The 52,333-nt window shown below is 41.6% G+C and overlaps 1 long non-coding RNA gene across 1 annotated transcript; it reads right to left on the bottom strand.

The window, feature by feature from the left end:
* Positions 1 to 20,801: 20,801 nt before the first annotated feature.
* LOC106996120 (uncharacterized) lies at positions 20,802 to 30,444 on the bottom strand. Its single transcript, XR_013398495.1, has 4 exons — positions 29,908 to 30,444; positions 29,100 to 29,167; positions 23,104 to 23,278; positions 20,802 to 20,974 (listed from the first exon to the last, which is right to left on the bottom strand). It is a non-coding gene; the product is annotated as an uncharacterized LOC106996120 (long non-coding RNA).
* Positions 30,445 to 52,333: the final 21,889 nt, after the last annotated feature.

Raw genomic sequence — 52,333 nt, 5'->3', positions numbered from 1 at the left:
CCCTTTACATCTAAGCCATGATAATACCCCAAATAAGATGATAGGATTTTATACAGGCTTGCCTGCATATTGGCATTTTGATCAATGACAGACAGCACATATGACACTGGTTCCATAGGATTAGAACACCACATTTTTACTGTATCTTTTCCATGTTTGGCTATTTTTGTTTGTTTGTTTTGTTTTTTTGAGACGGAGTCTTGCTCTGTTGCCCAGGCTGGAGTGAAGTGGCATAATCTCTGCTCGCTGCAAGCTCTGCCTCCCAGGAATGATAATGAACAAGTGAAAGTGAAATCAGTTTCCCTTCTTTGTTCAATAAACATGGTTAGAGCACCTGTGTGCAAAGTAGTGGGACAGGGGCTGAGGGGAAAGGTAAAGCCGTGTAAGCTGTGACCCTGAGCTGAAAAAGCAATCTAGCAGTGCCATCAGACTCTGCACACTACACAGCACAGTGTCCCAGGGGCCAGGTGGAGGGAAGGATCACTTCTGGCTGCAGCATCAGGGAAGGCACTCTGCAATCAAACTGTCTATCAAATTGTATCTTCCACTACTTTCATTGGGTTTATTTTGCTGCTTATCTCTGGCTTATCTTGGATTGTTTATTTTTCTTCTTTCTTATTTTCTAATACATGTCTTTTGGATGGTACACTATTCCCTGAGAGCTAGTCTGGCTACTCTCTGGGGCACAGTATTATAGGACTGTTTCTCATGTGATTCTGATGGGTAGATGGAGTAAAAAGCACTGGTATGGCTTCAGATCAAATGTTTTGAAGATAGACCAGATTTAAATCCTAGCGTGGCTACCCACCAGCTGTGACCTGGACAAATCACTCAGTATCTCTCCAAATCAGTTTTCTCATCTGAAAAACAGGAACGGCAGTAGCTATCTCACTGAGTGTTGAGATCATTTATAGGATAATACATACAAAGTGCTCAGGAAGGAGCCTCGTCCACACTCATGATAAACTCCTGCTTATATCGTCATTCAAATTCAACTGCCTAAAACGAAGTGCAAAAAAAAAGACCCAATGGAAGTGAATGGCTTGCTACAGTCTCATCTGTATATAAATAAGTCTCATTTGGATGACTTTGATTTATAACGAACTTTAAAAACAATATATGTAAGAACAGATTAAAGGAGAAAGATCATATGAATATCTTCATAAATGCAGAAGTGGCATTTGATAAATTCCAATATCCGTTCTTTCTCCACCCCCTCAGAGATGGGGGTCTCACTCTGTCACCTACAGTGGAGTGTACAGCTACAATTATAGTTCACTGCAGCCTCTAACTCCTGGCTAAACTTATCCTCCCACCTCAGCCTCCCAAGTAGCTGGGATGGTCACAGGCATGCACCACCATGCCTGGCTAGTTTCTTTGTTTGTTTGTTTGTTTTTGTAGAGACAGTGTCTTGCTTTGTTGCCCAGGCTGGTCTTGAACTCCTGGCTTCAACCGATTCTCCCGCCTCAGCCTCCCAAAGTGCTGGGATTACAGGTGTGGGCCACCTCTGTCCACATCCAACATCCATTTTTAATAAATGTTCTCAGCAAAGTTAGAAATACAGTGGAACTTCCTAATTTTGATAGAGGAGATCTACAAAACTCTAGAATAAACACGATGCAAAATGTTGAAAGTTCTCCTTTGAGGTCAAGAACAGGGCACACTTCTAGTCAGCACTGGTGGAAGTTCTAGCCAGTAGAATAAGGGAAGAAACATAAATAAAAGGCATTCACAATTGAAAGAAAGAAAACTGTATTTCTGGACAGTTTTACACCTGAAAAACTGAAAATAATCTACAAACTATTAGAATTAATAAATTTATTTAGCAAGGTTGCTGGGTATAAGGTCAATATGAAAAATTGACTGTATTCATAAAAACTACCATCAAACAATTAGAAATTGAAAAAAAGTGAACCGAGATCATGCCACTGAACTCCAGCCTGCATGACAGAACTAGATGCCATATCGGAAAAAAAAAAAAAAAAAAAAAAAAAAAAAAAAGTTGGTGCAGTGGCTCAGGCCTGTAATTCCAGCACTTTGGGCGACTGACACAGACGAATCGCTTGAGCCCAGGAGTTTGACACCAACCTAGGCAACATAGCAAGACCCCATCTTTTTAAAAAAGTCATTTATAATAGCATCTCAAGGTAGAAGTAACTGGAAATTAATCTAACAACAATGTGTAAAACCTCTTAAAATTATAGATATATTAAAGGAGATCTAAATAAATGGAGACAGACCATTTCATTGTTCAGAAGACTAAATAATAGAATTATGTGATGCTTTCTAGACCTTAAGGGAAACAAAATAATGACAATATGTCAATGTTCAACAGCTTTATTTTTCATTTTTGTAGCATGGGACAATGCATAGAACATGCAAAGGTGTAGGAAAAGGCAATTCTATTGCACAAGATAAGAGGACAAGATTTATCAGATAGCAATGATTGTAAAGCTGCTGCTATTAAGACAGTGTTTTGTTAGCCCAAGGATAAACAGGCCGATGGAACAGAATAGTGTTGAGAAACAGATCTATACATGTAAGTAAAGACAGGGCACATCAATGAAGACTGAATGTCTCAATAAATAGTTCTGGGATAACTGGGCATCCAGATGGAAAAGGTAAAGTTGGAAACCTCTCTCTTACAAAAAATAAGCTCTAGGTAGATTGAAAACTTAAATATGAAAGAAAAAAATTCTAAAACTGTTAGAAGATACTGTAAAATAATATAACTTTAATACAAATAAATGAATAAAAGTGACTACCTTCATAAACTTCTGTTTATCAAAAGGCCCAACAGAGTAAAAAGACCATGAGAGGATATTTGCAAAACATCTAAATGACAAAGTACTGAAGATCAGAAAAAACAAGGAGTGCCTATAAAAAGGTAATAAAAGGACAGACGGCCCATTAGAAAGCTGGTGAGATTGTGAGGAAATGGGCACTATTGTATTCTTCGCTTAGAAGCATAAATTAGTCCCACAGTTTTGAAGGCAATATGGTGATATGTATCATAATTAAAAGTTCATTCTTTTTTTTTTTTTTTTAGATAGAGTCTTGCTCTGTCGCCCAGGCTAAAGTGCAGTGCTGCGATCTCGGCTCACTGCAACCTCTGCCTCCCGGATTCAAACGATTCTTTTGCCGGATTACAGGTGCCTGCTACCACGCCCAGCTAATTTTTTTTTTTTTTTTTTTTTTTTGTATTTTTAGTGGAGATAGGGTTTCACCATGTTGGCCAGGCTGGTCTCAAATTCCTGACCTCAGGTGATCCACCAGCCTCAGCCTCCCAAAGTGCTGGAATTATAGGCGTGAGCCCCCACACCTAGCCAAAATATTCATTCTTTAATCTTCAAATTCCAGATCTTGGAATTTTTTTCTAAGAGAACAAATACCAAAGTGGGACAAATACATGAAATTCGTGTTCATTGCTGTATTGCTTATAATGGTAAAAAAGTAGAGACTTAAAAGTCCCTCAGAAGGGGGGTTTCTTAAATACATTAAGGCACATCTATGTAATAGAATTCTATGCACTAATATTAATGGATGGGTAAGTTTATACGTATAGACAAATAGACATATGTTCGTCCAGTGCAGTGGCACACCTGTAGTCCCAGCTACTTGGGAGGCTGAGGCAAGAGGATCACTTGAGCATGGGTGCTCAAGGCCAGCCTGGGCAACATAGTAAGACCCATCTCTTAAAAAAAATAAAATAAAATTTAAAATAGGCATATATGACAATGGAAACCAATTATAGAAGAGATTATATCTATATGTATATATATATATAATTGGATTATAGGCATGAGTCACCACTCCTAGCAACTTTCAATTTTATAAGCTGAGTTTTTAACATTATTAACTTAAACATGTTTGTTTTGAAATGGGCAAAACAACAAAAATTAAATGTTATAATATAAATGTGAATACTTAAATGTCTTTCTAATGAAATGATGACTAACTGTAGAAAAGAAAATGTAGGAATGTATACATCCTTGCAAAGAGTGTGAAACGGATGCAGGCAATGTAGAGAGTCTTGCTTAGGGGCAACGAACAAAAGAACATACCTGGGTAAAAGAAATGTGAGGTTACTCATAACAAAACTAATATTTATACTGCACAATGTAAAACATTATTTTATACCTAGGATCACATTTGATCTTTACAAATCCCTGTGAAACAGCTATTATTATCAGATCCAGTTTATGCATAATAAAAACAAGACTCATATGGGTTAGCTAACTAGGCTATGGTCTCTCCACCAAGCTCTACTTCTCTGCTTGAGAAGATAGTAATATCTAGAGCTTCAGTGTTCTTTCTACTGCCCTACGCTACCGCCCAGTGCAGATATAAGAACAAAACCTACTAGTAACCTGCTATTGAGTGTTTAGACCTTCAGCAACTTTAATCATCCAAAACATAGCCGTGAGACCAAAAAGAGGAAAACAGTTTACAAAAGCCCATATTTATTACATCATGAAAGAGCCAGGTCTGTGAAATGTTGCCTAGAATTTGTGTACTAAACTCAGCAAAATGAATGAACTCAGTGACTTCATTTTCTCCCAAATTACAATAAATGGAAGATTTAAAAGATGAGAAAAATAAACACAGAAAACTTCAGTTAACAGGGTAGAGGATGACCTATTGAAAGTTGGGAGTCCATGTGTGGGAGGTAAAGGCAGGTCCTATGAGTGTTAGGCAGGCCTAGGCACGTGTTCTTTTTGTTGTTTAATTCTAAATTTATGACAAATGAAGAACAGGGCCTTGACCTGGTCTGGATCAACTTGTTATGGAGCCCATGCAAAATGAAAATGATTCATAAACAAAACTGATTCATCCCCAGCAACAGCAGAGATGACCATGAACAATTAGCCACTTGAGAATCCTCAACTATTCTTGGGGAATGTCATTAATTACATTTTATTAAAGGGCAGGGATACCCAAGCTGACCTATGGGTTACAAAGGCAAACTAGAATTTCTTTATGGGTTTTGTTAATGTGGAATATAAATTCAGAAATAACTAGAGTTTGAGGGTATCTTAAATCCAAAAAATAAAAATAAAAACCCAACCAGCAGCAATTCGCTGAATTCCTGAGTGCTTAGGACTCTCCATTTCTAGTCTAGCAAATATCTTCCAGTTGCAATTTTAAACTTTTTTCCCAGATCTTTCAAGAAACCTCTAATAGTATCAAGTTCAGCACACAAAGCTAGCTTTCTGTAAGCAATCAGTCTCATCTACCCACCTTTACTTTAGACAGGCTCCTAAAGACAACCTTAGAATAAAAATAACTTTTCTTTTATTATTAAAAGTCTGTTGTCTAGCCAGGTGTGGTGGCTCATACCTGTACTCCCAGCACTTTGTGAGGCTGACACTAGAAAATTGCTTAAAACCAAGAGTTCGAGACTAGCCTGTACAATGTAGTGAGAACACCATGTCTACAAAAAGAAAAAAAAAAAAAAGTAGCTGGGCATGGTGTCACACACCTGTGGTCCCAGCTACTTGGGAGGCTGAGGTGTGAGGATCATATGAGCCCAAGAGGTTGAGGCTGCAGTGAATGCAGTGAACCATGGTCATGTACTACCTTTCAGCGTTGGTGATAAAAGCAAGACAGATGTTTCAATAATTAAAAAAAAAAAAAAAAAAGGTTGTCCTCTGCCTCAAAGGGACTTTGCTGTTATATTAAAACTATTGAAATATGTATAAACCAGGTGTGGTGGCTCACATTTGTAATCCCAGCACTTTTAAGAGGCTGAGGCAGGAGGATTGCTTGAGACCAGCCTAAGCAAGTTTGAGACCAGCCTAAGCAAGATAGTGAGACCCCGTCTCTACAAAAAATATGAAAACTAGCCAGCTGAGGCTGGGTGTGCCTGTATTCCCAGCAATTCAGGAGGCTGAGACAAGAGAATCCCTTGAACCCAGGAATTTAAGAGGTTACAGTGAGCTGATTACGAACTGCACTCCAACCTGGGAACCAGAGGGAGAAACTGTTTCAAAAGAAAAAAAAAAAAAAGAAGAAGAAAAGAAAAGAAGAATATATGTATAAATGCATGTTTTAAATTGGAACAATTACTACAGCATCAAAATGCACATTTCATGAGATGTGAAAATTTCTTCTTAAGCATCCATTTCTGGTTTTGCAGCAAAGGCATTATTATACTTCTATAACTTGTTGTCTTATATAGTCAGATAGAATCAAGCAAAGTTGGCAGAGCCTAGGCGTCTGCCTAAAAGAAATGGTCTCTCACATTTTCGTGTATATATTAACTCTTCCCGAGTTCCAGTGGCACTATTTCTGGAGTCCTTTTTGAGGCACATAATCCTAAAGCAGGTGTCACTTGTTATTCTATTTCAAAGCATCTTGCTCTTTTTCTTCACAGTACTTTTCAAAATATTTAATATACATTTATTTCTTATAAAAGTTGTTTACCTCACTGGACTTTAAGATCTGTGAGGTTAATCCCATGTCTGTTTTATTTTCTACCTTATTGCCCCTGTTCCCCAGGCACAGAGCAATGTGTACCTGACATATATTTGGCTCTCGATACACATTTGTCCTATTTGTGAGTGTGGTTGTTCAACTTATCTCACTCTGTGTGTAGGTGTGTACTTTCTTGTCATTTCGGGGACACTTAGGAATTTCCTTATTTTGCCTCAATTTCAGCTATGCATTAAAACTATTTTATAAAAACATGTTTTATTGATTTTTTTTTTTTTTTTTGAGACAGAGTTTCACTCTGTTGCCCAGGCTGGAGTGCAGTGGTATGATCTTGGCTCACTGCAGCCTCTGCCTCCTGGCTTCAAACCATTCTCCTGCCTCAGCCTCCCAAGTAGCTGGGATTACAGGCAACTACCACCATTCTCAGCTAATTTTTGTATTTTTGGTAGAGACAGGGTTTCACCATGTTGGCCAGGCTGATATTGAACTACTTGGGAGGTTGAGGTGGGAGGATTCAGCTACCTTGGCCTCCCAAAGTGCTGGGATTACAGGGGTGAGCCGCTGCACCTGGGCTTAACATGCTTAAGTGTTTTATATCAGAAGGCATTTTTCTGGTCCTCTATTTCAGGAGTTGGCAAACTTCTGTAAAGGGCCAGATAATATTCTCAGCTTTGCTGGCCATGCGATTTCTGTCCCAACTACTCAACTAATTGACATTTCTTGTCAACATCAGCATCACTGGAATTCTAATTTGTTATTATGATTTAAGTAGCAGGAAATCATCCAGCTGTCAAGACACAAAAGACCTTCAATGTCAGGCTCTAAAAGATAAAGCTCTAGAGTGTCAGGCTGTAAAAGATAAAGCTCAAACTCCCTCACATATTTGAGTATGAATTTAAAGCTAGTATTTGCTGAGCATTTACCGTGGTTCAGGTACTATTCTAAGTGCCTTTCCTATGTTAACTCCTTTACATCTCACAACAGTACCAAAGACAATGACCACTATCATCTCCATTTGGAAACTGAGGCTCAGCTACATAAAGTTACACCACCCAGTGGTGGATAAAGGGCACCATCTCTGTCTCTCTGACTCCAGAAACCATGTTCCACTCAGGATGCTAACCCCCTAACACCCATTCTTCTATCTCTTGATGAGTTCTGAATTATCACTCAGGTATTCGCCCTTCTCCAGTAGCCTCCTTGCCTCAGAAACACATACTCTCACCCCAGCTTCAGAGAAAAGCTGATTGATCTCCATGCACTCTTATCCTCTAGACAGTGATTGGCTTACGTCTGAGGTTTCTCAACAAATTAGTACATGGCATAACCTCAGGTCACAGGGGCTGGCCAGAAATGGACAGGTAACCTTAACTAGGCTGATGTGATGGGAGGGAAATTTGCTGAGGGTTTTTAGAAAACAAGTTTCATCAATCTTGGGAGAAAATCTTGGAGAGGGCCAGCCTCTCTTCATCCAAAGATTGCCATATATGCGTGTAAAGCTTGAAGCTACAGAAACATCTTTCTCATCATGAGGATAAAACCAGAACAAAGTGGCAGAGTTGAGAGACTCAAAGACCAAGGCAGCCAGAGCTCTAGTTGAATCACAGCTGCTCACCACTCTAGTGCTGGATTTTTTGCATTGTATAATCAATACACCACCTTTGTGTTTTAGACCAGTTTCAACTGAGTTTTCATTCAATGGAATGTAACCTGACTGTAGTTATTTGAAATCTTTCAAGATCTGGCCTCAGCATACCTTTCTAGTCCTTATTTTTACTTGTCTAGGGCTAAATAAATTACCCAGAGTTTCCCAAACACATCACACCATTCATGGATTTGCAAGCGTGATTCCTTCTGCCTTCATTGTCCTTTGCTCTTCTCTCCCTGGAGAATTCATGTTTGGTTGCAATCATGTTTTAAACGTCTGTCTTCACCACTTGATGCGGCTACATCATTTTTGTCTTTACACTCTCTGCACTTCTCATGCACTTAAGACATAATAAGCGCTCCAATAAGTGTCTATAAGATTAATAAAAAGGGTGGGCAACATGGAAACCTGAATCATAATATAAACTTTCTCTACAAGATACTTAGCCTGGTGCAGTGGCTCATGCCTATGATCCCAGCACTTTGGGAGGCTGAGGCTGGTGGATCATGAGGTCAGGAGTTCAGGACCAGCCTGGCCAAGATGGTGAAACCCTGTCTCTACTAAAAATAAAACAATTAGCGGGGTGTGGTGGCGGGTGCCTATAATCCCAGCTACTTGGGAGGCTGAGTAGAAAATTGCTTGAACCTGGGAGGCAGAGGTTGCAGTGAGCTGAGATTACACCACTGCACTCCAGTAAAAAACAAACAAACAAACAAAAAAACAAAAAAACCCAAAAACCTTAACTATTTAGATCAATGCTTTCTGGTTAAATATTCTGTAATAATGGAAATGTTCTGTACCTGCCCTGTCCGATAAAGTAGCCACTAGCCAAGTGTGTGTAATGAGCACTTGAAATGTAGCTAGTATGATGGAAGAACTGAATTTTAAATTTCATTTAATTATAACTGATTAAAAGTTAAAGAACCATATACAGCTAGTGGCTACTATACTGAATACCATAGATGTAGACAACAAATTTAAAAAATTTTCCAAACATGGGAATGGGTCACCTAAATGATTTTAGATACCAAGCTAAATAAAAACTTCTGGAGATGGTACTATTTTGACTCTAATAATTTTCTTGTTGAAAGCAATATATATTATATATACACACACATATATACACACATACATATAAATATATACACACACATATATATGTATATAATCTAGAGGTTTCTTTCCTTTCAAAAATAGTTCATACCTATAACTTAAAAAATATAATTTTATGTTTCTTGTCTTTATTTTGAATTTTCAATTTCAAAGTTAATATGAGCAACAATATCATTAAAAAGTGGGCAATGGATATGAACAGACACTTCTCAAAAGAAGTTGGCCGACAAACATGAAAGAAAGCTCAACATCACTGATCATCAGAGAAATGCAAATCAAAACCACAATGAGATACCATCTCATGCCAGTCAGAATGGTGATAAAGTCAGGATACAATAGATGCTGGCGAGGCTGTGGAGAAACAGGAATGCTTTTATACTGTTGGTGGGGATGTACATTCGTTTAATCATTGTGGAAGACAGCATGGTGATTCCCCAAGTATCTGAAACTAGAAATACCATTTGACCCTGCAATCCCATTACTGGGTATATACCCAAAGGAATATAAATCATTCTACTTATTGCAGCACAATTTACAATAGCAAAGACATGGAACCAACCCAAATGCCCATCAATGATAGACTGAATAAAGAAAATATGTTACAGGTACACCATGGAATACTATGCAGCCATGAAAAATGAATGAGAGCATGTCCTTTGCAGGGACATGGATGAAGCTGGAAGCCATCAACCTCAGCAAACTAACACAAGAACAGAAAACTAGACAAGCGTGTTCTCATTCAGTGGGAGTTGAACATTGAGAACACATGGACACAGAGAGGGGAACAACATACACCAGGGTCTGTTAGGGGATGGGGCGAGGGGAGGGAACTTAGGGGATGGATCAATAGCTGCAGCAATCCACCATGGCACACGTATACCTGTGCAACAAACCTGCACATTCTGTACATATATCTTCTTTTTAGAAGAAGAAATAAAGAAAAATAAATGATCGCTTCATTTCAGGAGGTAGAGTTTTCCTCTTAAAGTTTTTCAGATTTTTATCTCAACGGTTTGGCTTTTTGTGCATCTCACTACGTGTAATTTGCAGTTAATACATCAATGCCTTCTGCTCTTCTTTCTTCTCAAAACAGTACATCTTTTTGCTTAACTAAAGTGGTGACTCTCATTTTTTTTTCTGTCAGTTCCTATTGCATTTTTCCCCACTTCACACTCTAGTATTATATCCTGACACTGAGAATGTTTGTCTCAAAAAAAACTGGAAAAAGAGTGTTTTTCCAGTATAGATTAATTCTGTACTCTTGGCTTTTCCTGATGTATCCAAATTGTTCTTTGTAACCAGGAAATTTCACATGCTCTTACTTTTTCTAAAAGCCATCCATTCCACCTGGGGGAGGTACTACTTGTGTGTGTGTGTGTGTATGTGTGTGTGTGTGTGTGTGTATTATTATTCCATAATACGGGTTACTTATAATATTAGACACACACTCTTCCAGCCTCTAATTGAATTAAAGTAGTTTTTCATGGGGTTTAATTTCCAGCTTACTCAAAAGGGCATATACAAAGAGAAATGGTCATGCTACAAAAGGTTTCTCTCTCTCTCTCTCTCTCTCTCTCTCTCTCTCTCTCTCTCGCTCTCTCTCTAAGTAATCCACCTAACAAGCAGATATTTTATGTTTTAAGATAGCCTTTTGTGATTTGGGCTGTCTTTATTCGGGTTTTGACCACCTGAAAAAACTAACTCATCTCTAATGCAGGTCTAAGTAATTTTTTTCTCTTGATTATGTAACTTTTGAATTTATTTTGAAGTCTTTCCATTATTACCCTGGTTAAATAAGTGACCATTATCTCTCAAGGATAGATCAATGCTTTCTGGTTAAATATTCTGTAATAATGGAAATGTTCTGTACCTGCCCTGTCCGATAAAGTAGCCACTAATTTTACTTTAATTAAATGTTTTTAGGCTTTTTACACCCAAAAAAATGACAAACTTCCCCAGAATCAAATTCAAATTTAACTCTTTTTAACCTAAAATTGACTAAGGGATTTTCTAATTGGGCTCCTGGGAAGTCTCAAAAGATGTGTCTCACATTAGGCTTGTTTGACCAGCTCCCAAAATATTCTCTAGGATCTGTAAGCTTTCTTTCAAAACAATGTGTAGCATTTCTCTTGCTAGTAAACCCCCAATCTTCTCTTTGTCCTTCACAAATACAGAAGACCACCGTGGTTTTCAGTTTTTTTTTTTTAAACTACAATTCGGTGATTCCCAAATAAATTGTATAATTTAGAGATCCATCTTTATTTTGACTTCAATAGTGGTGATAAATTCTGATACAATATTCAAGAATATGTTTTATAACAATACTAAGTCAATTTAGAAATGCATTTTACTGTGATATAAAATCCTTAATTTTTCTTCTCCACTGATGTTATGTATGATTTTGTTATTAATTTATGAGTACTTAAAAATTCTTTATTTTACATAAGGTTTCTATTAGATATAATTTTGTGAGAAAAATAAAAGGTCGGTTTTCTATTTGCATTGTGCTAATTCAGACTGCACTTGATTCTTCACGCACACTGGTATCAGTCAAAGTTTTGACAAATTATTATAAAAACCGATATACACACAGACCATTACAGAGTTATTTTTAAAAGCACAAAAAACTACTTTAAAAGATCACAAAATTGATTTATATTCTTGAGGCGTGCCCAAGATGGCCGAATAGGAACAGCTCCAGCCTCCAGCTCCCAGTGCAAGCGACACAGAAGATGGGTGATTTCTGCATTTTCAACTGAGGTACTGGGTTCATCTCACTGAGGTGTGTCAGACCATTGGTACTGGTCCACGGGTGTAGCCCGACCAGTGAGAGCTGAAGCAGGGTGAGGCATTGCCTCACCTGGGAAGCGCAAGGGGGGAGGGAATCCCTTTTCCTAGCCAAGGGAACCTGAGACACACAACACCTGGAAAATCAGGTAACTCCCACCCTAATACTATGCTTTACCAAGGGTCTTAACAAACAGCACACCAGGAGATTATATCCCACACCTGGCCCGGAGGGTCCCATGCCCACAGAGCCTCCTTCATTGCTAGCACAGCACTCTGAGATCTAACTGCAAGGCAGCAGCGAGGCTGGGGGAGGGGTGCCGCCATTGTTGAGGCTTTAGTGGGTAAACAAAGCCACCAGGAAGCTCGAATTGGGTGGAGCCCACCGCAGCTCAAGGAAGCCAGCCTGCCTCTGTAGACTCCTTCTCTGGGAACAGGGCATACCTAAACAAAAAGCAGCAGAAACCTCAGCAGAGGTAAATGCCCCTGTCTGACAGCTTTGAAGAGAGAGCAGTGGATCTCCCAGCACAGAGGTTGAGATCTGAGAATGGACAGACTGCCTGCTCAAGTGGGTCCCTGACCCCTGAGTAGCCTAACTGGGAGACATCCCCCACTAGGTGCAGACCGACACCTCACAGCTCACACAGCAGGGTACACCACTGAGACAAAGCTTCCAGACCAAGAATCAGGCAGCAACACTCGCTGTTCAGCAATATTCTATCTTCTGCAGCCCCCAGAGCTGATACCCAGGTAAACAGGGTCTGGAGTGGACCTCAAGAAAACTCTGACAGAACTACAGCTGAGGGTCCTGACTGTTAGAAGGAAAACTAACAAACAGAAAGGACACCCACACCAAAACCCCCTCAGTACATCACCATCATCAAAGACCAAAGGAAGATAAAAACAACAAAGATGGGGAAAAAGCAGTGCAGAAAAGCTGGAAATTCAAAGAATCTGAGTGCATCTCCCCCTCCAAAGGAACTCAGCTCATTGCCAGCAACAGAACAAAGCTGGACGGAAAATGACTTTGATGAGTTGAGAGAAGAAGGCTTCAGTCGATCAAACTTCTCAGAGCTAAAGGAGGAACTATGTAACCAGTGCAAAGAAACTAAAAACCTTGAAAAAAGAATGGATGAATGGATAACTAGAATAATCAATGCAGAGAAGACCTTAAAAGAACTGATAGAGATGAAAACCATAACAGGAGAACTACGTGACAAATGCACAAGCTTCAGTAACCGACTCAATCAACTGGAAGAAAGAGTATCAGCGATTGAAGATCAAATGAATGAAATGAAGCGAGAAGAGAAGTGTGGAGAAAAAAGAGTAAAAAGAAATGAACAAAGCCTCCAAGAAGTATGGGATTATGTGAAAAGACCAAATCTACGTCAGATTGGGGTGCCTGAAAGTGACAGAGAAAATGGAACCAAGTTGGAAAACACTCTGCAAGATATCATCCAGGAGAACTTCCCCAACCTAGCAAGGCAGGCCAACATCCAAATTCAAGAAATACAGAGAACGCCACAAAGATACTCCTCGAGAAGAGCAACTCCAATACACATAATTGTCAGATTCACCAAAGTTGAAATGAAGGAAAAAATGTTAAGGGCAGCCAGAGAGAAAGGTCAGGTTACCCACAAAGGGAAGCCCATTAGACTAACAGCAGATCTCTCAGCAGAAACTCTCTAAGCCAGAAGAGAGTAGGGGCCAATATTCAACATTCTTAAAGAAAAGAATTTTCAACCCAGAATTTCATATCCAGCCAAACTAACTTTCATAAGTGAAGGAGAAATAAAGTCCTTTACAGACAAGCAAATGCTTAGAGATTTTGTCACCACCAGGCCTGCTGTACAAGAGATCCTGAAGGAAGCACTAAACATGGAAAGGAACAACAGGTACCAGCCATTCAAAAAACATGTCAAAATGTAAAGTCCATCGATGCTAGGAAGAAACTGCATCAACAAGCGAGCAAAATAACCAGCTAATATCATAATGACAAGACCAAGTTCACACAAAACAATATTAACCTTAAATGCAAATGGACTAAATGGTCCAATTAAAAGACACAGACTGGCAAACTGGATAAAGAGTCAAGCAAGACCCATCAGTTTGCTATATTCAGGAGACCCATCTCACATGCAGAGACACACATAGGCTCAAAATAAAGGGATGGAGGAAGATCTACCAAGCAAATGGAAAACCAAAAAAAGCAAGGGTTGCAATCCTAGACTCTGATAAAATAGACTTTAAACCATCAAAGATCAAAAGAGACAAAGAAGGCCATTACATAATGGTAAAGGGATCAATTAATCAGGAAGAGCTAACTATCCTAAATATATATGCACCCAATATAGGAGCACCCAGATTCATAAAGCAAGGCCTTAGAAACTTACAAAGAGACTTAGACTCCCATACAATAATAATGGGAGACTCTAACACCCCACTGTCAGCATTAGACAGATCAATGAGACAGAAAGTTAACAAGGATATCCAGGAATTGAACTCAACTCTGCACCAAGAGGACCTAACAGACATCTACAGAACTCTCCACCCCAAATCAACAGAATATACATTCTTCTCAGCACCACATCGCACTTATTCTAAAATTGACCACATAGTTGGAAGTAAAGCACTCCTCAGCAAATGTAAAAGAACAGAAATTATAACAAACTGTCTTTCAGACCACAGTGCAATTAAACTAGAACTCAGGACTAAGAAACTCAATCAAAACCGCTCAACTACATGGAAACTGAACAACCTGCTCCTGAATACATAACAAAGTGAAGGCAGAAATAAAGATAATAAAGATGTTCTTTGAAACCAATGAGAACAAAGATACAACATACCAGAATCTCTGGGACACATTTAAAGCAATGTGTAGAGGGAAATTTATAGCACTAAATGCCCACAAGAGAAAGCAGGAAAGATCTAAAATTGACACCCTAACATCACAATTAAAAGAACTAGAGAAGCAAGAGCAAACACATTCAAAAGCTAGCAGAAGGCAAGAAATAACTAAGATCAGAGCAGAACTGAAGGAGATAGAGACACAAAAAACCCTCCAAATAATCAATGAATCCAGAAGCTGGTTTTTTGAAAAGATCAACAAAATTGATAAACCACTAGCAAGACTAATAAAGAAGAAAAGAGAGAAGAATCAAATAGACACAATAAAAAATGATAAAGGGGATATCACCACCAACCCCACAGAAATACAAACTACCATCAGAGAATACTATAAACACCTCTATGCTAATAAACTAGAAAAACTAGTAGAAATGGATAATTTCCTGGACACTTACACTCACCCAAGACTAAACAAGGAAGAAGTCGAATCCCTGAATAGACCAATAGCAGGCTCTGAAATTGAGGCAATAATTAAGAGCCTACCAACCAAAAAAGTCCAGGACCAGACAGATTCACAGCCGAAGTCTACCAGAGGTACAAGGAGGAGTTGGTACCATTCCTTCTGAAACTATTCCAATCAATAGAAAAAGAGGGAATCCTCCCTAACTCATTTTATGAGGCCAACATCATCCTGATACCAAAGCCTGACAGAGATACAACCAAAAAAGAGGATTTTAGAACAATATCCCTGATGAACATCGATGAAAAAACCCTCAATAAAATACTGGCAAACCAAATCCAGCAGCACATCAAAAAGCTTATCCACCATGATCAAGTGGGCTTCATCCCTGGGATGCAAGGCTGGTTCAACATATGCAAATCAATGAATGTAATCCAGAATATAAACAGAACCAAAGACAAAAACCACATGATTATCTCAATAGATGCAGAAAAGGCCTTTGACAAAATTCAACAGCCCTTCATGCTAAAAACTCTCAATAAATTCGGTATTGATGGAATGTATCTCAAAATAATAAGAGCTATTTATGACAAACCCACAGCCAATATCATACTGAATGGGCAAAAACTGGAAGCATTCCCTTTGAAAACTGGCACAAGACAGGGGTGCCCTCTCTCACCACTCCTATTCAACATAGTGTTGGAAGTTCTGGCTAGGGCAGTCAGGCAAGAGAAAGAAATAAAGGGTATTCAATTAGGAAATGAAGAAGTCAAATTGTCCCTGTTTGCAGATGACATGATTGTATATTTAGAAAACCCCATCGTCTCAGCCCAAAATCTCCTTAAGCTGATAAGCAACTTCAGCAAAGTCTCAGGATACAAAATCAATGTGCGAAAATCACAAGCATTCTTATACACCAGTAACAGACAAACAGAGAATCAAATCGTGAATGAACTCCCATTCACAATAGCTTCAAAGAGAATAAAATACCTAGGATCCAACTTACAAGGATGTAAACAACTTCTTCAAGAAGAACTACAAACCACTGCTCAGTGAAATAAAAGAGGACACAAACAAATGGAAAAACATACCATGCTCATGGATAGGAAGAATCAATATTGTGAAATGACCATACTGCCCAAGGTAATTTATAGATTCAATGCCATCCCCATTAAGCTACCAATGAGTTTCTTCACAGAATTGGGAAAAAACTGCTTTAAAGTTCATATGGAACCAAAAAAGACCCCGTATTGCCAAGAGAATCCTAAGTCAAAAAACAAAGCTGGAGACATCACGCTACCTGACTTCAAACTATACTACAAGGCTACAGTAACCAAAACAGCATGGTATTGGTACCAAAACACATATATAGACCAATGGAACAGAACAGAGCCCTCAGAAATAATACCACACATCTACAGGCATCTGATCTTTGACAAACCTGACAAAAACAAGAAATGGGGAAAGGATTCCCTATTTAAGAAATGGTGCTGGGAAAATCGGCTAGCCATAAGTAGAAAGCTGAAACTGGATCCTTTCCTTACTCCTTATACGAAAATTAATTCAAGATGGATTAGAGACTTAAATGTTAGACCTAATACCATAAAAACGCTAGAAGAAAATCTAGTTAATACCATTCAGGACATAGGCATGGGCAAGGACTTCATGTCTAAAACACCAAAAGCAATGGCAACAAAAGCCAAAATTGACAAATGGGATCTGATTAAACTAAAGAGCTTCTACACAGTCAAAGAAACTACCATCAGAGTGAACAGGCAACCTACAGAATGGGAGAAAATTTTTGCAATCTACTCATCTGACAAAGGGCTAATATCCAGAACCTATGAAGAACTCAAGAAAATTTACAAGAAATAAACAACCCCATCAAAAAGTGAGCAAAGAATATGAACAGACACTTCTCAAAAGAAGACATTTATGCAGCCAACTGACATGTGAAAAAATGCTCATCATCACTCGCCATCAGAGAAATGCAAATCAAAACCACAATGAGATACCATCTCACGCCAGTTAGAATGGCAATCATTAAAAAATCAGGAAACAACAGGTACTGGAGAGGATGTGGAGAAATAGGAACACTTTTACACTGTTGGTGGGACTGTAAACTAGCTCAACCATTGTGGAAAACAGTGTGGCGATTCCTCAAGGATCTAGAACTAGAAATACCATTCGACCCAGCCATCCCATTACTGGGTATATACCCAAAGGATTATAAGTCATGCTGCTATAAAGACACATGCACATGTATGTTTATTGCGGCATTATTCACAATAGCAAAGACTTGGAATCAACCCAAATGTCCATCAGTGACAGACTGGATTAAGAAAATGTGGCACATATACACCATGGAATACTATGCAGCCATAAAAAAGGATGAGTTTGTGTCCTTTGTAGGGACGTGGATGCAGCTGGAAACCATCATTCTCAGCAAACTATTGCAAGAACAGAAAACCAAATACTGCATGTTCTCACTCATAGGTGGGAATTGAATAATGAGATCACTTGGACACAGGAAGGGTAGCATCACACACCAGGTCCTATTGTTGGGAGGCGGGAGGGGGGAGGGATAGCATTAGGAGATATACCTAATGTAAATGACGAATTAATGGGTGCAGCACACCAACATGGCACATGTATACATATGTAACAAACCTGCACATTGTGCACATGTACCCTAGAACTTAAAGTATAATAATTAAAAAAAAAAAAGGATGAGTTCCTGTCCTTTGTAGGGACATGGATGCAGCTGGAAACCATCATTCTCAGCAAACTATTGCAAGAGCAGAAAACCAAATACCACATGTTCTCACTCATAGGTGGGAATTGAACAATGAGATCGCTTGGACACAGGAAGGGGACCATCACACACTGGGTCCTATTGTGGGGAGGGGGTAGGGGATAGGGATAGCTTTAGGAGATATACCTAATGTAAATGACGAGTTAATGTGTGCAGCACACCAACATGGCACATGTGTACACATGTAAGAAACCTGCACATTGTGCACATGTACCCTAGAACTTAAAGTATAATAAATATATATATATATATATTCTCTTAGGTTTAGAGAGAAAAAAGCTTATTAACTATTAATTAAATAATATAAGTAAATGCATTCAAATCCTCTATTCATCATTATTATTATTTAATTGATCTGAGAAAAAATTGACTAGTATATGAAAATCACTAAATTTTTTTTGTTATTTTCTTACAGTTCTAATAGTTTTTGCTTTATATATTTTCAATCTGTATTAGACCATCATATTCTTATTGGGAAAGATGTCTTTTCTCAATGATTCATTTTAATTATATCAGATTCCTATGATCTTAATAAATATTTTTCACTCAAAAAACAATCACAAGATTATGCAGATGAATCTTCATATTCATTCCGTCAATGAAATATAATACTAGTTTCAATGTCTTTTTTCCAAAAGCCTAATTTTCAAGTGAAAGCTTTAGATCTTTGAAAGTAATAGAATTAAAGATAAAGATGGAAAGATAAATAATTCATTTCAGCAGTTTTCTGAGAAATACCACATTTTCCAAAATACATATATTTTATAAGAAATGGTTTCTCTTTAGGCTATTAGAATATCAATCTTCTACAATAGGCCAATTTTCAAAGCACTAGGCCTACGTTCACTTAATCAGTCTCATGAAGCAAAACTTGAATTAAGATATTCCATTTAATTTAGTCCACATATTTATCAAGCAAAGAAACTATCAAACAAATACTCTTTCTTGCCGAAGTTCTTGGGATTTCCACGGTGCTTAATGTGTATTTTTTTCAATTGTGAGATCAAACAACACACATCTTGAGCCATTGTATATGTTACCTGGGTAAAAAAACTAAATTAATCTTTTCAAATATCTAATGGAATCCCAGGCATAGTGATTTATTAAAATATTAAATTAAATTTTAAGAGAAAATTAATCACTAATAATGAAATGAGTTGATTTTCTAAGAAAAGTAAGTATGTAATTAAGGAATCATTAGCAGACTCAAAACCATTACAACATTTAAAAGCAATCAACATTACAATTCTTAGGGTGTGTTTTAAATTCCTCATAACCTAAACATATACATTCATTCATTATTCACTTGCCATGATCAACAATGAAAGATGAGTTAGAAAAACCAGAGGCTTTAATTCAAAAATGACAATCTTTGGTACTGCAGCAAGGAAATAACTAGCTGGTGAAATTAATGACTCCATCTGGCTTTATCTCGGCAATGTTCTGATATACATGCAATGAACAACTTCACATTGTTTGATGTTGTTAATTCTTTACAGCCATCTCTATGGCTGGTCATAATACATAAGGTCAATCCGAAATGATCATATTATGAAACATAAATCACTTCACATGCCTTATCTGGAAAATGTGCTTGTACTTACTTGCACCATCTCAAGTTCCAAGAGCCAAAAATATATACATGCTCATGAAGGAGAATTTCCTTTCTGATTTTAGAACAGTCTGAAAATGGGGTGAAAAAATGAAAAAGAAGGGGGAGCTTACAAATAACAAAAATGTATATCCCAAATGAAAATTAGAATTTCTATGGAACGAGTAGCAGTAACAATAGTAGACAAAAGATAGAATGTAGATGTTAAGAAGATGTCTACAAGGGAAGCACAAGACTCCAAAGGCTCTTGCTACTAAAACATAGACTCAAGGTTTACCATCTGTAATATTCTGCTGCCAAGTACATCTATGCCACTCGTACTGTCTAAAATGAGGATATATATTAAGAAATCACCAAAAAGGACTGCATAGCAGAAACTTTTCTGATATCAAGGGATCAACCTAACTACAATTATATACAGGTGCCAATTTCCTCTGGAGTAAACTAGCACACTGGGCCTCATGTACCAGTTAGATAATCCAAACCAGCCCTTATTGCATAACTTATCTAAAATATTGGACTCTACATTTTGGCTCTGCAGAACTGAGAGAAGAAATGTATAAATAGGATAGTGATATTGCCTTTGTCTATGGGAATTCTTGAGTCTAATAAAAAAAGTCTGGGAAAAATCTAACTCCATGATTACACTTGGGCACATAGGTGATTAATATGAATGAAGTAACAACCATAAATACAATCATAACCACAAGAACAACAGTAATTCAAATTTTTTCACTTCACAGATGTTCTTAGAATGCTTTATTGGTATCTTGCAGGTGCTGTCCCCAAGCCTCAGGTGTCATTGCATAATCTCAGTTGATGCAAAGGCAAACACCACACTCTCCTCTGTTCAATGTCTGCCATCCCTGTCTTTCTGGCCTCTGACTCTTCCCTATACTACTATCTGTGCACTTGAGATCTTCACTGACATAGCTGGGCTCTGTATTTATTGATAAGAATATCTCCTTTCTCTTAGACTAGGCATGACCAAAAGGTTAATCTGGGTTCAAAGATCAATGACAATGACCACTCAGTTTTCATTCAAGATCAATTTTATTTATTGTACAAACAAACATGGGTTACATTCCAGACAAACAGATATAAGTGAGTAGACGTATGCCCTGGTGCCTCCTTGGCTCTTCACAGGATGCAAAACAAATCCTGCCAGCAGGAAGTGGCAGTTTGCAGAGGTGGCAGGTGGCAGAGGTGGCTGGTTGTTCTTTGAGCTGGCTTGGACTTGTCTGGCATGCACAGGCCCTGGCACAGCAAAACATTCAGGGAATAAGAGTGTTGCACAAAAGATTTTACCAACTTTGTCACATTAAGCAGCATTCAAGGATTTGCTGACCACCACTTAAGCAAATTTTGTGTTATGCTATAGCAGTGAACTTACTTGTTCTATTTCTAAACAAAACATTGGGTTCACACACAGGCCTGGACAAAGCTTCCCACTTCTGGACTATTTACTGATCTTCTTATTCTCAAAGAAAGCAAGATGAATGATGTGTCATACCATGGCTATGGCGTGTGACTCTTCTAGACCTGGATAGTTGGTGTCCCAATATTTAACTGATTTTGAGGGGGACTGAAAATATGCCATCAGTTCTTCCTTCTATCATCCCCATCGCTACCATACACATAATGACATAATCATGTCACAGTATGTCCTCAGAATCACTATTTCTAGCTGAGTGTATACTAAGGCTTTATATCTAGGTCAGTCCATTGTACCTGTGTCTCCTCTACACCCTCCTTCACCATGCCTACCTTGAGGAATTCAGCAAGTGATCATTCACACAAGTTAAGGATTTTAGCTTTCTCTGCCATAAAGATTATTGCTAAAATACATACCATACAACAAACCAACCCATTTCCCACAAATCTTATTGTCTGACTTCTCGCAGAATACATAATGACTTTTATTGTGTCTCTTCCTTCCGTGTTTCTCTTTCCTAACTGAACTTTGTTCTTTATCCAGGCCTTCTTCCAATCCTGACACATTTTAAAACCTTTAGCATTTCTGCCTATAATATTCGGGTGTTCTTCTTTTCCTATCTTTACTTAATAAGTCCCACACAAATATTTTCCCCATAATCACAATGTTTTCTTTTCCCTTTGCTCAAGAACTGAGTTATGAGCTCCAAATGAGGTCTGAAAAAATTTGGATAAACTCTACATTGGCTAAGTTTTTGTCATTTGCACTGCTAATAAAGATGACAATTCAACATGCTGAAGACAACTTCCTCCCTCATAAAGGGGCTAACACAGAGGGCAATACTGTTCATGCTTCTGATTCTTGATCACAAGAATTGCTTTAGGCAATTACAATAATGTCTCCTCTGACACATATTATTATTCAAGTGAGACAGAGAAAGAAGATGTCCTATGTCACACAGCCAGGTGGTGACAGCTGACGTAGCATCAGCACACTGTGTTCCCTCTAATTTCTTCATTCATCTCTAGGTGGCAGTAAATCTGGTCCTGAATACTGACTTTGACACTCTGCTTTCTCCACATCCTTCCTGTCACTTCCTTTGAGACTACTTCAGATTCTTCCCTTAGCTTCTATTTCTCCATTTGTAAAATTGGGTTGATGAGGATATCTTCCTTCAGTAGCTTTGACAATAAAAATGGGATCATCACGCATCCTCCTTAGCCCCATGAGTAAGCTCCCAGTAAGTGAGGTTGCCATCATTATTGTATATTTAAGGTGATCTACCCATTTGAAAAACCCTAGTCACAGAGCCTCAGTTGCTTTTCTTTTTGGGTGAATGATCACTTGCTGAATTCATCAAGCAAGCTCTTTAACATTTACCTTCCTTTATTATGCTGGAGCATTTCTAATGTAGGAGGCTTTTGTAGCTTCTCACTATGACTGCTTTGTTTGTTCAAAACTTATACAGGCTGAGTATCCTTTATCTGAAATGCTTGGGTCAGAAGTGTTTTGAGTTTCAACTGTTTTCAGATTTTGAAATATTTGCTTATATGTAACGAGATATCTTGGGAATGGGACCCACGTCTAAACACAAAATTCATTTACGTTTCATACACACTTAGCCATATACATATAACCTGAAGGTAATCTTTAAACAATATTTTAAATACTTTTATGCATGAAACTAAGTTTTGAATGTGTTTTGACTGTGACCCATCACATGAGGTAAGATGTGTGGAATTTTCCACTTGTGGCATCATGTCAGCACTCAGAACATTTTGGATTTTGGAGAATTTCAGATTTTGGATTCTCAGAGTAGGTGTGTTCAATTTGTATATATGGGTCAGATTCAGTTGTCTCCTTTAATCCTTGGCTGAAGGAAGCACTAAATTTGGGGCCTCAATCTCCCATATGCAGTGACACTCTCAAAGCCATTGACTCAGCTTCTCACCTGAGTTTCCTTCCAGTAAGCCACAGATAGAAGTCATAGATGATGGCAGGGGCCTGGTGGCTGATGGCATTCCAGTACTGGGTTGTGAAGTTGCTGGTGGTGAAATCAGCATATGGCCTCCTAAAAGCTCTCTCAAATGGAATTGGAATTTCAAAGGTTGGCAAGACCTGGAATCCTGGGGAAAAAAAGAGAGAGAGTGCTAGAGGAGAATAGGAGGATATAAACCATCATAGTGGAAGGTATTTGTAATGGGTCACAGCAATAAAGACAAAGGATTTGCTGTGTAGAGTCAAGAATCAATTTCTGAGAACAATATAAACATTTTTATGCTAAGCAAGTGGTTATCTGCAAAATGAAACAATGTGAATGGGTTAAGAATTGGATCCTCTATTTGAAACATCTACTCTAAAACAAATTCCTGGGGAAACGCACGTAGTCAATATAAGGGGGTACTGTTCAGAAAAAACATAAATCTGCATTTAATTCTAAGGTTATCTAGTCTATTCTGAAAGCCCCAAGGCAGAGGCTAGAAACTTTATTTCCCTGGCTGGACCATTACTTTCAGAACCATTTAGAAAGTTTCTTAACATTTTATTTCAATCTTTATTAAAAGTTTAACTAAAAAATTCTAAAGGCAATATTTTCTTGTGTTAGTTTACTTTCAATATTTCTCTGGGAATATGGCAGACTCAGTTGTCCACTCTGCTATCCAGGGTTTTATTCATAATAGTGTCTTTTTATAGAGTAAGCTTAATTAAGAACTTTTTACATACATTTGTGAATTCAGTAGTTCTTTCAAAAAGATACTCATTTGAATTCAATTTTATTTAAGGTATGTAGGTTTTTGCAAAGCATATGCCTAAGCTCATTATTCAATTATGATGTCAGTTATTACAGTAATATGATTATTGCCCTACTTTAAAAATGCCAGCTAAAAATCTATCTGAAAAATATAGCTCCTCTTCAGAGAAGATTCTCAAGAATCATCTGGTCCATAGGGATTTATACTTTAAAAAGATGGTGGTAAATTAAAAAGTTATGTACAGGTTGATAGCATAAGAGATTCTGATCTCCACACTGACATTCTGATCTATATATCCATATACTTGTTCAACATTTCCAACTGGAGGTGTAATAGACATTCACATTTAACAGCTCTAAAGTGGGCCTCCTGATACACCCACTACTAATGACCCCCTTCCCAATGCGTACACAAACTTGCTGTTTCACCAATCTTCTACCTCTGACCAAATGGTAATTCAATTTGTTTAGTAGTTCAGCCAAAAACTTTGGGGTTATCCTTGATTCTTCTCTTTAACAACCCACACACAATTGAACAAAATCTATCAGCTCTCTGTTTGAAAAATACCCAGAATCATAATTTCCACCTGCTATCTCTCTGATCAAAACCACTACTGTAGCCTGGAATGTTGCAATACTGTCCGAAGTGGTCTCTGCCACTACCCCTGTATCCCCAGTCGGACCTCCATGTAGCCGCCAGAGTGATTCTTCTAAAATGTAACTCAGAGTATATTACAGGAACTTCTCCATTCAGAGCCCTTCAATGGAATCTCTTCTCATTTAGAGGCAAAGCCATGGTCTGCAAGGCCTTGCACTCTCTGCATCCTCTCTCTCTGCCCACCACTCTGACTTCATCTCTTACCGCTCTCCCTCTCAGTGCTTCTGCTGTGGCCATACTGGCCTCCTTGCTGTCCTTGAATATGATTGAAGAACTTTAGCACTTACTGTTTCTTCAACTTGGAATATTTCATCCACATGTCCTTCTGATTTGCCCTCTCATTTATTTCAGGTCTCTACTAAGAAGACACTTTATCGGAGAGACTTTCTTTGGCCATCACATATCAAATAGCAGCCTTCCCACAACACTATTTACTTCTTTAATCTCCTTTATTTTTCTGCACTCAACCATATCTGATGTATATTTCTCCTAAGATTTAAATACCAGAACGAAATTTTGTGTGCATTGTTTGAACTTATACAGTACCTTAAAGAGTGGCTGACTCAGTGACTAATAAACAGTTTTTGACTAAATGAACGAATAAATATCTCAGCAACATACAATTACTTTCCTTTTCCTAAATCTATGTCAATCCTTCCTTTAGTCATTTCAAATATATTTATTTAGCATTTAACACTTGCCAGGCACTGTGGTAGATGCTGAGGTAAAAAAAATTACATATGACATATTCCTTGTCTTTAAAGAATTGGCAATCTGGTGGGAGATGTGGACAATTCATGATTACAATACTTTGCCTGAGTATTCTGCTAGAGGCCAGGACAGTAAGCTCTGGAGGAATACAAAAGAAGCATCTAGCTCTGTCTGGGTGCCAGGAAGGGGAGGGGTGGGGCTGGGTTAGGAAGGCTTTCTGAGAAAGCTGTCCATATGGTGATCGCAGGCGTTTACAAAAATGTTCACTGTTCTAACCACTGTACGAAGCACTTTATCTCCCTACATTCTCCGAAGAGCTCCCTAGAATAGAATAATTATTATTCTCATTCACAGATAAAAAAATTGATATACAGGAAGAAACTGAGAGACTTTTTCAAACTGATACAACTAATAAGCAGTGGAGTCTACTGAATGGTGGGACGCATCTCAGCATATAACAGCTATGTGAGCACGGATTTCTGTTTAGTGATACATCCTCAGCACCAAGAATAATGCCTATTTAATGAATACAGGAGTGAGTGAATGAGCTAGGATTTGAATCCAAGTCTATCAGATCCCAAAGCCCAAGACTTTTAACCATGAAGCTACCGTCTTTCTGATGTGACGGACAAGTAGAAACTCATGCACATGTAGAAAATGTAATTTGGCAATTGAAAACTGCACTCTACATCCTCATAGGTCAAAGAAGAAATTCAAATGAAAACTGTTTAAGGATTAGAGAATAATGATAACATAAACATTATACAATAAAATGTGTGGGATACAGCCAAAGTGGCATTTGAGGGAAATACAAGCCATGAATGCATGTATTAGACAAGCCGAATATTTGTGGGCTATATTTCTAAGTTAAAGAGAAGAAAAACATAATCAAAGAAAACAGGAGGAAGGGGAAAAAAGAGATAAGGCAATACATCTATGCAACAGAAAACACAGCAGCGTAATAAAGAGTCAATAGGCTGGGCTCAGTGGCTCATGCCTGTAATCCCAGCACTTTTGGAGACCGAGGCGGGTGGATCACCTGAGGTCGGGAGTTCGAGACCAGCCTGACTAACATGGAGAAACCCCATCTCTACTAAAAACACAAAATTAGCCAGGCGTGGTGGCGCATGTCTGTAATCCCAGCTACTCTACTCAGGAGGTTGAGGCAGGCGAACTGCTTGAACCCAGGAGGCAAGGTTGTGGTGAGCCAAGATCATGCCATTGTACTCCAACCTGGGCAACAAGAGCGAGACTCCATCAAAAAAGAAAAGAAAGAGAAGAGAAGAGAAGAGAAGAGAAGAGAAGAGAAGAGAAGTCAATAAAGCCAGAAGAAGTTGGTCCTTTGAAAAAAAGAAATAAAGTAGACCCTTTAGAGACTAGCTAAGAAAAGATAAGATACACAAATATTATGAATTAAAACAGAAGCATAATTACAGATACAGTTTAGGACAAAAATATTAATATAATATGAAAACAATGTAAATACATTTTAAAACAGATAAAATCTTAGAAAAAGAGACAAATATAACTAAAACTGATTCCAGCAGAAAATGAAGCCTGCAAAATTCTTTAACTATTAAAGACACTGAAGCAATAAAAAATGTTCTCACCAAAAATTATAAATCCAGATAATTTAAAGGTGCTTTTCCCAAGTTTTGGAGAAACAGATTACTCCACTATTACACTTTCACTCCACTAAGCATGAAAACTGTTTAAGGATTAGAGAATAATGAGAATAATTAAGATTAGAGAATAATAAGCATTTTCAGAGAATAGAAAAAACAAGGGAACTATATGATTAGCAAATTGAATTAAACAAAATATAAAAAAAGATAATACGGCATGACCAAGTTGGGTTTATCCTAAAAATGGCAGGAGAGTTTAATATTTGAAGTCTTCTGCTTAAAATTAGCAACAAGACAACAATATGCACTATTGCCATTTGTATTCACCATTATAGTAGAAGTTCAACAAGAAGGCTGGGCGTGGTGGCTCACGCCTGTAATCCCAGCACTTTGAGAGGCCAAGGCAGGCAGATCATGAGATCAGGAGATCGAGACCATCCTGGCTAACACGGTGAAACCCTGTCTCTACTAAAAATACAAAAAATTAGCCAGGTGTGGTGGCAGACGCCTGTAGTCCCAGCTACTCAGGAGGCTGAGGCAGGAGAATGGCGTGAATGAACCCAGGAGGCAGAGCTTGCATTGAGCTGAGATGGTGCCATCAACAAGAAAAATAAAGACCTAAGGCTTGAAAAAATTGGGATAATACTAGTATTTTTGCAGATTAAGTAACTGTCTACATAGGAAATCAAGAGGAAATTTTATACAATTTCTAGCAATAAGTTTAGCAAGATAGCTGAATATAAGGTCAATATACAAAAATCAATTGCATTTGACATCATCCACAAACAATTAAAAAATATATTTTTACAAAAGACATTTAAATTAGTAAAAAAAAAAAAAAAAAAAAAAAAAAGCATCAATTACCTAGGCCCTAGGTATAAATCTGATAAAAGATGCTTAAGACCTATATGCAGGAGATTAAAAACTCTTCTTAAGGGACACTAAAGGAGACAATTCTATGGAGAGATAGCCCATGTTCACCCACCCAGCTATCACTCCTTGTAATATCACCTGAGACTATATATGCTCAACCTCCTGTTAACATGGCTACTGCTCCTAGTAGGAAGCATTTTTATCCCTCCTAAGAGTCCCCGATAGGAAACACAAATGAGTTTAATTTGAATGCAACATCAAATTAATTAGTAATAGCTTCCAGAAATGCTGTGTTAGAAGGGAATCCAGAACAGAGCCTTGGCACAGGGATAACCAATGTCATATCAGCCTACAATGTTTGCTATAGGTGTGAGAAACTGTAGAGCCACAGTGTCCAGCTGTCCTGCAATAGAACTCTCAGTGTGGTACCATGGCTTCCCATTGGAATATGAAGAGCCAGTGTCATCTATGTAACAGGGACAGAAGGGATGTGTTCGCAGGTACTAAGAAATCCTACAGAATAGCAAAATTCCCTATTTTTATCTTCTACCATCATTAGATGTTTAAGTTGTACTCAAATTGATTTCCATGGTTTTTGTACATTGAACAGATTAAATCCCTTACCTTCAGACAAATTAATCATTTGTATAGTACAGGGTTTCTCAAAGAGCATTTCCCCAAGTATCAAGAATCATCTAGATGCTTATTAAAAATATAGTTTCCTCAGCATCACCCAAGACCTTGGTCCCAGGGTCTAAGGAATCTGGATGTTGTTTTATTCTCCCATAGTGATTCCTATTCACTTTTACAAATCACTAGTAGAGTAGTTAATGCACACCCAAGAGAGGCAAGTTGCATAAATTAATGGTCAGTATTACAGACGCAATCAGGAAGGAATAAGATCACTCGACTTTTCTAAATCCCATTGGTCACTGATCATGTCACATTCTCAGTGATGTATCAAGAAGGGAAGGGGTGTGTACAGGACCCACTGCCCCAGCAGGGAGGAGTATTTCAGCATTTTATCACTGAGATTCTTTATAACTGCCAACTTTTGCTTTATTTCATCACTGTTTTTTTAAAATCTTTATAACCAATGGACCCCCTACTGCTTACAATCATGTATGTGTTCCCAATGACTCCTTTCCTTGGTAACCACAGTACCTTCTAGTTAATTACCACAGATTTACAATTTCTCATTATTTTGTCTCTTTATGTACTTTCTGTCTTTCTCCCCATGTAGGCTCTAAGCTCCATGACACACTTTGTCTATTTTTTCTCTGTGTCAGACACTAGTAATTATGCAGATACATGGCTAAAGTACTTACCCATTTTGCCCCAATTGCAGGGATTGAGGTTACCAGATGTACAGTGGTAGACTAACATTGACTTAGGTCTGGAAAATGAAATAAAAATTAAATAAATACAACAGAATGGAAAACTAATGAAAGAAAAATAAGGGAGACAGAGTTGTTTCCATAATTCATCTGATTAAGGCAACCTATGCAAGAAGGCTTCTGTATTTTTTTCTTTCTTTGGGTTAATAAGCAAACTGGAAGAAGACTAGCAAAAGGCTGTGTGTGGGGGGGTGCGTGTGTGTGTGAAAGACATGTGTTAAATAGGAGTGACATATTATGAAGCACATATGTGTGAGTTCACATAAGAAAAATTTAATTCTGTTTACCACTTACTAACGCAGCCAAATGTATGAACAACCTGTTTTTCTTTTTTTCCTTTGTACCAGGAAACTTCCCCACACATAGCGATTGAACACTTTTGGCATTAACCAGAGTTCAACTAAAAAAAAATATTCTCTCATTTCATCCAGTTCTATCTCCTTTGCCCTAAAAAAGAAAGCTGAATGTTAAACTACCAATAGAAAGAAAAGCCTTTTGGTTATCAAGAATTTTATGGTTAAGTGATTTAAATGTTTTATTACTTTGTGAGTAGCCAAGTACTAAACTAAACAACTCAACATATATATGATGGCATATTAGGAACTCTATAAAATATTGAAATGAACACCCTCTCACATTTGGGGTCTTATACAATGAAATGCCTATATTTGGAAAATGTGCCTAATAGATGAACCCTCCCTCTCATGAAATCTTTGAAAGCCCACTTGAGCATCCACACCTGTGAGCTGCAGCACACCATCCTCCAGCTAGCGGGAGATTGATGGCTGTATCAACCGGAATTGGAATTTAGTCTGCCACAGCCATTGGAGTAGTTTTTATGGCCAGAAGAAACCCTTTCCCAGCCTGCACAGGAAAAAGAACATAAAATGTGAAACCAGGTCTTAAGTAACAGCTGGGGCTAAAGTATGTATCATCAAACTGATTATACTAGTGCAATAAGTGAAGACAGCTAACATCGATCCATCGCTTACCAGGTTCCTACACTAAGTCTGACTTCGTCAGCCTATCCTAGCTTCTCAGCCAAGGTCACCTTCAGCATTTTCTTGAACTACTAGTGTTCCTCACGTTCCTTTAGGGAATAAAATTCCTCATATTTGTGAGAGGTTAATAAACTTAGTTAATTACCAAACACCAAGAATACACCTTCACATTTTAAAAATTAATTAATAAGACACATTAAGAATTAAGGTTACACAAATTTCCCATTAATGTTTACCATTTCCTTGATGATTTTGTTTTCTGCTAGGGTTTATTAACCCACAAGCAATAGTAGGCACTAAAAGTTTAAGAAATTTTATTTGAAAAAAAATTAATTGGTGAAATTCCACAATTAATAAGACAAAAACTTTTTTGGCTTAGAAAAATGGTCTTATTATTTACTTTTTATTCAGAATCTCAGTTCACCTCACAGATCACTAATGTTATATAGATACAGGAGTTGGGAATTATTTACGTTAATAATTTGTTGAGTTTATGAAGTTGATTCTTTCTGCTTTGCATGTTTCCCACTTTGATTTGAAATGATTAACACTTTCTTACCTTACTCAATTCTCTTTTCTTATAACTAGCTCCCCTTCTTTTGGACGTAAGAAACCAATTTAGAACATTTTAAAAAATGTAAATAAATATGCATCTTTGCATATAATGAAAACTGCTTTGGGATCGTGTTAAAATAATGATGTTCTAAGTCACCACACATTCACCCCAACTGAACTTTTTTAGGAGAAAGAGTTGAAGGCAGGTGGGAAACAGAAAGAAAGGGGCTGCTGGAAAAATCTGAAGTTCGAAGGAAGGTCTTTGTCACTATCATAATTCATTGTTTTATATTTGTATTTTAATTCATGTTGAATCTAGCTCTGGGAGGAAGAGAGACAGAGTCTGAAGCGCAGTTCGAATCCCTAATAAGATTTAAACTCATTTAGATCACTGATTTCCTACTCACTGTACAAAAAAGTAAAGTGGTGCTTAGGCCCTAAATGCCTCAGTGTGAGCTGTGAACCCCACAGCTCTACCGGATCCATCTGGACTTCAGGGAGATGCGCACTGAGGGCTGTTTACCTAGAGGAGCCACGTTTCTCCTTGTAAGACATTATTGAAAAGGCGTTGCTGGCACATGTGTACCCATGTAACAAACCTGCACGTTGTACACATGTACCCTAGAACTTATAGTAATAATAATAAAAGAAAAGGCCTTGCCTATATTCACTGGTGTTTGTATTTGAAAAATTTGCTCCAATATTGGTAGTTCTCTTTCTTGTATTCATTAAGAATTTTTGATGTATACCTGCTTTCCATACACACACGTAAACTCGTATGTGTTAATAACGAATTTAATAATCTTTGAAGATATTATTTTTACTGCATCCTCAATTCACTGCACTAATTCACGCAATTATAAACTGCAGAAAGGAGGAAATACCCCCATCTTGCGATAAACAAAGCAAAATCCTTGGCAGAACCATGCCCCCCTGCCCGCGCCCCGACCAGCCCACCCGGGCAGCCACTCACCGGTGTGCGTCGTCCTAGCTCCCGGCCATGTGGCCAAGTGAATCCATCCTGCCGTCCGTCTCCACTTTCGCCAGCCCGTACCGTGAGCACCGCCTGCAGGAGGGCTGACCCCGCACAAGGGGCACCCACTACTACCTCAACACGTGGCGTGCGGGACTTCATTCGGTCCACAGGGCTGGACGGCCTGGGGCCGAGGACACCCCGAAGCCCCCGCGACCCCGCCGTCTGCGTCCTGCTACCCAAACACTGCACGCAGCTGCCCTATGGCACCCCCGTGAATGGCCTGGTGTGGGTCCCAGCCGCTGCGACGGGAGCTGGACCGGCCGCGGATGGCCCGCCGGTTTCTTTTCTTTTCTTTTTTGATGGAACCTTGCTCTGTCGCCCAGGCTGGAGTGCAGTGGCGTGATCTCCGCTCACTGCAAGCTCCGCCTCCTGGGTTCACGCCATTCGCCTGCCTCAGCCTCCCAAGTAGCTGGGACTACAGGCGCCCGCCACCTCGCCCGGCTAGTGTGTGTGTGTGTGTGTGTGTGTGTGTGTGTGTTTACGGTGTGTGTGTGTGTTTTTACGGTGTGTGTGCCTTTTTTTTTTTTTTTTTTTTTTTTTTTTTTAACGGTTTCACCGCGTTAGCCAGGATGGTCTCGATCTCCCGACCCCGTGATCCGCCCGCCTCGGCCTCCCAAAGTGCTAGGATTACAGGCCTGAGCCACCGCGCCCAGCCTGCTAAACCGCTTTCTACTGGCGCTGCCGAGCCGCGTGGTTAAGGCCCGGCCCCCTGAAGCGGACAGCGGCGGCCAGGGCGGCGCACCCGGGTTCACCCATGGACCTCGCGGCCTCAAACACGAGGGCGCCCAGGGCCGGCGGCTTCATGCATGCGAAGTCCCGGGTCCCTCCCGCCGCCCCCGACACCCGCCCCTCAGCCCCTACTGGCCCGCGCCCCTCCTGCCCGCTGCCCTTCCGTGGCGCTGGCTTAGGACACCCAACCCGGCCTTTATGAGGCGCCCCCCAGCTCCCAGCTCCCCAACCCCCACCCCCGTCCGTTTTCGGTAGCTTTGGCGCCGCCGCCACAGTCCTGGGCCTAGGCCTGGCACCCCCAGTCGCCCGCGGTCTCCTCGTGGTGGCGCCGGCGTCCCGGCTGGAGCTGCTGGAGGCCAAGCCCAGGAGTGGCGGCCGCTCCTGGCCTGGGAAAGGCACCACCATGTATGCCTGTGCGGCTAGGGCAAGCCCCACAGCAAGAGATCTCACCCCAAGGCACATCCGCGCAGCACACAAGTGACAAGCCGAACCACTGCCACTGGGATGGATGCAGCGGGAAGCTGCTCACTCAGACAAGCTATGGCTCTGCCACCCCAAGCACAGGGGCCACTGGCCATTTCAGGGCCACTGGTGCCACCGCGCCTTCTCGCGCTCCGCCCACCTTGCCCTGTACAGGAAGGGGCACATGCAGCCCAGACGCCCCCGCCCACCTGCGCAAGGCCCCCTCCCAAACTGTGACCGGTATTTATTGCACCCAGAGAAGCGGGCAGGGCACAGTGTGGCTACAGAGGGTCTGAAGACGACGCCACCGCCCCAGCCCCCATCTGTGACTGAAGGCCAGGTGGGAAAAGACCACTATTCGCCTTGACGAGTTCTGTTTCTCAAAATGGTGCAATAATTAAGTGGCATCTTCCCTCCCACCCCACCAGGTCATAAGGCTTGATGTCCTATGAGAAATAAGGGCCTTAATTGGTACTGTCTGCAACATTTTTTATAATATTGTACAAAACTGTGATAAATATTGCATTACTGTATATAGAGCGGCAGGTGGGCATTTTTTGGGCTACTTGCTTCATTTTTATAAGACTTTTGCTGGTTTTATTTTTAAGTTTAAAATAGTTTAAAAAAAAAAGAAAAAAGAAAAATCCTTAATTCTCAAAGACTTTTCAAAATAGAACTCTTAAATAGTAATTGATAGTGCTTTACCTGTTTTCCTGATAAAAAATTCTAAAAGAATAAAAATAATTTCATCCTGCCTTCATATTATAACCAGAATAGTTGAAATAATATGCTTCAATTGATAGTAAAGTAGCATTTACGTTTTTGGATCAATGAAGCTAAGCCAGCACTAAGAATTCTGTTACTATTCCTCCACTACATTTCAGAGTTATTTCTTCATCCCTATACATACCGCAATAATGAGTCGGCTAGGTCCATTTAGATTATCAACCCAACCCTAAAAGAAAGAAGATTTCCATTGGTTACACATTTTAGAAAATTGTTGTTATCTTGGAACATCTGCAGTCTAATCTCAATAAATTTCAAACAAGGGCACTGAGACCCCAGCTAATAGAACTATCTAATTCAGTATTATTAAGATCCCAAAGATCAATGGCAAAGCATTGGCTATTTTGTGAACTTTGTCCAATAATTAAAATTTGGCCAGGATTGTTGTTCATAGCAGGAGCCATGAATGGTTTTGCAGCATTTTGTGACATCTTGAGGGCTACGGTGGACCTTGTCCTTATATCATGATCTGCTAAGCAATTCACCAACCATACTTCTCCACCTCAGTCCTGATTTTAGCCTCCTTAGGAGAACATTGAAAACATGATTGGTAATAATGTGTGTTGACTTGCTTAAAGATGTTACAGGAAAGATTATGCTTAAGAGTAGTTAGAGGGAAATGTCTTTTTGAGTTTGTTTCCTAAGCCCCAAGCCATTCAGCTGACCTTATTATGTCTCTTTACCTTACAGTATAAAAGTTGAAATGTGTATAATGGGAGACAAGAGATATGGGAGGAGAAGATGAAGGGACTAATATTAATTGAGCCTTTTCAGTAGGGACCCGCCTTTTACTAGAGTCTGAGCACTCCTCTCCTCATACATTGTCTCATTAAACCAACTATCCAAAGTAGTATCTGTCCTGTTTTATGGAAAGAACAACTCAAAAATGTCGCATTGCCAGTAAGTGGTGGAGCTGGAATTTATCTGCCCCCAAAGCTTCACAGACCTGCTTTGAAGAAGACAGTATAATTCAAAGTACTTTCAGAAGGACACAGCAGTATACTGAGGTTAAAAAAAATTACTATTCCCAAACTGAGATCCTTCTGTGAGCTTTGTAACTCTTGTTTACCCTGGCAGTTAGTTGCAATACTATCAAGTTGGCCATCAAGAACATTCTGGTCTGTTTAAGCTATAGTGGGAAAGCCAAGATATAAAAACATCACCCATGGGAATTTTGAGACTAGAGTAGTTAGAAGCTAATTTAAGATCTCCATCCAACTCTAAGATAGTCAGGGTAACTGCCAGAAAGAGCCTCATGATCCCAAAGTGGGATTTTGCCCTAGTATAATGGGTTCATATTTGATTGGCTGCATTTAGCTATAAATCCTGAGGAGAAGAAGAAAGACATCAGAAAATAATTGGGCTAGAAAAACCTTAGTTTGAAAGCAAAACACAGAATCCAGGTAAGTGGGCTTACTGGGAAAGGCTTATGCCACGTTGCTCCCACAATGGAGGGCCTTATGATGGCGATGGTTAGACTCCTGCTCTCCTGCTGCACCACCATTTCTCCCAAGGCCTTGGTGTAGGTGTAAGTATTGGGCCAATCTCCGATCCGCTTGGGTGTGATCTCGTCAATAACAGCGTTGTCTGTACATAAAAGGTAGTCAGAGTAAAATGAATTCTAGCAACATGTGTTAGACAATAGACCAAAAGGAAAATGTGAGACACAGTCAAACAAAACTTCCACCTTTTAGCCATGGTTCTGGAATTCAGAACAGTCACATGATACCAAGTTTGAGTGCATACCTGCTTAAAGCATACATGAGCTCTTTTCACTGCTAAGCCCAATCTTATCAGTCAAATCCTGTACCCTCCCATCCAGACAGGTAGGTAGATAGATGGATAGAATCAATAGCAATGCCACTTTATTACTACTACTAGTGTAGGGCTATTAGTACTACTTTATTAGTACTACTTTAGTGCTACTTTTACTTTACCAGTACTGATTATTCTGTAGTAGTACTAATTTGAGGTAATTACATACAACCTCTTTACTTCCTCTCCAACAAGCTCATAAGTACATTCATTGCACACATTTTTGAGTTCCAGTCATTCTCCCAGCAGTGTGCTGGATGCTGTGTTCAGGGAGTTTGAGGCTCTCATCCAAGGTGTTTCAGTGGCAGCCCTGTTCAGTATTGTCCCATAGAAACCCAGTGCAGTGATCCTGAAGACTTTAGCTTTACATTTTAAAAATTTCATTCAAGGCAAATCAAATCAAAGTGACTACTTTTGGCAGACTGACGATCTGTTTTACCAATACTATGTAATGCATTTTGAAGGTCTGTTTAGAGCCTGTGATAATAACTTGGTAATTATTTCCAGAGATTTTCAACGAATTCTGAAGTCTGTCAAGTGGGGTGATTATAGCACTCTGAAACAGCTTGAAAATCATGAATATTGAATACTCCTACTTACAAGATGACATGTATCATGAATAACTGAGTTACCATAGCATCAGCCTAATCTTTCTTAAAAATGTGTCAGAACCAGCTGGGCACAGTGGCTCACACCTGTAATCCCAGCACTTTGGGAGGCCACGGCGGGCAGATCATGAGGTCAGGAGATTGAGACCATTCTAGCCAACGTGGTGAAACCCCGTCTCTACTAAAAACACAAAAATTAGCTGGGCATGGTGGTGTGTGCCCATAATCCCAGCTATTCAGGAGGCTGAGGCAGGAGAATCACTTGAACCAGGGAGCAGAGGTTGCAGTGAGCTGAGATTGTGCCACTGCACTCCAGCCTGGTGACAGAGCAAGACTCCATCTCAAAAAAAAAAGTCAGAACCATTTGATTGATAACCCCAAAATCTATCTACAGCTCTCTAAGAGAGCAAAAAAATTATTGTCAATTAAATATGTAACATTTATTCTAGCTCAGATCTATGTGGTTAAATTATTAATATAACATAGCTTTTTAAAAATTAAGCTGTTGGAATATGCTAGTGTGATTTTGCTGATCAATGTGGTACATTTATTTCTATTTTATACAACAGAACATAACTATACTATTTTGATTGTAGAAAATCTTCAGTGTTACCACCTTGCTGACATGACAAATTTTTGAACAACTAACATGTTCATGAGGTTAAGACTTATTCAGAATCACAACTCTCAGTATTAATCCTCATTTGATCCTGGGGGAGAACTTGGGCATTGACCATTATGTTTCCATTTTTCTTGCTTTGCTTCTGAGTGTTGAGTGTGTTCTGGATACTCAAATGCCTTTTCATTTAAATTGAATAGAGAAAGATTGAGAGGTTCTAGAATTAAAAACAACTTAAACTACAGAGAAATATCAAGGATATTTTAATTATATGGTCACCTAGTGGCTGGGAAAGAGTGTAGGATGCTGCAGACACCTCTCCATCTTCACAATAATCCTACCTCATTCCATTTCTGGGTCAACAGTGGATTGACTGACCTAAGACTATTTTCCCTCAACTGCAAAAATAGAGAGTTTATAAAAACCAGGTCTTGAGGGAATACAGCTTCATTTCAATACAGCTGTAAAGAAAAAATTCCTAGAAAACATCAGAGCCCAACAATGTGCTGGGATTGTATGTCACATGGCTAGTATCGGTTGCTGTCATTAATGTTGGGGTACATGGAAAGGATAATACTTGCAGGAATGGGAGCCTCATAAAGCTTAGTGAGTTTGCTTGTATTAGAAAATGTTGGGGTTTTTTTTGTTGTTGTTCTTGTTGTTTGTTGTTTGTTGTTGTTGTTGTTGCTGTTTTGAAACGAGGCCTCACTCTTGTCACCCAGGCTGGAGTGCAGTGGTGAAATCTCATCTCACTGCAATCTCCACTTCCCAGGTTCAAGCAATTCTCCTGCCTCAGCCTCCTGAGTAGCTGGGATTACAGGCGACCACCAGCACACCGGGCTAATTTTTGTACTTTTAGTAGAGACGGGGTTTCACCACGTTGGCCAGGCTAGTCTCGAACTCCTGACCTTAGGTAAGCTGCCTGCCTTGGCCTCCCAAAGTGCTAGGATTACAGGCATGAAAAAATTTTGGTTTTATAGATTTCTAACAATGCACATGGAAGAAATTTTAATATTCTATAGATGGCTTACCTCTGCTACCCTTAGCTACACCTGTATTCCACTGTTTTATCTTATTCTAATTCTACTTGTGAAAATGGCAATAATTATATTCATTGTAAATTTTCAGGCTATTATGAGGGTAAACAGAAATATTCACAACTGCATTTAAGCTCTTTGATAAAACAAAATGAGCCAATAAACCTAAGGCGTTCCCATTTTTAAATAAAACAACCGGAAAGCATCATATGTCTGCATAGGTAATAGTTGGTTTTAAAATGTCATTTCTGGCCACATGTAGTAGCTCAAACCTGTAATCCCAGCAGTTTGAGAGGCCAAGGAAGGAGGATCGCTTGAGTCCAAGAGTTTGAGACCAGCCTGGGCAACATAATAAGACCCAGTCTCTACAAAAAAATTTTAAAGATTAGTTGGGCATGGTGGTGTGCACCTGTAGTCCCAGCTACTCAGGAGGCTGAGGCAGGAGGATTGCTTGAGCCTGGGAGTTGAAGGCTGCAGGGAGCTATAATTGCATCACCATACTCCAGCCTGGGTGACAGAGTGAGACCCTGTCTCAAAATGAATGAGTGAATGAATGAATGAATGAATGAAACAAATAAAAATAAAGTATCATTTGTAATACAGCCAAAGAGATCATCTGCTAGCTCATTGAGCCACTTCCAAGGTTCAGACAGGAGATTAGTGTAAACATGCACATGCACTGGTTGGGCAATGCCCTTCTCAGGACTTTCACTCAACTCAGGGTTGCTGCTGTTATTCTCAATTTATTTTAAACACAGTAAATAAGTTAGTATGGATAAAAAACACTATGTAAACCAAAATACATGTCTGAAATTAATCTAAATGTTCTTCAGTACACTCAGGAAGATATTTTGACCCATGGATCTCAAATTCTAAACCTGAATTGCTTCAGAAGAAGCACAAAGTCATTGAAAATTTCAGAAAGCAATATGTGTATATCTACATTGTACACACATAGACACATACACAGTTTCTTCTAAAGATGACTCTCAATTTTGGTTTCAAACTTATTGAATCAACATGATGATATCATTAATAGTTACATTATTTATGCATTTATGGATTGAAATACCACGAAGCATACGTACTTCCCCTCCCCCATGTTCCAATTTTCTTATGCAACAAGTTGGCAAGCCTAGACGTTCATCAGGAAATCTGTTAGAGAGTAAGTACTGGACACACTGTCTTATGATAACATTTGCTCTCTTTCTCCAGTCGGGATTATATAATTCACTTGACTGTTGTAGTTATCAAGTTGCATTTGCTTATGTGTCTGTCTCCCCATTGGACAGTGAATCCAGGAGAGTAGGGATTATGATTTTTATCTCTGTGTCTAATCATTTTTCTGCCCCCAGAAGCCAGCTGCCTTATTCAGTAAACGGATGCTCTTCGACACTGTAATCTTGATTGGTCAATTTCTGTACTATATAAGGTTTTGGGAAGCAGAGATGGACAATGATGAGACAGAGTGGATGAACTCAAAAGAAGATGAGGTTGTAGGGAGAATGCAGGAAAGGAAGGAAGGGGGTATCTTTGTAGAGCAGGTAGCAAAATTGGAAGTCAAAGTGTCCAGTGGCAGTGGTGATAAGTGTTGACCAACCTCAGTTTGATGAAGGTGGCGGGAAAGTCAATTTAAACTTTTCACTGGGAAGCAAGGTATTTCTGAGTCTAATGCTTATGGAGAATTGGCCTCTGTATTTCCCTCCAGACTTTTATGAAGCACCCAGCCTGGCCCAAACATAAGCCAGATGCTGAATGGCCTGCCAATGGCCTGCCTATGTGAAAATTATTCAGTTTGATTAAGAAAAATTTCATCATATTCTGGTTTGTATATTAAGCCTGCTAACATCAAAGTACACAGAATTTTCCTTTTTATGTCAGCTACTTAGCTGTCATTTTGAAGCTGTGCAATTATTAAATTAAATTAAATCACAGGCTGGGCACAATGGCTCACGCCTGTAATCCCAACACTTTGGCCGAGGTCAGGAGTTGGAGACCAGCCTCGCCAACATGGCGAAATCCTATCTCTACTAAAAATAAAAAATTAGTCAGGCATGGTGGCGGGCACCTGTAATCCCAGCTACTCAGGAGGCTGATGCAGGAGAATCGCTTGAACCCAGGAGGCAGAGGTTGCAGTGAGCTGAGATCATGCATTGCACTCCAGCCTGGGCAACAAGAGCAAGACTCAATCTCAAACAAACAAACAAAAAGCACAAGTGCTAGCATCAGCTTTCACCATTCCCCTAGAAGAGATCAGCTTTTTTGGTGTTAACAACGTGTTCTATAGCACGAAGGCAAGACTACTGTCCACCGTCTGACCTCCTTTCATATCTCCCAGAGGGCTGTGATGAGGGCCACTGCTGCTGGCTGTGGGGGTCTCCATTCCCCTGCCTCTCACCCCTGTACCCTCAGGGCACATGAACCTTTCCTTTTTTACATGGCAGACTAGCTGTGGCTTCTGGTGGCCATGTCGCTTCAGAAGTGTGGTTTTTAGTAGGTACAGATATACTAGGATCTGTCATTCAATTAAAGCTTCTAGGAACTGAAAGACAGCAGGAGATAAAGAGAGCAGGAGAAAGAGGAAGCATGGGTATTAGAAGATAAATGATCTTCATTTCAAATGAAGACTGCTCAGTGAAAAATCTCCTTAAGGCACTATTTCCCAAACTTGCCTGTTCATGAGTGTGAATTACACAGGGACCCTGGGAAAAATCCAGGTCCCTTGGTGCCATTTTAGAACCACTAAATACATCTGCAGAGGTAAGAGTCTGGATAATCTGTGTTTTCAACATGCCCTGGAAATTCCAACAGTCAGGGAAATTGGGGAATCACTAATTTAAAAGAAGTTCGCTCCATCAACTTAAGTCATTAAGATTTGAATATATCAGGATTAGCTCTCAAAAACACATGGCTTCTTGGAGTAAAAATTTCAATAGAATTGAATTTTAAAATTATTAAACCCCCTAATTCTATCCCTCCCCTAGCGCCCCACCCACTGACAGGTTCCACTGTGTGATGTTCCCCTCCCTGTGTCCATTTGTTCTCATTGTTCAACTCCCACTTACCAGTGAGAACATGTGGTGTTTGGTTTTCTGTTCCTGTGTTAGTTTGCTGAGAATGATGGCTTCCAGCTTCATCCATGTCCCTGCAAAGGACATGAACTCATGCTTTTGTATGGCTGCAGAGTATTCCATGGTATATATGTGCCACATTTTCTTTACCCAGTCTATCACTGATGGGGATTTGGGTTGGTTCCAAGTCTTTGCTATTGGGAACAGTGCTGCAATAAACATACGTGCACATGTGTCTTTTAGTAGAATGATTTATAATCCTTTGGGTATATACCCAGTAATGGGATTGCTGGGTCAAATTGTATTTCTGGTTCTAGATCCTTGAGGAATCGCCACAGTGTCTTGCACAACGGTTGAACTCATTCACACTCCCACCAACAGCGTGAAAGCGTTCCTATTTCTCCACATCCTAATGTAGCACCGAATGTCGATGACAGGTTGATGGGTGCAGCAAACTACCCTGTCCTGTGTATACCTATGTAACAAACCTGCACATTCTCCACATATGTCCCAGAACTTAAAAGTATAATAATAATAAAAAAGATTGAAAATTTAAAATGCTAATACAAAATTAGGCTTTAATTATTTGCAGAATACATTGTATTTTCAATGTGAAAAACAAAGGGTTATTGCATGTATTATCAATAAAGTTACATAGTTTCTCATAAAAATAACATTAAAAATGGAAAATTCTAAAAGAAAAATAATTAAATTCCTTTAGGACTATTTAAATATGTATCTGTCAATTTTAACATGAAAATTATCTTACATTTATACATCCCACATTCTAATAAGGACTAATTGACATGAATTATGATCAGTAAAGAAATACGTGTATGCGTGTCTGTATACTTATAGGTATATATCTGTTCCTGTAAAAATATCTCTTTTAGAGTCAGAAAATCTGTTTGGTCCCAGTTCTCACTAAAGATACTTAATAAACTCAATAAACTTTACTCTTAATGAGGTAAGAATGAGAACACAGGCGCCAGCAATGAGCTGGGGTTCCTCTGGCACAGGCTTCAGAGATCCTACCTTTAACATCCTCCTTTCATTCATTTGAGCCTGATAAGAGAGGAGTCTCTTGGGAGAGGAACAAGTATACACCTTGGGATCAGACAGCCCATGGTCAAAGTTGAACTCCACCACTGTTCAGCTGTGTGACTTTAGGCAAGTGACTTTCCCTCTCTGATCCTCATGATCATTTTTGGTAAAAACAGCACAGTGACAGGTCTATGAAGATTGGAGGAGCTGAAATAAAAATGTGTGTCTTAGTTTGAGTTTCCTGGAAGTAGATCCTGAGGCAAAGATTCAAGTATAAAAATTTTATCTGGAGATGACTCTAGGACAGCAATTATGCTGCCAGTGCTTCCTTAGGGTACTAATTGCAGGAAACACTAGTACAGGAGTGGAGAACTGAAACAGGAATGGAATGCAGCAGTTAAAGGGACCTTCATCAAGAAAGTTTCCACTGTGGTCAGTCAGGACTCAGCCCTGCCGGGTACCTCTGAGACACAGCATAGAACATGTGTCTCAGAGTCATCCTACCCAGAGCAAGGGAGTTTGGGTATTTATCCACTCTTACCTAGCAGTCACTTCTCAGGGCTTCTTCCAAGGGCATGATTCCTCCAGAATGCCCTGCCTGCACTGCAAGAATGAGACCTGGAGGGTCAACGGCAAGGGCCCTGACAGCACTTCCAGCAATGAGCACAGCCTGGGGTGGAGAATTTCAGTCCCTCAGTGACCCCAACACACACACACACACACACACACACACACACACACACACACACACACACACATATTCCCTCTCTCTCTCTCTATTGCTCTCTCACCCCTCTCTCTCTCATGCACACACACATTCTTTCTCTCCCTCTTCTCTCTCACACACATTCTTTCTCTCTCTCTCTCTCTCACACACACACACACACACACACACACACACACACACACACACACCACACTCCAACACCAACACAGGGTATATGTACATACACACACATGAATACGTGACTGTTACCCACTCAGATCCTGGTGAATCCATGGGATAGAAGATAAGGTGGGAATCAGAGGGAAGAGCAAAATTAAGGGGAGTGAAGGTCTTGGGAACAAAATGCAAATGCAGTCAGAAAATCAAGAGGGAAGAGGAGCGGTCTGGACACCAAATGCCTGCTGGTGGTACCTGCTCTACACACACTGTCAGTCATTCCCCAAGCAGCCTCATAGGGTAGAAGGAATTCCCCTCAACTTACAGATGGCAGAAATGTAGTTCAGAAAAGAAAACTGACTTTACTAACTGATTTTACTGCTCCTGGGCTCTGCTCCTTTTCTTGCTAGGCAATCATAGCAGAACTGACAAAAACATTTTCCCCCTTCACCACCTGTACCAGAGCCAATGAGAGGGGCTGGGGAACAGGCCATGAGGCCCTGCACCCACCATTCAATGTCTTCAGGACTGTGGTCCCTCAGGACTGTTGCACCACGTGCTGGCAGCACTCCCGGTGTCTGGGTGTCTTGTGGAGTTGTACAAGATCCAGTAGAGGCCACTGGCTCTGCTGTCATACCCAGAGGCAGCCAGGCAGGCTTGTGACTCTTGGCTGCTTCAGCACCAGAGGATGGACAGCACTCATGCACTGAGGCTTTTGGGAGAATGAGAGGAGGGAAAAGAAGGGCAGAATGGAGTGATGTAGGGTCCATCCACCACATCCCTGAATGGAAGGACCCCTGTTCCCACAGTAGTCCCACACCGAGACCACCACCGGCATTCATGAATATGCCAGCCTCCATTTCTATGTCCTCGTCTGACAACTCCTTCCCATTTTCATCGTGGAGGCAAGACTCTGAATGTACTAGCTCTGAGGGCACCTGAGTGTAACCTGAGACAGTGCCTGAAGACCTTTCATCCAAGCAGGATCCCTCCCTTGCCATCTCCAGACCTGCCCCACAAGCTCCCTCCCTGGTCTCCTGGCTCTTGTTCACTCCTAGGCAGCCTTCTACAGTCATCTCTAAGATGAATCTGACTGTCACTCCTTTATCCAGCATCTTCCATGGCTCCCCAGAGGGTGCAGTACTGCTCCAGGATGATGGTGTCTGAAGTTGTGCACCAAGTCAGAGGCCCTGCAGAAGCATTGCTCCTCAGGAATGAGGTAGTACAGGAAGTCCATGCACAGGCAGATCTGCTGCTGCCATTACACTATGAGGGCACTGAGCTCCAAGATGGCGGCAACATATTCACTGGCATTTCTGCAGGGTGAGGCTGGGGAGAGGAAGCAGCTCCACAACACATATGAAACCCTGGAAGCCCTTCCCAGCCAAAATCTCTGGACCACACTACTTCCAGAAATGGCTGCCCTCTGAGCACACTTGTCTCTCTGTCTTCCACTCCGAGTTCCATCCTGGCCCCACATGCCCCAGTCTGGACCAGGACTTTGAGCCCAGCACGTGTTCAGTCCATGGTGTTGACTGCTCCCTGGGCCAGAAGAGCCCTTGGTGGCTCTGTGACTCCTCCTGTGGGACCACTGCCTCTGCCTCAAGACCTCCCGATTCCCATGGGAAGAACCCAAGGCTGTGGATTGCCCCACCTGCCCAGGGATCCTCCAACCCCATAGGCCTTACTTGATGCCTTAGCCCTCCCAGAACATGACATGCTTCTCAGAAGGTGACTTATTTCCAATGCCATCTGTGGATGTTTCCTGGGGACCTCTTGCTGTTCTCCTTTATAATCTGTAGGTCAGGGCGAAGAGGAGAAACCAGCCCAACCTCAGAATAAACAAAAGGCTCACTGTCACAAATGGCAACTGCCAAACAGTCAGCAGTGCTTCTGGAAGGAAGGAGGCTTCATTCTGCACAAAACTCCTCGTTTGGCTTCTTTCTGAATCCGGGGAGGGGTAGGTACCAAGCCCAGCTTACCTGTGGTGTCTGTGCCTAGGATGTACAATGGGCCCCTGTTCCCACTGCAAGGTTGATGTTCCCTCCAGCTGGAGATCTGGGCTCCTGACACCTCCTGGCCTGTTTGTCCTGCGCTGGATGAGCGTGGAAAGGCTGTACCTGGTATTTCCCTAGGCCCTTGGTTTCCACCATCCAGACATCCAGCAGGAGTAGCCATGCCCTGCCCCACACCTGAAAGGGAACTCCCTCACAGAGCAGCCGAGACATCTACGGAGGGAAGAGAGCTCGGTGAGACAGGCCACAGGGGTCCCTGGGAAGAGAGCTCGGTGAGACAGGCCACAGGGGTCCCCGGGGAGAGAGCTCAGTGAGACAGGCCAGAAGGGTCCCCGGGGAGAGAGCTCGGTGAGACAGGACACAGGGGTCCCAGGGAGGATCGGGGGTGGAGGATTCTGGAGGTTTCCAGCCTTGGGCTCTGTGGTTCCTCAAAGAGGTTAGGTCCACCTAGTACCAGGCTTCCCCTCCCATGATTCAAAGAACGGATGAGTGTTCAATGTCAGGAACTCTGATCTGGACCTGTTTTTTCATTTACGTCACCAAGAGACAAGCCCTAGCCCCTCAGCTAAGGATGGTCCAAGCTCTGGGATGAAATTCTCCTCCAGCAATGTGATGCTTACAGGGACAGGTAGAAAAGCTGGTGACCAGGCCTGCTGTCCTCTGGGTAAGGACAGTGTGCCACCCACCCTCTGAGAGGCAGCTGGTGCCAGGCCACAGCACTGGGTGCCTGTACCCCTGGCTCTGCAGACACTAGTCATGGAGGTCCCTCCCTTTCCCCATTACCTTCTTGCTTCTCCTAGATTTCTTCTAGTCAGTAAGCACTTTGAGTCATTTTTCTGTGCATCTGATTTTACATGTTTGCTCTCAGATGACACGCGATAAAGTATGCTGAGCTGCCTGGATTCCTGGAGGAGACCTTGGATGCTGAGTCTTGGGCTCCAGGGCCCTGATGGCCCTGAATCAGAAGAAGCCAGGGAAGGACAAATATTGGGGCTGAACCCCTATGACCCAATGGCCATTGGTTGCCCGGCCTTATAGTCCCAAGACACCCTGTCCTCAGGTCAGAGACACCATGGGCTTTGGTCAGGTCCCAGCCTCCCAGTCTCCCAGTAGTGTCCTGGCACTAGCAGGTGCTGACCCCTGAGCCACAACCGCAGTTCTGGGTTTGGGGTTTGGTAAAACCACCTCAAGGACAGAGTCCTGGGGTCAGATTTGGCAGGAACCATGGTGCCTCCCAGAGATGGTGTACCACTCCCACTTGCCACGAAATGTGCACACAGGCTGTCCCCCTGTCCATCCCATCCTGCTGGACAGGATGGAGGAACTCAGGGAACAGGCAAGGTGGGCAGCTGGGGTGCAGGAAGAGGCAAGAACATGCTGGGGGGTCAGACCCTGTGAGGGCTGTGGAGGCATCAGGTGGAGTGGGCTTCAGGTGCACCTTCAGTGCACTGGGCATGTCTCAGGCCAGGCTCCCCGGACCCTGGATGTGTGATGTGGTCACTCCCTGGGGGACTGCTGTCAGGACAGAAATAAGGAGATTATGTTTAATCATTTGTGAAGGATCCACCTGCCACCATCATTTTTCACACCTCACCCCCAACATAATCGCCCCATTCTCCCTATCTCCCACCTTCCAACCCCCACTCTCCACCATGATTAAATCATGGCCCCATGATTTAATCCACCAGGCCCCACCTTTAACATTCCCCATTACAATTCCACATGAGTTTTGGTAGGGACACAGAGCTAAATTTTATTATTCTGTCCTTGGCCCAAATCTCATGTCCTTCTCACATTGCCAATGACAATGATACCTTCCCTACAATCCCCCAAAGTCTTACATCATTTCATCATTTATACAAATGTTCAAAGCTTAAAGTCTCATCCAACACAAGGCTGCAGACCCTTAGACTCATGAACCTCTGAAATATAAAGCAAGTTAACTACTTCCAAGGTACAATGCTTATACAGGCAATAGGTAAGCATTCCCAGCCAAAAGGAGTAATTTTGCCAGTAAGAACAAAACACAGAAAGGACTTACAGGCCCCATGAAACTCCAAACCCGGAAGACCAGTCATTCAATCCTACAACTCCAAAATTATCCTTTTTGAAACCTTGTCCCACATCCAGGGCACACGGATGTAAGGGCTGGGCTCCCAAGGCCTTGGGCAGCTCTGCACCTGTGGCTTTGCAGGGTTTATGCCCCAGGGCTGCCTTCATGGGCTGGGCTGGTGTTGAGTGCGTGTAGCTTTTCCCCACTGACAGTACAAGTTGTTGTGGGGTCTATGAATCTGGGGTCTGCATGATGGTGGCCTCCAGTGTGGGGGCTCCAACTCCGTATTTTCCTTCTGCACTGCCCTGGTAGAGGTTTCTTATGAGGTGCTGCCTTTTTGGAAGGCTTTTGCCTGGACACCCACACATTTCCATGCATCCTCCAAAATCTATACAGAGGCTCCCGAGCCTCTAGTCTCATGCTCCATGCAACCAGTGGCTTAACACTATGAGGAAGTTCATGACAACTCACTATCACGAGGTCAGCATCAAGAAGATGGTGCTTAATCACTGGTGAAGAATCCACCCCCCAACCCACCTCCACCCCCTACTGTTTCCAGGCAGAAGCCTGAGGCAGAGGCAGAGCCTCTTGGAAAACCTGTACCATGCCAGTGCAGAAGAAAATCATGGGCTTGGAACCCCTATGCAGGAGGCCACCATCCTCCAAACCCCAGGTTCATAGCCCCACCAACAGCTCGCTCCTTCAGTATGGAAAAGCTACTGGCACTCAACATCAGCCCAGCTCATGAGAGCAGCCGTGGGGCTACACCCTGCAAAGCCACAGGTGCACTGTCCTAGTAGAGGTTTTCCACCAGCCTCTGCCTCTGCAGCAGGCTACTCCTCCTTCCTACTACCCCCACCCTCCCACCACACTACAGCCAGCTTACTCCTCACCACCCTACCCACCCGTTTTCCCTCCAACCCCACCCCCCTCCCATCCATGATAAAATCACCTCCCACCAGGCTCCACCTCCAACATTCGGGATTGCAATTCCACATGAGTTTTTCTAGGGAAATATAGCCAAACCATATTATTCTGCCCTTGACCCCCTCCCCCTGAATCTCATGTCACTCTCACAGTAAAATACAGTCATGCCTCTTCAAATGTTTCCAAAAGCCTTAACTCATTCCAGCATTAACTCAAATGTAAAAAGTTCAAAGTCTTATCTGATACAAGGTTACAGTCTCTTCTGCCTATGAGTCCCTGAATTTCAAATGGAGTTCTTTTAAAGTACAATGATGGTACAGACATTGTGTAAGCTTTCTCAATCCAAAGGGAAGAAATTTCCCAGAAAAATAATACAAATGGGACCACAGGCCCAATGCACATCCAAAACCCAGCAGGCCAGTATTCATTGAATCTCAAAGCCCCTAAATCATGAAGCAAACTATCAGAAGGACAGCATTAAAAAGATGGTGTTTAACCATTTGTGAAGGATCTGCCTCCCACCCCTGCCTTTCCCCCGAACCCCACCACAATCCCTGCAATGCTCCTCACTACCCCCACCTTCCAACCTCCACTGTCCACTGTGATTGAATCACCATCCACCAGTCCCCACATTTAACTTTTCCCGTTACAATTGCACAGGAGTTTTGGTAGGGACACAGAGCCAAATCATATTATTCTGTCCCTGGTCTCCCAAATCTCCTATCTTTCTCACACTGCAAAATACAATGATGCCTTCCCTACAGTCCCCCAAATCTTAAATAATTCCAGCATTTACTCAAATGTCCAAACCCCAAAGTCTCATCTGAGACAAGGCTACAGTCCTTTCTTCCCCTGAGTTTCTGAATTATAAAGCAAGTTAACTACTTCCAAGGTACAATGATTGTACAGCCAACGGGTAAACATTCCAGGCAACAGAAAAAAGAAATTGCCAGAAAGAAAAACAAAACACAGATGGGACTCACAGGATACATGAACATCCATTACCCAGGAGGCCAGTCACTCAATCTGACAGCTCCAAAATCATCCTTTTTGAATCTTTGTTCCACATCTGGGGCACAAGGGCGTGGGGGCTGGGCTCCCAAGGCCTTGGGCAGATCTGCGCCTGTGGCTTTGCAGCGTTCAGCACCCAAGGCTGCCTCTCATGGACAGGGCTGATGTTGAGTGCCTGTGGCTTTTCCACACTCAGGGTGCAAGCTGTTGGTGGGTCTATGAATCTGGGGTTTGGAGAATGCAGCCTCCCTGTGTGGGGGCTTCAACCCTCTATGTCCCTTCTTTGCTGCCCTAGTAGAGGTTTTCCATGAGGCTCTGGCTCTTGGAAAGGCTCCTGCCTGCACACCCAGGTTTTTCTGTACATCCTCTGGAGTCTAGACGGAGGCTCCGAGCCTCTGGTCTCTTGCTCTGTGCACCGAATGGCTTAACACTATGTGGAAGCCATCAAGGCTTGGAGCCACCTCTGAAGCAGTGACCCAAGCTCTATCTGTGCATCCTTCAGTCATGGCTGGAGCTCGAGCTGCAGGGATGAAGGCAGCAGTGTCCTGAGGATGCACACAGAAGCGGGGCCATGCAGCTGGCCCAGGAAACCAATCATCTCTGCTAGGCCCCAGGACCTGTGACAGCAAGGGCCACTGCAAAGGTCTCTGAAATGCCTTCAAGGCCTTTTACCCTTTGTCTTGGCTGCTTGCACTAAGCTCCTTTTTATGCAAATACCCTGAGCCTTCTTGAATTTTCCCCATTAGCTATTTTCTATTTTATTAGCTATTAGCTGTTAGCTATCCTATTTTCAAAAAGAAAATAGGTTTTCTTTTTGACCACTTGGCCAGGATGCAAATGTTCCAAACTTTTGAGCTCTGCTTCTCATTTAAATAGAAGTTCCAACTTAAGGTCATTCCTTAGGCTCACACATAACACAGGCTGCTCATCGCAGACAGGACACCTCTTGAGCTATGCTGCCTAGATGTTCATTCCACAAGATACATCCTAAATCATCACCCCCAAGTTCATAGTTTCACAGATCTCCAGGGCAGGGTCACTGTGCAGCCACGTTCTCTGTTAGGCCAATCAAATGGAACCTTGGCTCTTGTTCACAGGAAATTCCTCATTTTCATCTGAGACCTTTTAAGTCTGGCCTTCACTGTCCATCCTTCTGTCAGCCTTCTCATCACAAGCATTTCACAATTCTCTACAGTGCTCCAAACTTTTCCTCACCTTGCTGTCTTCTAAGCTCTCCCAACTCTCCCGACCTTTGTCTTTTATCCACTTCTGAACCTGCTTCTACACTGTCAGCTATCTTTGTCACAGCCTGGCAATGTGGTAAAAGAAAAGTCCAATTTCAGGGAAAAAATTCACGCAGGCTTCAGATATTTGCATGAAAAGAAGCTGAGCACTGATTGCCAAGACAATGGGGAAAAGGCCTTGAAGGCATTTCATGGCTTGAGTTCACAGTACTGTCTGTATGATCATAAAGAAAGTTTAATGGGCTCACGGTTCTGCAGGCTGCAAAGGAAACACAGTGGCTTCTGCTTCCGGGAGGACTCAGGTGCCTCCTGATCACACCAGAAGGCCAAGGGGCAAGGAGATGTTTCACGTGGCAGGAGAAGGAGCAGACTGAGAGGAAGAAGGTGCCACAACCTGCTATAAAACCAGATCTCATGAGAACTCACTATCACGAGGTCAGCATCAAGAAGACAGTGCTTAACCACTGGTGAGGCTTCCACCCTGGAAAACCACCTCCCACTGTTTCCAGGAAGAAGCATGCTGCAGAGGCAGAGCCTCTCGGGAAACCTCTGCTCAGGCACTGCAGAAGGAAAATACAGGCTTGCAGGCCCCACAGAGGTCCACCACCCTCCAGACCCCAGGCCCACCCTAACAGAAGTGGCTGGTTGCTCCTTGAGCCACCTTGGCTTTGCCTGCAATGCACAGGCCCCAGCCACCGACACACTGCTCCGAGTGAGCTTGTCCTGCCTTGTACCAAATTCTAAGTCAGTCCAGGGCCACAGAAGGCCGAGGCCCATGGGTGGTAATCCTGTCTGCTTTCTGCACTTGAACATAAAGTCCTCCTCAAGACGGCCTGTGGTCTGCCTTTTGGCAACCAGCAAGACCGCAGTGCCATAGAAGCCCTGAGGCATGGACTGGAGCACGAAAGGCAGCACACACCCTGCTCCTGAGCCTGCTGCTCATTTTCTGGGTGGCTCCATTTGTAGCACGGTTGTTGCACTGAGGCTTCTGCATGCCGGGCAAGGCCAAGCAAGCTCAAAGAGCAACCAGTCACCTCTGCAAGGGTGTGCCAGGAGCAGGTGGACCAGGCACCAAACTCACTCGCTGATGGACATGGTACATCAGTTCTTCTTCCCTAAAGGTAGGGCCGAGAGGCAGACCACAGGCCATCTTGAGGAGGACTTTATGTTCAAGTGCAGAAAGCAGGCAGGATCACCACCCAGGGGACTCGGCCTTCTGTGGCTACAGTGCCACACGAGCCCTGAGGCATGGACTGGTGCCATCTCCTTTATACAAAAATTAACTTAAGATGGATTAAACAGTTCAATGTGCCATCTGCGTTTCCTCTGGCCTCTTCTCCATCAGTCATTAGGAGAAGCCACTCAGCCTGTGGGACCCTGCTTCCTTGAGTAGCTGAGGTTGCTGGATGGTGCACCTGCTCCAGGTGCACCCTTGCAGAGGTGGTTGGTTGCTCTTTGAGCCGGCTTGGCCTTGCCTGGCATGCACAGGCCCCAGCTACTTACACCCTTCTCCGAATTAGCTTGTCCCAAAGTCTGATTCTGGCCAGGACCACAGAAGGCCGAGTCCCATGGGTGGTAATCCTGCCTGCTTTCTGCACTTGAACATGAAGTCCTCCTCAAGATGGCCTGTGCTCTGCCTCTTGGCAACCAAGAAGCCTGTGTTTCCATAGGAGCCCTGAGACGTGGACTGGAACCCCAAAGGCAGCACATACCCTGCTCCTCAGCCTGTTACTCCTTTCCTCTATATGGTTCTATTTGTAGCACGGTTGTTGCACTGAGGCTTGTGCATGTCAGGCAAGGCCAAGCAAGCTCAAAGAGCAACCAGCCATCTCTGCAAGGGTGTGCCAGGAGCAGGTGGAGCAGCCACCAACCTCAGTCACTGATGGACATGGTACATCAGTTCTTCTACCCTAAAACCACGGGCCGTCTTGAGGAGGACTTTATGTTCAAGTGCAGAAAGCAGGCAGGATTAACACCCAGGGGACTCGGCCTTCTGTGGCCCACAGTGCCACACGAGCCCCTGGTGCCATCTGCTTTATACAAAAATTAAGATGAATTAAACATTTCAACGTGCCATCTGCATTTCCTCAGGCCTCTGCTCCATCAGCCATTAGGTGGCAGCCACTCAGACTGTGGGAATCTCAACATTCCTGCTTCCTTGAGTGGGTGAGGTTGGTGGCTGGCCCACCTGCTCCAGGCACACCCTTGCAGAGGTGTCTGGTTGCTATTTGAGCCAGCTTGGCCTTGCCTGGTATGCACAGGCCCCAGT

This window comes from Macaca mulatta, chromosome 9 (genome assembly GCF_049350105.2).
Source record: "Macaca mulatta isolate MMU2019108-1 chromosome 9, T2T-MMU8v2.0, whole genome shotgun sequence".
Taxonomy (NCBI): Eukaryota; Metazoa; Chordata; class Mammalia; order Primates; family Cercopithecidae; genus Macaca; species Macaca mulatta.
Note: the sequence above shows the minus strand (reverse complement) of the source record. Positions and strands in the feature narration are given on the sequence as shown.